The sequence below is a fragment of the Lontra canadensis genome, unplaced genomic scaffold (assembly GCF_010015895.1).
Source record: "Lontra canadensis isolate GAN:19392208 unplaced genomic scaffold, GSC_riverotter_1.0 scaffold103, whole genome shotgun sequence".
Lineage (NCBI taxonomy): Eukaryota > Metazoa > Chordata > Mammalia > Carnivora > Mustelidae > Lontra > Lontra canadensis.
Window position 1 is genome coordinate 3,289,011 of NW_022631097.1, and position 72,089 is coordinate 3,361,099.

A 72,089-nucleotide genomic window follows, 5' to 3' on the forward strand; every position below is an offset into this window, starting at 1 on the left:
AATACTAATTAATACTAATACTAATTAGTACTTCTAAACCTTTAAAAAAAATGAAGGGAGGGAGCACTTTCTAATTCATTCTATGAGGCCAGCATTATTCCAATACCAGAGCTAGAAAGAGACATAAGACACAAGAAAATAAAACTACAGAACAATATAATGTCCTTTATAAACAATGATGCAAAAATCCTCAACAAAATACTAGCAAACCAAATTCAGGTACATATGCAAAAGAACTGAAAGTAGAGTCCCAAAATTATATTTGTACCCCCATGTTTGTAGCAGTATTATTTACAATAGCTAAAACATATAAGTAACCCAAATATCCATCAATGGATAAATGGATAAGCAAAATGTGGTCTATACATACAATGGAACATTATTCATTTTTTAAGAAGAAGGGAAATTCTGCAATATGTTACAAGGCATGGATTCCATTTTGCAGTGGAGATTTTTCTTAATTCCTTCCCAGAGGGATTTGATGACTGCTATAAACATGTATACTTCCCATCCTTTCCTTTGCCCATCAGGACTTCTTACTGTTTACTATTTACTCTACCATTGTATTTTGGATATTAGAAGGGAAGATCATTTGTCTTTTACATAACAGGAGCTATATGAAAAGCCATGTCTGTGTCTGTTGAGGGAGACTGAGTGTTGCCAAGAGATCCTGACATCTGGGTTCAGTGTAGCACCTAAATGAGAGGCTGGGCTTGAGTCCCCTGAGGTCAGTTGAGTATATTCTAGGAATGGAAAGAGGGATGCATGTGGGTATTTGTTTGTCCAGAGTTATGGAATCTGGAAAGATTGATTGTTGATCCACAGAATCTCTTGTTTTCATAGCAATACAGGTTTTAGCTAGCTGAACTCACAAGCTCCCAAATAAGCTTGCATTTCTCATTTTTCTTATGTCTGGGTGGGCCATGCAGTTTCTGATCACTCATATATGAATAGGAGTGATGCATGGGATGAAATGTTATGCCTTAAAAGGAAAGGATATCATCCTCACTCCTTTTCCTTTTCTATTTCTACTAGTCTAGAATGTTGACTTGAATCTGAAAATGGAGAAAGTCCTTAGACCATAAAATGAAGGGTACTTGATAAAGGGGTCTGAGAAACAAAGCACACACTTAAGTTTTCCATAGCGTGGAGCAACCATATTAATCCTAATGGTGTAGGCTTAGACTGCCAATGAGACAAATCAACTTGTACTGTGTTCAGATTCTTTCTATCTTGGATCTTGGTATAATAACTAGGAAAAAAAAGTCAATGGAGAAAAAGTGCAGAAAAGCAATATGTAGGCAAATACCATCAAAAATTTAAATCCCAAAATCCAAAATAACTTCTCAGTGTAGTAAAATCATCAGAATCTAAACAGCAATACATCTTGGTCATGTAGGTGTTTTACTAAAAAGGTAACATCTGAAAATCTGTTATGATAAAATATCCCTAAAGACCAAAGGAAAAAGTACACATAATACAATAATACAAAATAAATTATTCAGCAGCTCTTTAAGATTTTTTCAAAATCGATTAAACTAAAAAGGAAGAGAATTTAAAATTTCCATGATTTATAATAAATATATATTAAATACTATATATAATATAGTACAATAATATATAATAGTAATATAACATTGATATTATATTTATTAAATATAATAAGTTGTTATTTATAATTTATAAGATTTCCTTGATTTATAATAAATTTTTATTATAAATCTGAGCCTTACATATTATTATAAAACTTCAGAAGCAATATCATAAAAATCAGGAAGAATATAACTAGCTTTCTATCACAGTTTTGTCCAACATTATACTCAAGATTTTATTCAGTGCAGTAAGAAAATAAAAAAAAAAGAGATATAAGAATTACAAAAAAAAGGAGATATGAAGTCATAGACGTCACTGAAAAAGACGCAGAAAGTCAAAAAGAATATGTACAAAATTAAGATAAGAGAGTTAAGAAAAACTGAGTCATAAAAATGATCAAATGTGTTTCTATACATTAATAATAAATAATTAGAAAATGAAGTTTTAAAAAGCATACCATTCCAAAAATATGTAAGAACCTTACAAAAATATGTAACAAAATGTGAGTGAGGACTCCATGGGGGAAATTTGCAACCCTTAGGCAAAGAAAGAGAAAAATCATCTGAAAATAAAGAAGTGATATGCCATACTCATGGATGTGATGATCAGTATCTTAAAGATTTTAATTATCCCTCCAATAATTCATGAATTTAATGCAATTCTATTCTAAATACCAATGGAATTTTAATGGAACTTGACAGTCGACTCCTGAATGATTAAATGGCTAAAATAAAATTGAAAATTTGGGGAGGTGAGGGCTATGGTTATGGATATATTACCAAACCATAACAGTATAATATGTTAATGTCCCAAGACAGATATAAAGATGAATCCAACCAAAACAAGGAGCCTAGAAAAAGACACAGTTATAGAAGGAAATTTAACATATGGCAGAACTGGCATTATGAATCAGTAGGGGAAAAATAGACTATTTACTAAATGGTCCACTATAAACTATAAGTTATTCACATTTAAATATAAGTGTAGACTTTCCCTTTAGGCCATTAGAGAGTAACAAGCATCTATAATTAACCTTTTACTATAAAACAAGAAAACTAGAAAACTGCACAAAATGTAGGAAGAAACTATTTGAGACATCAGCCAACAGGCAGTGTGGGCCTGTTATCCCTGAGAAGGCTGTATGTTGAGGTGAGCAATTTCCAGACTGCAGTGCTGGAAGGGGCATCCTGGACCATGCCCAGGAACTTGGGAACTGAGGAGGCAGAGACAGAAGTAAATGGAGGCCAAGGCAGGTAGAATATGTGGGGACAATAGCTGAGAGAAAAGAATTATAAAGAAAAAGCATTTGAGAAATCTATACATGGGTCCTCATTAGTCTTTGAATATAAATCATTGCATGCATAGGATGAAGAGTCATAAGCCAGACTGAAAACCACTTCCACTGAAAGAACTGCCAGGAAGCAATACAGTGAACAGCCCTGAGAGCTCTCCTAGGGCAGGTGATGTGCATCTCTGCCAGCCAGGGGAGAGGCTGCACTGATTTCCCAGGAAGGGAATACCTTAGAAGGAAGACCAAAAAAGCCCTAAAAATAAAGGCTGCTCTAGACCGACCCTGAAAGAGTGTGGTTAACTTTATGTGTAGCTGGTGCTGAGATGCAACAGCCAGGGCAGTGCTGTGGACGCCATCAAGTTTCGGTATAGACAAAGGCTCAGGGCAGGGGTCCCAGGCATTTAGGGGTCAAAACTGAGTCAAAACTGATGACCCTGCTGTGACAACAGCTTTGTTTCAGGGGGCAGAGAGAGAAAGGAATGAAATACTTACCTAAACGTCAAGGAAAAAAGGAAGGGAGGAAGGAAGGCAGGCAGGCAGGCAAGCAAGCTAGCAAGCTAGCTGCTGCTTTTATCATATAAAGCTAAGGTGCTGCTGGGATCAGGTTAGTTGTAGGCTTGACTATAACATTTCCACTTATCAAGCAAGGCTTGTTGGGCCCTTTGCACTTTGTTAATCATTGAGTCTGGGTGGGTTTGACCCCAAATGGGGATCTCAGGTTGGAGAGTTGCATGACCTCCATGGGCAGGTGGTCCGTTTCAACAAAGCAAATATTTATTTTTCTGAAAGAGTATATCTGATAGCCATGTCAGGATGAGGTTGAGACCCAAACCCCCAAAAGTGCCTGTCAGTTGGCCAGAGGTACCAATTGACAATATCATCAGTCACATAAACTTGTGGGTCAAAGGACTCATTAGGGCTGTGCAACCCCAAAGGTACCAGCATTTTTTTTTTTTTATATAAGGACTCTCTCCAGTCAGAAACATCACCTCTGACAGTGGCAAGCACTCACAGTATGGGCATGAAAAATATCAATACCGATTCTACATTCAGCAATAGAAATCAAAACAGTAGTTCATTATATCTGCCCCAAGGGCCCCCCACACAAGGTTTTACAACCTTCCCTTCTCCAACATAAACTCTGCTCAAACACCATCAAGATAACGTCTCTTAAATCCTCATTTCACTGAGCTTCAATACAAGGCCAAGGGAAAGTTTTCCAAGATGGTAGCTGACCACAGATTTTATCTAGAATTTTGGGGGTCAGTTTCTTATTTTTTTATGTATTTTATATATTTATTTATCTGACACAGAGAGAGAGAAAGAGAAAGTGCACAAGGAGGGGGAGCAGCAGGCAGAGGGAGAGGGAGAAGCTCCCCTGCTTAGTGGGGAGCCCAATGCAGAACACCATCCCAGGATCCTGAGATAATGACGTGAGTTGAAGGCAGCAGCTTAACTGACTGAGCCACCCAGGCGCCCCTGGGTCAGTTTCTCATTCTACAGGTGGTGACCTTTATCAGCATTTTAAACCTACTCCAGGACAGTACCAGGCAATGCCTTATTTATTATTTTCCACAGTAATTTGTCTGTCTTGGTGTCCTAAATGGCAGTCAGGACCCGGAGAGGTCTCCATCTTCTAGTGGATCTAAGTTCGGCATGATAGCAGGAGGGGTTGAGCTGGAAGATGATCCACACGTTTATACTCTTTAACAAGCAAACCAGCCCAAGTGAAGCATCACAAATTTTAATATTTTGCCCATTTTCTGCACATGGTATTTGTGAATTTTCCTCTTTCACTCTTATTGTATCTCTGTAACTCTTGTTTGAAATGGTGCAAAATCTTAAGATCTTTTTCCCCAAGGGCAAATCTTAGTTATGGCTATTACATCGAGGTCAATCTGAGCCTGCCCGCCACATTGCTGATGACGTCCCTCTACTTGGAGGAAAATCAGCAGCAAAAAGGACACCATTCAGACAGCTGTCTTTTCACCAACTTTCTGGTATTTAGCCTGCGATCACCACTTTGATTCTGCCTACAGGCAATAATGCATAGGGCCAGCTATTGCCCAGTTAGCCACTGTACCAGTTAGAGTTCTTCTGAGAAATCGAACAGTAGATCTATTATCTGTCTATCTACTGATAAATCTTGGATCATTTGTCTCTCTCCCTCTCTCCCATATGTATGTGTGTGTGTGTATACTTATGAGAGAGAGAGAGTGAAAGATTGATTTGATTGATTTGATTATAGGGACTGGAGCTGGGAAGTTCGAAATATGCAGAGAAGACCAAAATATGCAGTCTTAAGACAGAAGTCCCCTTCCCTGGGAACCTTAGTCTTTGATCTTAAGGCCTTCAACTGGTTGGGTGAGGTCCATCCATATTATAGAGGATAATCTGCTTTACTTACAGTCAGCTGATTGTAAATGTTAATCTTATCTAAAAACCACATTCCACAGCAAGATCTGGGCTGGTGTTTGACCAAACCTAGTAGGCCAAATAGCCTAACCTAGTTGACACATCATAAAATTAACCATTACAACGATGCAATTTGGTCAACTTGCTTGTTACCAATTCCCACGAACTTCTCCCAAATCCAGTGAGTAGATCCGCAAGGCCCCCATACTTCCTTTTACAGAAAGCTACATCTGTGTCAGCATCCCACCTGTATCATGACAAACTACCAAGACAGTGAACACTCAGATTTTACATTATTTATGAGCTAACAAATTAGTTCACCCAAGTTTCCTGGATTCTGGCAAAAGACATGAGAAAACTGGATCACAGAAAAAGGTATATTGCTCCCAGCAATACCAGTAGCTAGAGTATCAGTATCCTCACCAGGTGATTCAGACTCCGTTCTTAGAGGTCGGTGCAAAGAGAACAATATGACATCTACACATGCAATGTGTTGTGTTCCAGAGAGAAACCCCAAGCTTTTACAGTGGGCAGTAAGGATGCTTGCCATTTGCCCTGCATGGACATGCTTCTATTTTATAAGACAGTTTGCTGCATAGAAATTCTTGAAAATGTAATCTAGCAAAGGGACTCAAGTGTCACTGTTCAGAAGAGTGTAAAAACAGAGATTCATGTCTTTTCTAACATTAAAAGAATCTCATATTCTCAAAATATATTCCATTTGTTTATGTTAAACTTTTTATATATTGTGAGGTAATGTTTGCTAATAAATCATTAGTGTTTTATACATATATGTTTATTAAAGATATTGCCCTGTAAATTTCCTTCTTCTAAGTCTTTTGCTAGGTTTTGGAATCAAGGCTATGCTGACCTATTACCATGAGTTGATAAATGTCGCTCCTCCTTTGTTTTGTGAAAGATTTTGTGGGAAACAGATTTTTCTATTAAATGTTTGAAAAATCTGGGGCACCTGGGTGGCTTAGTGGGTTATGCCTCTGCCTTTGGCTCAGGTCATGATCTCAGGGTCCTGGGATCAAGTTCCGCATCGGGCTCTCTACTCCACAGGGAGCCTGCATTCTCCTCTCTCTCTCTCTGCCTGCCTCTCTGCCTACTTGTGATCTCTGTCAAATAAATAAATAAAATCTTTAAAAAAAAAAATGTTCAAAAAATCTGTCTGTGAAGCTACCAGGGCCTGCTGTTGTCCTGAATAACAACAACAAATAATTTTGGAATTACCAATTGAATTTCTTTATTAAGTATAGAGTTACTAATATTTTATAATTTTTATGTTGGTGTTAGTAAATTGAGGTTTTTAAGGAACATTTTAATTTCATTCAAAGTTTTAAATATTTTGACATAAAGTTGTATTATCCTTGTAATATCAGGAAGATATTATTATTATTATAAGGATGTCTCTTATTTTTCATTCCTGATCTTGGTAATTTGTGTTTTCTCTCTTTTTCATTTGGTCAGTCTAATAGGATTTATCAATTTTATTGCTCTTTCACAGAGCAAACTTCTAGCTATGTTGAATTTCTCTACTATATGTCTATTTTCTATTATTTCTATGCTCTGCTATGATTTCCTTCATTTTACTTTTACTTGTTTTAATTTGCTCGAATTTCTCAAGTAGTTCTCTGAGCAAATATCTCCATGAGTAAAGAATGCTACTTCATAATGGCAAAGGGGTCAACTGATAAAGCGAACATAACAATCACCAAAATTTGGTACCTAAAAACAGAGATTCAAATACATGAAACTAAACCTGATAGAACTAAAGAGAGAATATATATACTATATATTCTATATATAGTCCATCTGGTAAATATTTCATGTTCATTTGAAAGTAATGTGCATTCTTCTGTTTGTTAGGTGGCATGTTTTATAAATGTGAAAATCCATAACTTCAGTTTAATATTTCAATAACCTTCTCCCAAATATGAGTATAATAACTGACAGAAATTAGCAAAGACATAGAACACTATAAATACATTCTAAACACATTTGATCTCATTCACATTTATAAAACATGCCACCTAACAAATAGAAGAATGCACATTACTCTCAAATGAAAATGAAATATTTACCAGATGGACTATATTTTTGGTCATAAACAAGTCTGAATAAATCTGAAAGGACTCAACTCATACAAAGCATGTTCTCTGACAACAATGGAATTAATTAGAAGTCAATAAAAAGATCTCTGGAAAATTCACAAATATTTTGAAACTAAATCATTAACTGATATATAATCAATAGTTCAAAGCAGAAATCAGAGGGGGGAACTAGGATGAAATGAAAAAGAAGTGAAAAGTATTAAATTTTATGGGATGATACTAAGGTTGATACATTTCACAGCACTGAAATAACCCTTCTCTACTAAATGACCCTAAGGGACTAGAAAGAAGTAGAACACAATAATCCCAAACAATGCAGAAGAAAGAAAATGAGATAGATCAGAGTGAAATTAATTAAAGGAAAATAAAGTAACTGTAAAACAAATAAATGAAACTAAAAATTCATTCTTTGTGAGAATTAATAAAACTGACACACTGAAAAGCAAATATATCAAGAAAAAGAGGAGGAAGATACAGGGGGAGGAGTCAAGATGGCGGAGAAGTAGCAGGCTGAGACTACTTCAGGTAGCGGAAGATCAGCTAGGTAGCTTATCTAAAGATTGCAAACACCTACAAATCCAACGGGAGATGGAAGAGAAGAAGAACAGCAATTATAGAAACAGAAAATCAACCACGTTCTGAAAGGTAGGACTGGCGGAGAAGTGAATCCAAAGCAACGGGAAGATAGACCTCGGGGGGGAGGGGCCGGCTCCTGGCAAGCGGCAGAGCAACGGACCACAAAATCAGGACCTTTAAAAGTCTGTTCCGCTGAGGGACATCGCTCCAGAGGCTTAACGGGGGTGAAGCCCACGCAGGGTCACCGTGGCCTCAGGTCCTGCAGGGTCACAGAAGGATCAGGGGTGGCTGAGTGTCGCAGAGCTTACAGGCATTAGGACGGGGAAGCCAGCTACAGAGACAGAGCTGAGGAGTGAACTCTAAGCTCGGGTTTACCTTGAACCGGTCGCAGGTTCAGTCAGCTCAGAGCGCGGCCGGAGGCCAGGGTGATGGGAGCAACTGGGCGCTGTTCTCTGAGGGCGCACTGAGGAGTGGGGCCCCAGACTCTCGGCTCCTCCGGCTGGAGACTGGGAGGCCGCCATCTTCATTCCCTTCCTCTGGAACTCTACAGAAAGCGCTCAGGGAACAAAAGCTCTGGAAAGCAAACCTGATCGGATTACTCAGCCTGGCCCCTGGTAAGGGCGGTGCAACTCCGCCTGGGGCAAAGAGGCTTGAGAATCACTACAACAGGCCCCTCCCCCAGAAGATCAACAAGAAACCCAGCCAGCACCAAGTTCACCTACCAAGGAGTGCAGTTTCAATACCAAGGAGAGCAGCAGAATTCCAGAAGAGGAGAAAGCAAAGAACGGAACTCATGGCTTTCTCCCCATGATTCTTTAGCCTTGCAGTTAATTTAATTTTTTTTTCTTTTTCAATTTTTTTTCTCTTCTTCTGCTAATTTTTTTTAACTTTTACCCTTTTCTTTGTTAACGTTTTTTAACTAGTTTATCTAATATATATATATTTTTTTCCTTTTTTATTTTTTCATTATTGGTTTTCTTTTTTTATTTGTTTCTTTTTTCTTTTTTTCTTTTTTTTCTTTCTGAACCTCTTTATATCCCCTTTCCTCCCCCTCACGATTTGGGATCTCTTCTGATTTGGCTAAAGCATATTTTCCTGGGGTTGTTGCCACCCTTTTAGTATTTTACTTGTTCCTTCATATACTCTTTTCTGGACAAAATGACAAGGCAGAAGAATTCACCACAAAAAAAAGAACAAGAGGCAGTACCAAAGGCTAGGGACCTAATCAATACAGACATTGGTAATATGTCAGATCTAGAGTTCAGAATGACAATTCTCAAGGTTCTAGCCGGGCTCAAAAAAGGCATGGAAGATATTAGAGAAACCATCTCAGGAGATATAAAAGCCCTTTCTGGAGAAATAAAAGAACTAAAATCTAATCAAGTTGAAATAAAAAAAGCTATTAATGAGGTGCAATCAAAAATGGAGGCTCTCACTGCTAGGATAAATGAGGCAGAAGAAAGAATTAGCGGTATAGAAGACCAAATGACAGAGAATAAAGAAGCTGAGCAAAAGAGGGACAAACAGCTACTGGACCACGAGGGCAGAATTTGAGAGATAAGTGACACCATAAGACGAAACAACATTAGAATAATTGGGATTCGAGAAGAAGAAGAAAGAGAGAGGGGAGCAGAAGGTATATTGGAGAGAATTATTGGAGAGAATTTCCCCAATATGGCAAAGGGAACAAGCATCAAAATCCAGGAGGTGCAGAGAACCCACCTCAAAATCAATAAGAATAGGTCCACACCCCATCACCTAATAGTAAAATTTACAAGTCTTAGTGACAAAGAGAAAATCCTGAAAGTAGCCCGGGAAAAGAAGTCTGTAACATACAATGGTAAAAATATTAGATTGGCAGCAGACTTATCCACAGAGACCTGGCAGGCCAGAAAGAGCTGGCATGATATATTCAGAGCACTAAACGAGAAAAACATGCAGCCAAGAATACTATATCCAGCTGGGCTATCATTGAAAATAGAAGGAGAGATAAAAAGCTTCCAGGACAAACAAAAACTGAAAGAATTTGCAAAGACCAAACCAGCTCTACAGGAAATATTGAAAGGGGTCCTCTAAGCAAAGAGAGAGCCTAAAAGTAGTAGATCAGAAAGGAACAGAAACAATATACAATAACAGTCACCTTACAGGCAATACGATGGCACTAAATTCATATCTCTCAGTAGTTACCCTGAATGTTAATGGGCTAAATGCCCCAATCAAAAGACACAGGGTATCAGAATGGATAAAAAAAACAAAACCTATCTATATGTTGCTTACAAGAAACTCATTTTAAACCCAAAGACACCTTCAGATTTAAAGTGAGGGGGTGGAAAAGAATTTACCATGCTAATGGACATCAGAACAAAGCAGGAGTGGCAATCCTTATAACAGATCAATTAGATTTTAAGCCAAAGACTATAATAAGAGATGAGGAAGGACACTATATCATCCTCAAAGGATCTGTCCAACAAGAAGATCTAACTATTGTAAATGTCTATGCCCCTAACGTGGGAGCAGCCAACTATATAAACCAATTAATAACAAAATCAAAGAAACACATCAACAATAATAAAATGATAGTAGGGGACTTTAACACTCCCCTCACTGAAATGGACAGATCATCCAAGCAAAAGATCAACAAGGAAATAAAGGCCTTAAGTGACACACTGGACCAGATGGATATCACAGATATATTCAGAATATTTCATCCCAAAGCAACAGAATACACATTCTTCTCTAGTGCACATGGAACATTCTCCAGAATAGATCACATCCTCGGTCCTAAATCAGGTCTCAACCAGTATCAAAAGATTGGGATCATTCCCTGCATATTTTCAGACCACAATGCTCTGAAGCTAGAACTCAATCACAAAAGGAAATTTGGAAAGAACCCAAGTACATGGAGACTAAACAGCATCCTTCTAAAAAATGAATGGGTCAACCAGGAAATTAAAGAAGAATAGAAAAAATTCATGGAAACAAATGATAATGAAAATACAATGGTTCAAAATCTGTGGGACACAACAAAGGCAGTCCTGAGAGGAAAATATATAGCGGTACAAGCCTTTCTCAAGAAACAAGAAAGGTCTCAGGTACACAACCTAACCCTACACCTAAAGGAGCTGGAGAAAGAACAAGAAAGAAACCCTAAACCCAGCAGGAGAAGAGAAATCATAAAGATCAGAGCAGAAATCAATGAAATAGAAACCAAAAAAACACAATAGAACAAATCAACGAAACTAGGAGCTGGTTCTTTGAAAGAATTAATAAGATGGATAAACCCCTGGCCAGACTTCTCAAAAAGAAAAGAGAAAGGACCCAAATAAATAAAATCATGAATGAAAGAGGAGAGATCACAACTAACACCAAAGAAATACAGACAATTATAAGAACATATTATGAGCAACTCTATGCCAACAAATTTGACAATCTGGAAGAAATGGATGCATTCCTAGAGACATATAAACTACCACAACTGAACCAGGAAGAAATAGAAAGCCTGAACAGACCCATAACCAGTAAGGAGATTGAAACAGTCATCAAAAATCTCCAAACAAACAAAAGCCCAGGGCCAGATGGCTTCCCGGGGGAATTCTACCAAACATTTAAAGAAGAACTAATTCCTATTCTCCTGAAACTGTTCCAAAAAATAGAAATGGAAGGAAAACTTCCAAACACATTTTATGAGGCCAGCATCACCTTGATCCCAAAACCAGACAAGGATCCCATCAAAAAAGAGAACTACAGACCAATATCCTTGATGAACACAGATGCCAAAATTCTCACCAAAATACTAGCCAATAGGATTCAACAGTACATTAAAAGGATTATTCACCACGACCAAGTGGGATTTATTCCAGGGCTGCAAGTTTGGTTCAACATCCGCAAATCAATCAATGTGATACAACACATTAATAAAAGAAAGAACAAGAACCATATGATACTCTCAATAGATGCTGAAAAAACATTTGACAAAGTACAGCATCCCTTCCTGATCAAAACTCTTCAAAGTGTAGGGATAGTGGGCACATACCTCAATATTATCAAAGCCATCTATGAAAAACCCACCGCAAATATCATTCTCAATGGAGAAAAACTGAAAGCTTTTCCGCTAAGGTCAGGAATGTGGCAGGGATGTCCATTATCACCACTGCTATTCAACATAGTACTAGAAGTCCTAGCCTCAGCAATCAGAGAACAAAAAGAAATTAAAGGCATCCAAATCGGCAAAGAAGAAGTCAAACTATCACTCTTCGCAGATGATATTTTGCTATATGTGGAAAACCCAAAAGACTCCACTCCAAAACTGCTAGAACTGGTACAGGAATTCAGTAAAGTGTCAGGATATAAAATCAATGCACAGAAATCAGTTGCATTTCTCTACACCAACAACAAGACAGAAGAAAGAGAAATTAAGGAGTCCATCCCATTTAAAATTGCACCCAAAACTATAAGATACCTGGGAATAAACCTAAACAAAGAGACCTAGAATCTATACACAGAAAACTATACAGTACTCATGAAAGAAATTGAGGAAGACACAAAGAAATGGAAAAATGTTCCATGCTCCTGGATTGGAAGAATAAATATTGTGAAAATGTCTATGCTACCTAAAGCAATCTACACATGTAATGCAATTCCTATCAAAGTACCATCCATTTTTTTTTAAAGAAATGGAACAAATAATCCTAAAATTTATATGGAACCAGAAAAGACCACGAATAGCCAAAGGAATGTTGAAAAATAAAGCCAATGTTGGTGGCATCACAATTCCGGACTTCAAGCTCTACTACAAAGCTGTCATCACCGAGACAGCATGGTACTGGCACAAAAACAGACACATAGATCAATGGAACAGAATAGAGAGCCCAGAAATAGACCCTCAACTCTATGGTCAACTAATCTTCGACAAAGCAGGAAAGAATGTCCAATGGAAAAAAGACAGCCTCTTCAATAAATGGTGTTGGGAAAATTGGACAGCCACATGCAGAAAAATGAAATTGGATCATTTCCTTACACCACACACGAAAATAGACTCAAAATGGATGAAGGACCTCAATGTGAGAAAGGAATCCATCAAAATCCTTGAGGAGAACACAGGCAGCAACCTCTTCGACCTCAGCCGCAGCAACATCTTCCTAGGAACATCCCCAAAGGCAAGGGAAGCAAGGGCACAAATGAACTATTGGGATTTTATCAAGATCAAAAGCTTTTGCACAGCAAAGGAAACCATTAACAAAACCAAAAGACAACTGACAGAATGGGAGAAGATATTTGCAAACGACATATCAGATAAAGGGCTAGTGTCCAAAATCTATAAAGAACTTAGCAAACTCAACACCCAAAGAACAAATAATCCAATCAAGAAATGGGCAGAAGACATGAACAGACATTTCTGCAAAGAAGACATCCAGATGGCCAACAGACACATGAAAAAGTGCTCCATATCACTCGGCATCAGGGAAATACAAATCAAAACCACAATGAGATACCACCTCACACCAGTCAGAATGGCTAAAATTAACAAGTCCGGAAATGACAGATGCTGGCAAGGATGCGGAGAAAGGGGAACCCTCCTACACTGTTGGTGGGAAGGCAAGCTGGTGCAACCACTCTGGAAAACAGCATGGAGGTTCCTCAAAATGTTGAAAATAGAACTGCCCTATGACCCAGCAATTGCACTTCTGGGTATTTACCCTAAAGATACAAACGTAGTGATCCAAAGGGGCACGTGCACCCGAATGTTTATAGCAGCAATGTGTACAATAGCCGAACTATGGAAAGAACTTAGATGTCCATCAACAGACGAATGGATAAAGAAGAGGTGGTATATATACACAATGGAATACTATGCAGCCATCAAAAGAAATGAAATCTTGCCATTTGCGACGACGTGGATGGAACTAGAGGGTATCATGCTTAGCGAAATAAGTTAATCGGAGAAAGACAACTCTCATATGTTCTCCCTGATATGAGGGAGAGGAGATGCAACATGGGGGTTAAGGGGGTAGGAGAATAGTAAATGAAGCAAGATGGGATTGGAAGGGAGATAAACCATAAGTGACTCTTAATCTCACAAAACAAACTGAGGGTTCCTGGGGGGATGGGGGTTGGGGGGTGGGGTTATTATGGACATTGGGGAGGGTATGTGCTATGGTGAGTGCTGTGAAGTGTGTAAACCTGGCGATTCACAGACCTGTACCCCTGGGGATAAAAATATATTATATGTTTATAAAAAATAAACTTAAAAAAAAAAGAGGAGGAAGATACAAATGACTCCATCAGAAATAAGTAAATCCTATCCTAATTAACAGCTACTTCCATTTTTCCCATACTCTCAACCCTAGCAACCACTAATCTACCTTTTGTCTCTATAGAGACTTATTCTGAACACTTCATACAATGGAATCATAAAATATGGTCTTTGGTAACCCTTTGTTGTTGGAAATTTAGGTTATTTCCACTTTTGGGCAATTATGAAAAAATATTACCATGAATATTCATGTATAAGTTTTAATGTGAACATATATTTTTTTACATATTTTTCTCTTGGATATTTACCTAAGAATGGAATTTCTTGTTCTTATGGTAATTTTATGTTTAAAATTTTAAGGATCAGTCATACTGTTTGCAGTGTGGCTACCATATTAATTCACCGCTAGCAATTTAAGAAGGTTCTAATTTCTCCATATCCTCATCAACACTTCTTCTTTCCTGTCTTTTTATTTTGCTCATCCTACTAGGTATGAAATGATATATCGTGCTTTTGTATTTCTCTAATTGTTAATGATCATGAGCAACTTCCTTATGCTTATTAGCCATTTGTATATCTTATTTGCAAAAATGTTTATTCAAATCCTTTTCCTATTTTTTTTAAAATGGATTGTCTTCTTATTATTGAGTTGTAAGAGTTTTTTACATATTCATATTCTAGATACAAGTCTGTTATCAGATGTATGGTTTGCAAATATTTTCTCCCTTTCTGTGATTATCCTTTCATTTTCTTGATGTCTTTTGCATCACAGAGCTTTTAAATATAAGATTGAATGTGTGCATTCAATAGAATAGAGAATTGAGAGACAAAATCTTGACTTTATGGTCAATTGATATTTTTTTTCTCCAACGACACCATTAACAAAATAAAAAGACAAGCCACCTACAAGAAAATAGTTGGAAATATTATCTTATAAAGAACTTGTAACAGACATATGAAAAACTCCTGCAACTAATAAGAAGAAAAACAACCTAATTAAAAATCAGCAAAAGATTTGAATAGTCTTTTCACCAGGGAATATGAATAGCTAATAAAAAATATTTATGAACAGCTAATAAGAAAATGAAAATGGTTAACATTGTCATTATTGAAATTCAAATTAAATCCAAAATTCCGTACCATTACATACACACCAGTATATCTACAATCCCCAAATATAACAATAACAAGTGTTGGTAATGATGTGGAGAAATTGGAACCTACTTACTTTGCTGATGGGAAAATATAAGGGTATAAGAACTAGGGAAAACAGTTTGGCAAATTTTAAAACAAATATTATTTCCCATATTGTCCAGAAATTTCATTCCAAGAGTCAACCCAAAAATGAAGACTTATATCTAGACAAAGGCTTGTATGCAAAATTTTATAGCAGCACTTTTCATAAGAGCCAAAGAGAGAATAATCCAAATATTCATCAGCTTGTGCATGGAAACAAACTGTGATACCACTCTGCAGTAAAGATGAATAAACTACTGGTACTGCAACAATAGAGATAATTGTCAAAAATATTATGCTAAGTGAAAGAAGTCAGACAAAGAAGATGAATATTGTATGGTTCTATTCATAAGAAATTTTAGAAAAGGCACATCTACACAGACAGAGAACAGATTTAAGGTTGCTTGGGACCTAGGGCAAAAATGGGAATTGACTACAAACCAGCACAAAGAAACTTTTTGTAGTGATAGAAGAATTCTAAAATTGAATTGTGATGATGGCACAATTGTATAAATTTAATAAAAATCATTAAATGGTATGCTTCAGTGGGTTATTTTTTTCCTATTTAAATAAAGTCGTCAAAATTTTTTCCTGTCCCTTCAAAAATTTAGCAAAATTTGAAAAAATATATTAAAATTCCAAGCATACCTTCTAACCCTAAGACTAATAAAATGTCACATATGAAATTTAGAAAATTGGAAGGAAGGAACTTTGTACTTTTGAATGGTATTTAACAAAGAGGTGGACTGTGAAAAAAAGTTGTACATTAATCATGAGGTTCAGATAACGTAACTAATTGAAAACCAATAATATTGTTAACTTCTTTTTATTGAGTCTCATTCTTTTGGCCACATCACACATTTTCCTCATCATATGGAAAACTGAAAAAAGAATTTATGACCTAATGAACTCATGAGTACCAATTTCTTCCATCATTTAAAGAAGTCTTGATATTTTCAATAAAGATTACCATATTTACTTAGAAATAAGCATTGTATATTTGCTAAGTAGTAATGTGGATATTATACCCTTTTTGAAATAATAAACACTATTTCAGTAGATAATAAAAAGGAAAAATATTTATTTGAAAGATGTAGATGCCATTTCTTTTAAAGAAATCTGAATTCTTTAGATGTAAAATACTTTGTTCATAGCTTCATAACTAGTAAGTGGCAGAACCAGATCTAGAACTTTCCAGACAGGTATTTTACAACCACATATTTCCATTATTTGGTTTTGATTGGGTACCATGTTTCAGAGATGCTTCAGTTCATTATTTTGCAAAGTGTGGGTGGTGACCCACTTACAAGTTGTAGAATCAGCTTGGGGGAGAATGAAAGAGAATATTAAAATAGAAAGTAGTATGAATCATAGGAAACACATTGTGGTAGAGAGTATTATTCTTTCAGAATTCTTCCTTCCCTTCCCATTCTTGTTGTGACTTGGCCTTTGATTTGGGCTTGGCTGTGCAACTTGCTGTGACAATTTGGACATAGACAGAAGTGGCAGTATGCAGTTCTTGTAGAGGCTTTAAGAACAACTTGTATCACTACACAATGCTCTTGAGCACCTGTACAACTCACAAGAGAAGACTCTGGTCCAAGAATGGGAGACTGGTGAAGTAAACCTGATTCTAACTCTTAACCTGGAGCCTGACCCACCAGATCCTGTCCAGTCCCACTAGAGTTACAGCTGATGCACAAAACGATGTTTGAGAAAGAAGTAATTGTTAATATAAGGCGTTACAAAGAGAATTATTTGTTATGCAGCATTATTATAGTAAAAGTTATTAGTACCCAAGGTTTAGTATTGTAACAAAACATTTTTTCATTTACATATATGTTTATATACTTGAGGAATTGGGCAATTCCTACAGTTGGGATATAGAATATATTTTATTATGAGTCATCAAAATTTGAAAACTATTTTCTAATCTACTGAGAAGTAAAATTCCTTTTAAGGAGAGGAAAATACATATTTCCTTTCAGAGAGTTAACAGCTGTTTTTGCATCACCTTGTAGCTAGTGGTCAAATTTCTAATTTTTTCTTCCAAAATATCTACACCACAAGTATAGTCAGGGAGGGGTAAAAGGAAGTGTCCGCTGAAGCCAGAACAACTGGGTATGACTAACGGTCAAGACCTGCGGGAGGAGAAAGTCTTCAAGGGGGTAATAAACCTTTTCTCCTCTTTCCTATTGAGACGGTACCTGGGGAAGCTACTGTGGTTTGTTTCAAAAACAGGCAATGAGTGCTTAGAAATGGTATCTCTTGATGAAGTGTGGTTATAATTGGCATCTGAGTTAGGAATGTTCCAGAAACAGAATCACAGAACCAGTGCGGTGATGATGCAGGTCAATTAGCTAAGATGTCTCTTTTGAGCTGCAAGATGTGGGTAGGGAGATTTTATTCTCATTTTGATTTTTTAAGCTCTGTGGAAAATACTATTCTATAAGAACTTCTTTTTGGCATAATAAGATTTTAAAATGACATAGGTAAAGTTGGTTATTTAGGTTTTAAACTGTAGGAATGGCCCAGTGATACCTGCTAAGTCTCTCCTGCCTGCACAGATCTTTGGGTAGATGTAGCTCAACCCAAAGCTAGAAGCTGTTAGAAAAATCAAAGTGATCCTTTGTATACAGATAGAATAGGTTTTAAAGAGGAATTTAATTAAGAATTTTTTTTTTTTTTAATTCCTGGGATAGGTCAGAGGAAAACAGGATTGGTCTAATGCATCAGGTCTTATGATCTGATTCTGGGAATCCTAGGTATCAAATAGCTAAAATGAATGAGATGAAGTAGATATAAAATTGCCTAAAATCTGATTATGCATGATCACATGACCAATTTGGGCTGAAATGAAATGAAATTCATGTAACTCTTAGTGTACAAATTGAATAGAGAATTTAACAAAATCCTAGAGAGAAGAGACATTTTGGTTTAATCTGAAATGTTAATTTTCCTGAAGAAGATGTGAAATCATGGTTAAGCTCCTTTCTTACCTAACTGATTCTCAACCTTCGGGGAATAAAATAAACACTTCCATTTCCTAAGCCTTACCCCAGGCCCAATAATCAAAATCTCTGGGTGTGGGATCTCTAGTGATTTCTTACAGGGCCAAGGTTGAGAGTCACTGCTTTAAACATTCTAAACAAACTTAATAGAACTGTTTTACCATTTATTTGGAAAGTAGAAATAATTCAAAAGATGATATGCACGTTTGGTGGCCTTTTTCCTTAGTGAGCTGAAAAGATTATTAGAGCTGTAGTTTTAAGGTCAACTTTTGATAGATTTGGATATTTTGTCCAATATCTCACTGTTGACAAAACATGTTTCTAAAGTTACATGGGACTCTGGTGCTGGAACATTGCCCAAATATAATGGGATCTTCTAGATTTAACAATTCCAACTCAGACTGTGAGAACACTGGATCTTATCAGTGGCCTGAATCCTTTGGTATAAAAAATGACAAATTGTAAATTAACATGAAAATAATGGTAAACACCAAGTCTTATTGCTTGAATCATTTTGTCAATATATCCTTCCAAGATAGACTATATCTATATGTTGGGGAGAAGGGAAGTTGCTCTTTATGGCTATTAGAGGAATGATTTTTAACTGACTTCTGATTAAGACTGTCTGTAGCATTTTGTCTTGTTTTTCAAATAATCTATTACCATAAAATTTTTTTTATAGAATCACTATGAGCTCTGGATATTAAAAAGGGTTCATATCAAGTGTCCCACTTATATCTGGCCCGATACCTGGCCCATAGTAAATGCTTAATAAATATCTGCTGACAAAGGAATAAATCCATGTAACAGATTTTAATGGGTTAAATGTTCTCCTAAATTATTTTTACAAATTAAGGAGAAGCTCTTTTGCACATGTGTCATTTCCTCTTTCTCCAATATAAATAGTAAATGGAATAAGTGGGAACAATTTATGTTTCAAACTATCCTTTCAAATTAAAAAAAATCTGAGTCTAGTTGACACACAGTGCAACATTAGTTTCAGGGGTACAAATTAGTGATATGACAATTCTGTATGTTATGCTGTGCTTACCACAAGTGTAGCTACCACCCTTTGAGAATGTATTCAATTACTATCTCATGACTTCCATTCTTTTGTAGACAGTAATACTACTACTATTAATAATATTGTCATCTTGTCACAGTAGTTATATATATGTAATATATATAATCATATAAGCCATATACAAGATCTATATGTATATAAATCATATATTATATCATATATAATGATTAAAGTTTACAACTCCATTTAAAGGTGAGACTTTTGCACTCTTGAGCCTTGGGAAGAATTTGCCTTCAGAAGGAGTAGTAATTGGTTCTGCCTCTTTCTTTCTCCCCTCTTCCCCTACTGACTGGGCACTATTTACAACATGGAGAACTAGGGGCAGAACTCAATAGGAAGTGGAGGGATGTCTGCCGTGTCTAAAACTATTTTAGCCAGGTTTGGGCCCTAGGGGCCTCGTAAGTTTGGTTCTCTTTCTCTCTCTTTCTTTTTCTCTCTCCCTCTCTCTCTTCCTACTCCTTTGTGCATTCTTTGACGAGCTCTGATTTGATCTCTGGAGCCTCTGACTTGCAATTCTGATCCCAACGAGTGCCTCCTCTTTGGACTGCTAGTCTTTGTGCAGACCCTAGGAATCTTGAACTTCACCTCCAGCTTCTGTGACGTTAACATCTCTTCTCCAGAGGTTCTTTCTGAGACAGTCCACTGCAAACGCACATTCTTTCCCTGACCTATCCTAGTGTGATCATGACTGCTCAGCTGCCTACCCCAACATCTGTCCCCTCTTTGTGTCTGGACTTCCCAGGCAGGGTCAGCTAGGTGTCTACCCTGTCTCTTAACATTAAGGATCATATAAGATCTCCCTGAAGTCAAGGAAAAAACTCTCTTCATTTGAGTTGCAAGGAAAAAAAAATCTCTTCCTAAAGAAATCCTCTGAAAAGCCTTCATTTTGATGTATAAGTCTTAGAACCATAATATGTTGCTGTCCCATATTTGCTTTCAAGGTAGAAAATCTGGTTTGGAGTGTCACATCTTTGTGCCTTGGTTTCTCAGAAACTTTGGGTTAATATCATTTCATATTATATGTGTACATGTGTTTAAGTCTGTATATGTATTTGTGCATAATCAAAATTGCAAGTGTCTTAATAAAACAAATTGCATTTCTATTTCATACATTAGTTAAGGAAAAAAATTACCAATGCAAAATAAATCCTACTGATAAGAGATAGACATTTCTATCTAGTAACTGTCTGATTTGTACACAGAGGCCCCATCCCTTCTAGTTAGTAAGCAGAATCACTGGTGAGGTCTTGCAATGAAACTGCTAGTCCAATGTTAAAACTAAAGTTTACCACAATTGTTATAGTTGAAGCCAAAAGAAGAATGAGCTCTTGTTAACTTTAAGAAAATTTTATCTCCATAGTATTATAGTCTATGGTAATCCTCATGTTCATTCATAAAAATGTCAAAAACATCTATAAAGTGAATACGCACCTTGCATTCCACCATGACCAATGTCTATTAACCTAAATGAAAATATGTTCTCTGCAAAACATACAGATTTTTTTTGGAAACCATGTTTTATTCCAAATACAGCTTTTTGTGTCGGTTACATTAAATCAAATTTTTAAGTAGCAGAAATTGTTCTATAATCAGATAAAAATAGATCTCTTTGTAAGAAATAGTGAGGAAAGGTTAAAAAAAAAAGAACAAAGACAAGGTAAAAAAGGAGAGGAGTAGATGAGCATGTCAAATAGAAACCCTGATTAGTGATGGAAAATTAAAGATATATCTAAAAAATACGTGATACTAACTCTCTTTGGCTAATATTGTAGATATCACTAATGCGAAAGACAAAGAGAGAACAACAGGTTCTTAATTCCCATTATCTGTACTAATTTGTGTAAGTTCATGAACTGACTTTCAAAGGTCTACTGTTCTAGGTTTCTTAGCCTTCTAGTGTCTTTAAGGAAACTGGAATCCAGAGCTTACTGTACAATGTTTATAGTTTGTTTTGTTTTGTTTTGTTTTGCTTTGCTTTGCTTTGTTTCTTTTGTTTCATTTATTTTGAAGTGGAGGAATGGAATACCATAACATTATGAAACAGTATTTACACGGTCCAAGTAATCCATAGGTGACAGATGAAATAGGGGTATTCCTTTTCACCCCGATTTTTTTCCCAGCATTGTAGTATTGGGGAGGACAAAAACAAGTTCTAGGTAAAAAAAATACGTCCTTGCTACTGTATTCATGAAAGCTTTTCCAGAATGGGTGGTTCATGTTCTGTCTGGTTGGCAGTCAGAATTGGTCTGTGTATCCTATGTGCATTTTCCACCATGAGGAGGAGTGCCTTTTAAGTCCAAAGAGCAATGTTCTGGAGATCAGAGAAATTGTTTGCTTTTTCAACACTCTGCACGAAGCTTCCCGGGGCATTTCATCAGAGCAGCCTGGCACTGCCAATTTTAGCTGACTGGATACTCCCTTGCTTGACAAAGCTTTTTAACACCTTCAGTTTTAAATCCAGATGCGTTTTTCCACAAACACCTGTACTGTAAATGAGAGCATTTTTTCCATAACTGTTTGAGAACACGTGAACTAAGATAGATACTGTATTAAGTGGAGAGGTATATATGACTCTCCCAGTCACCATTTTTGTATGATTGATCTGTTTGTGATCTCTGCCCTTTTGAGGGGCCAGCATTTGTGGGGAAACAGAGTTTAACACCAGGAAACAATACTTTCATATTTTTCCTCAAATATGTGACTTGGAAGAAGGTTTTTGGGTGTGACCATATGTAGTTGTGATTATTTAAGATAACTATCAAAATAGAGGCTCTGTGTGAAGCACTTTATAAATGATTCTAACACTTCTTGGTAATGGTGGGAGTGATAATTGGGGAATAAAAAAACAAGTTTTGAGAACTCACAGTGAAAAAAAATAATAGTTATGAACACCACATCTGGTTCAGTAGGCTTTTCTCATTCCAGTAACAAGATATTGAAAGTTTGATTTTTCCATAGTTCTTCCTATTACTCCAGACTTGATCGTTTTCTAAGATGTGGTTCTATTACAATTTTCCTGGAGATGTCCCACCTCCATCCATCTCATTGTGTCTTACTTACATCTGAATTCACATTTCTTTCTTTTTTTTTAAAGTAAATATTTTAATTTTTATTCAGTGTTCCAAGATTAATTGTTTATGTACTACACCCAATGCCCCATGCAATATGTGCCCTCCTTAATACCTACCACCAGTCTCATCCAAACCCCAACTCCCCTTCCATTCAAAACCCTCAGTTTCTTTCTCAGTGTTCACAGTCTCTCACGGTTTTTCACTCCCTATGATTTCCCTCAACTCACTTCTCCTCTCCTTCTCCCAATGTCCTCCATGTTATTCCTAATGCTCCACAAGTAAGTGAAACCATATGATAATTGACTCTCTTGGCATGACTTACTTCACTCAGCATAATCTCTTCCAGTCCCATCCATGCTGATACAAATTTGGGTATTCATCTTTTCTGATGGAGGCATAATACTCCATTGTATATATGGGCCATACCTTCTTTATCCATTCATCTGTTGAAGGGCATCTTGATTCTTTCCACAGTTTGGTGACTGTGGCCATGGTTGCCATGAACATTGGGGTACAGATGGCCCTTATTTTTACTGCATCAGTGTCTTTGGGGTAAATACCCAGTAGTGCAATTGCAGGGTCCTAGGGTAGATCTATTTTTAATTTCTTAAGGAATCTCCACACTGTTTTCCAAATTGGCTGCACCAACTTACATTCCTACCAATAGTGTAAGGGGGTTCCCCTTTCTCCATATCCTCTCCAACACTTGTTGTTTCTTGTCTTGTTAATTTTGGCCATTTTAACTGGTGTAAGATGGTATCTCAATGTGGTTTTGATTTGAATCTCCCTGATGGCTAATGATGATGAACATTTTTTCATGTGTCTGTTAGCCATTTGTATGTCTTCTTTGGAGAAGTGTCTGTTCATGTCTTCTGCCCATTTTTTGACATGATTATCTGTTTTGTGTGTGTTGAGTTTGAGGACTTCTTTATAGGTCTTGGATATCATCTCTTTGTCTGTAGTGTCATTTGTGAATATCTTCTCCCATTCTGTGGGTTGCCTTTTTGTCTGTTGACTGTTTTTGACTGTTGACTTTGTTTGTTGACTGTTTCCTTTGCTCTGCGAAGCTTTTGATCTTGATGTAGTCCCAAAAGTTCGTTTTTGCTTTTGTTTCCTTTGCCTTTGGAGACATGTCTTGAAAGAAGTTGCTGTGGCTGATGTCGAAGAGGTTACTGCTTATGTTCTCCTCTAGGATTTTGAAAGATTCCTGCCTCATGTTGAGGTCTTTTATCCATTTTGAATTTATCTTTGTGTATGGTATAAGAGAATGGTTGAGTTTCATTCTTCTGTATGTAGCTGTCCAATTTTCCCAACACCATTTATTGAAGAGACTGTCTTTTTTCCACTGGATATTTTTTCCTGCTTTGTCAAAGATTAGTTGACTATAGAGCTGTAGGTCCATATCTGGGCTCTCTACTCTGTTCCACTGGTCTATGTGTCTGTTTTTGTGCCAGTACCATGCTGTCTTGGTGATCACAGCTTTGTAGTAAAGCTTGAAATCAGACAATGTGATTCCCCCAGTTTTGTTTTTCTTTTTCAACATTTCCTTAGCAACTTGGGGTCTCTTCTGGTTCCATACAAGCTTTAGGATTGTTTGTTCCAGCTCTTTGAAAAATGCCAGTGGAATTTTGATTGGGATGGCAGTGAAAGTGTAGATTGCTTTAGGCAGTATAGACATTTTAAAAATGCTTATTCTTCCAATCCATGGGCATGGAATGCTTTTCCATCTTTTTGTGTCTTCTTCAATTTATTTCATGAGTATTCTGTAGTTCTTTGAGTAGAGATCCTTTACCTCTTTGGTTGAACTTGCATTTCTTACGGTATGGAGTGTTCATTTAGCAATTAGTCTTATTTTGTCTCATGAACTTATTTTGTATTTGGTATCTGGCATTGTGAGTTAATTTGTCCCCACACTCCAATCATTCAACTCTCTTTATGTGAATCAGAAATTTAAAAAAAATGAATTTTTTTTTTTTTAAGGAGAAGGGCTGTCTTAATAATCTTAAATACCCTTAGTAGTACTTTGCATATAGAAAGACTTTATCAAACATTTTTTTAAGTCACATTTGGATAAATTTAATCATCTGCTTGGCATCTTGTAGGTTTATCTTAAAGGAGTCACTTTATTAGCCATTGAGGACATGATAGTTGTTATTTCCAGAATGATAGAAGTGAACTATGTGTGGAACCAGGAATCATGCATAATTTATGAAGTTCTTTAATTTAGAGGATGACCATCTGAAAGAAAGTGTTTAATAAATACAGCTTGTGAACAATCATAGTAATCAAAGCTACCATTATTTTCACAGTATAGGGTATACCAGAAGTCCATTAAAGATATAAAATATATTCAAGAAACTTGCTCTTATAGCTCATTCTCAATTGATATCGTCAATCTATTGTTTGTATGTGTGTGTATATGTGTATATATATATATACACATATAGCCTATATATATACTTGTGTGAATATGGTATGTATATGACATATATATATATATATATGTATATATATAATATATGTGCACATTATTACTCTTCATAGTGCTATTTCTAGACCTTTGCAGAGGTTTTTTTTTTTACAATTTTAATAACTTCAATTTTTATTTATCATTGCATTATCAAATTGTATCAAAAGCAAATTGATATTTTTCTTCTTATTAATTTAACATGAATACCCTATTTGAAAGAGGACCTAGCTGTCACCTTAACTACCTCATTCTGTACTTTCTAACTAATTAAATTCATTGAAGCTTATCTTTTAAGTCAGGCAAAGACCCTGTGGGCAAAGCATCCCATGATAGGAACCGAAACTACCCACTCTAGCAATAAGGACTGCTCTGATACCAACTAGACCCTGCGTGATTGACCTCAGGACAAAGCTTGTCCTAATCTTTTCTGTTCTGCTAGTTGTATCCACATACTGTTGTCCCATTTCCTTCTTATATAAACCTGGAAGTATTTTCAGCACTTTCCAATAGCCTTTGGGATACTAGCCTGCTATCTTCCTGGAATCTTGCCTTACTGAAATAAATCCCTTCCTTGTTTTGCCACCACTCCTCTCTTTCTTTGGATTTTGTTAGCAGCGAGTGATCAAACCTCATTTGTTTGGGATCCTTGGACCCAGGTGCTTGTGTACCCTTGGGCCCTAGTAACATATTTAATGTTTAATCTAATATTTTCCAGGTGCCACTAAAGGCACTTCCAAGCAATTATGACTTACTCAGTTTCTAAATAGTATTTTTCATTCACAAAGACAAAAGTATCAAATAAATTCTTAAATAAAATATGATTGTATTATTTTGTAAGCTTATGATAAATATTCTTGGCATTCATACCATTTCTATAGAGTTAACCTAATTGAAAAATAATCAAGGGGTGCCTGGGTGGCTCAGTAGGTTAAAGCCTCTGCCTTCAGCTCAGCTCATGATCCCATGGTCCTGGGATCGAGCCCTGAATCGGGTTCTCTGCTCTGCAGGGAGCCTGCTTCCTCCTCTCTCTCTGCCTGCCTCTCTGTCTACTTGTGATCTCTGTCTGTCAAATAAATAAATAAAACCTTTTTTTAAAAAAGAAAAAGAATCTAGTTTTTCAAGTTTAAATTTACAAAAAAATTAAGAGGAAGATTTAGTTTCTTATATATTGCCTACCCCCATATATGCAGAGCCTTCCCATTATCAACATCACTTACCAGGATGCTACTTTTCTTTTTAACAAAGGATGATCCTACATTGACATATCATAATAACACAAGGTCCATGGTTTACCTTGGGGTTCACTCTGGTGTCGTACATGTTATGTATCTGGCTATTTTTTATGTCATTTATCATTTCATAATTCTCTTAACAAAATATTTTAAAATGATCTATTTCTTAGATAATAATTTTTACTGTATGAACAAACAAAATAATGTTTTGTAATAAAACATAAATAAAACTGTAATAGTTGCTGGTTTATTTGTGTGAATTTGATAGTCTTCAGATATACATGATTTGATAAAGATGAATGATATGTAATAATAGTCACATTTTCACTAATGCTTGCATAAGGTCCACCATTCAAGAGTTCTCAAAAAGAAAAAAAGAAAAAGAAAAAGAAACAGCATTAAAAAAAAGGTAATCCCTCCAGGGAATTTCTTTGCTGTAGCAGTCACATACAGGTTTTCATCTCAAAGGCACTCATCAGGAACAGGACATCTCTCTTAAATGCAGATTTAGATGACTATAACAACTAAAAAAATATCTAGTCACAGTTGACAGTTTATTATGGAAATATTTAATCTTCTAAGGGTTTTGAAGTTATTGAATTATGTTATATTGCTATTTGCTGTCTAAAAATAGTGAGCACATTTAAAAATAAGAGAAACATGAATCAATAAAAAGTTGCCAGAAAGAAATTACAGGTTTAACCTTAGGGGAGAGAGTTCTAATACTAAGAAGATATGAATATCTATCTGGCAGTGGAGGTAGTCCTCATACAAATGACTTTTCAAAGCTAACATTTGTGTGTGTGTGTGTGTGTGTGGTTTCTTTATTGTTGTTGTTGTTAATCAATGATGTTCTACGAATCAGCTTTACATCCTAAGGTACCTCCTTTTTGCTTTCCAGACTCATAAGTATAACACCAGCGAACTCACCCTTTTCTTCTCTTAAGCTTAAAATTAAGCCTTAAGGAAAACCAAGTAGATGACCCAATAGGAACCTAATGAAAAAAGCACCTATGGAGAAAAGTAGCAGTGAAAACATTCTCATTTGTAATTGAACAATGTAAAGTTACTAGGCTAATATCTATGCTATCTGCTCACCAGACAATTTTCTTTTTTTTCTGGTTACACAGCCAAATTACACTTCTAGTCTCCTTGTAGTGAAGTGTGACCATGTGACTAAGCCAATCAATGTGGGCAATCACCATGTTTGCCACTCTCTCTGTGCTCTCCTTCCCACTCTCCATTTGCTCAGTGGATGGTTAGATGTTAACGTTCTAGTAGAGGGCTCCAGAGCCCTCCAGGATTTTGAGATCTGAGACGGCAGAGCCATAGAAGGAGTTAGCCTGAAATCCTGAGTCATTTCATGGTGAAAGCTGTCCACAAACACTACTCAAACTAGTCTTCCCTGGATGTTTGTGAATAAAAAATAAAAATAAACCATTAACCAGGTTAAGCCACTGCCTTATTGGGTGTGTTACAGGTAAGTCAATACAAAAGTAGTAGTTTCTTTTTGATATCTTGGAATATTCACAAGAATGGGTCAACTTTAGGAAGAAGCTAGAGGTATGTGTCTCAAATGGCATGAAAGAAATGGGGAGGAATATACACATGTGTGTATTTTTACTTAATACAAGCCTCCTAGTCTTATGGATCTTCTTCATCTGAAATCATTCTTCAACTTTGAAAAGGCTTAACTTCTAAAATGAGACAGGTTTTGGTCTGACACTAAAGTTAAATTGTAACTATGTCTACATACTGCTAAATCAGAGTGAAAATAAAGTGCAAATTAAGAGTCCTTGGATTAGCTAATCAGCTATTTTCAAGGAAGCAGTCTGTGTGCTGGTGTAGGTTTATACATAATTACCAAATAATACAAAGGGACTGCTTCACTTCTCTATAATTCTATGTCTGCCACAATTTTAGACTATCCTGGCAGAAGCATGGTGACCACTTGAATTATGAAAACATCCTAATAAAACTCTCGAACATTGCAGCATCTGCCACCCATGTTTGTACAATTGTGGCAGAATCCAGTAGATAATAAGCTGCCCACATTATTTCATGTCTCAGAGCAAATGAACATTTGATGTATTTTTCATTTTTAACTACTTAATTCCTAAACTATTTTGTGGTGGCAAATATGTCTAGGAAATCTTCTTGTATTGGATACTAGTGATTAGCTCACCTGGCTGGGGCTATGTCTATGTGGGGGGTATGGCTCATCTCAAGAAATGTAGAGTAAGGTTGTTTAAACGTAGGCTTGAGTTTCCTAATAGCAAAACCAGGACTCCTTGGGAGGAGTTTCTGTGACATATGCTCCCTGAATCCATCAGGGTAACCTTGACTGAGGGGAAATTTCTGGTTGAAATGAATAGCTCCTACGTGGATAATGAATGCAGCTGCTGTGGTCTTTTTTGTTTTGGTGGTTGGGGCTCCTCATTCAGTGACTAGGAGTGTAAAACTTGCCTGTCTGGCCACTGTTAGCTTTCAGTGTATATGTATCATGTTACTGCTTGCCTGGGGACTTCTACAGAGGTCTTGAAGCCAAAGTTGTTATAATCCAATTAGAAGTTAAAGTTAAGGGTTTTATCTCCTTTTCCTTCTGTCTCTTATTTAAGTCACTAAACTGTTTCCTTTAAAATATGTTTTTGTATATTATATGCATATAATTTTCCCCCTTCATAACTTAATAAGATACTTCTCATTCATAATAATTATACATTACCCTATATTGTTACCTTAGCACATCTTTTCTTGTTGGTTAGATTATAATTCTTTTAGAAAAGGAACTACTGTGTGCACATACATATTATGCTCTAGGGCTTTATAAAAAACTGATGATAAATTAATAATTAGTATAGATTCTGATACTGGAGTCCACATACCAGAGATAATTAAGATGTTTCCAATTTAACAGAAATGAATTTATTTCATCTATTGTATATGAATTTAATACACAGCTTCGAAAAGAGAGTAAATAGGTTTGGTCAGAGCTTAAAAAAATGGTGCAATATGTTTGGTAGCTTGTTAATTAAGTATTCTCTAGTCTGATTTTCTTTAATTTCTTTTTTTAAATGCCTTATGGAGAATTTATATTTGAAAAAAATTCTTGTTTTCTTTTAGTCATTTGCTGAAGGTGTCATTAGAATCTAAGGATCATATCTAGGAGTGAAGGAATTACATTGAGAAGGACAGGTGTGTGTTTTGGAAACCTATTTCTAATGTAGGATACATGCTTTACATGCTGTAGCTTTCTTTTTTGGTATGGATAATATTGTTTAGAGGTGTGCCTGCTAATGTTGCAAAACATTCAGTCTGAATAAGACTTACCTTATGTAATATAATAGTTCTGCTTTCCTAAATGAAATCAACAAAACTTCTGTAACCATCTACTAACACTCCTAAACAAAATGTCCTGCCCTTGCCCACTTATTTTCCTGTGATTATACATCTCTTTGCTGTCATTATCCCCTATTGAAAAATTGTTCCCTAAAATTAAGATTTTTAAAATTAACTAGAGTATTAGTTGTTACAAGGATTTTAGAAATTATTAATGAAGAAATGAGAGAGTTTCCTCTATCAAAAAGAAATGTTTAAAGTCCACTTGAAATTTCAAGTAGCTCAAGGACTCCCACTTGACTCAACCATTTAAAACACACTCTTCTCTGAGTGAATCATAACTGTACACCATATGTCTTTGCCATTCCTCTCAGTAGGATGACAGTTCCCAGGTCTGGCAAATTCTTTGCATGTAGGGGTAACAGAAGCATGATCCATCAACTTTTTAAAGAATAAACATGAGTGTGAGTGTGTGTTTGAAGAGCATCCTTAAAAATTTTAATTAAATGGAGGAAATAATTTTCTACTTATTTTGAAACATCCTGATGCAATTTCAACATGAACTTTTCCTTAATTGCTTTATAGTGTGCATGCATGTGTGAATAAAAGCATATTTTAAGGTACTCTTAAAACTAGAACTTCTTCCAGAGCAGGATATAGAATGATTTAAAAAGGAACAAGTGACTATACTTACTGTGGTGATCATTTCTCAATATATACAAATATTGAATCATCATTTACATATGGAGCAAAAATATTGTTATATGTCAATTATACCTCATATTTTTTATTAACATATAATGTACTATTTGTTTCAGGAGTACAGGTCTCTGAATCATCAGTCTTACACAATTTACATCATTCACCATAGCACATACCCTCCCTAATGTCCATCCCCCATCCCTCCCACCCTCTACCTCACCTTTTAAAAAAAGAAGCAATAAGCAGTCTCTCTTATCTCCAAAAGCAACTTACCAAAGAGATTTATTGAGATGGATTTTTAACTCATTAATATTCAAGTTTTTGTGACTTCTCCTTCAATGAAGACATAGCAGATAGTGATAAGCTGTTTTTCCTGCTATAAAAAACAGCAAAAGGTTAATTATCAACATCACATTTTGAAATACATTGGAGATATCTGAAAACAAATAGGATGAAATAGGTAGAAATTTCAGAGAAGAATAGTCCTTCCTATGTGAGCCGAGATTTGCTACCTTTTTTTCCTCTGGAGACATTTGTTGATTCTGTAATTGGGCTGAGGATTAGGCTCTTCCTAAACAGCAGGGCTCTATTAGGGCAAAGTGAAACCAGTGACACCTCTGAGAATCACACACACTGATATTGACAGATCAAAATATAGAGGAGATCCAAACATATGACCAGTTTTTCTTATGAGATTTCTGCTGAGTTTGAGACAGAGTGAGAGAGAAACTCTGAAGCAGAAAGTCTCAGCAGTGAAACCTCCTGAGGTCTGTCAGTGCTTAAGAGACAAAATCACTCTATAGGGAGGTGTCTATAGCAAGTACAAGTTAAGTTTCTCCTAAGACAGTTGCCATATTTCAAATCCATGTTGGGCAGAATAACAACTAAACTCTGAAGCTCCAAAGAGCAGAAATTTCATAGATAAATAGAGAGCCTCTTAAACGAAAAACCTGGAGGGCTGGTCCCAACTATGGGAATTAGCTAGAAAAACAAAGTGATATATCTTGGACTTCAGACATTTGGAAAAACGAGTGGGAAGATTCTAACTAAAGGTATAAGCCAACCCTACCCCCACTTAAAGTTCTGATTGAATTTTGATCAACTTTACATTATTTAACTTAATAGAGGAAAGAGTGAACTCTAGAGAAAAATAATATCATTTTAAGTCTGTACAGTTATACACAAAGTCCAAAATAAAATAAAAATTGATACATACAAAGGGCCAAGAATGTGACTGATAAAAGAAAATGCAGACATTAGAAGCAGATATGCAATGAGGCAAATAAATGCGATTGATAATCAAGAATAAAAATGGACTTGGGCGCCTGGGTGGCTCAGTGGTTAAAGCCTCTGCCTTCGGCTCGGGTCGTGATCCCAGGGTCCTGGGATCGAGTCCCGCATTGGGCTCTCTGCTCAGCGGGGAGCCTGCCTTCTCCTCCTCTCTCTCTCTGCCTGCCTCTCTGCCTACTTGTGATCTCTGTCTGTCAAATAAATAAAAAAAAAAAAAATTAAAAAAAATAAAAGAATAAAAATGGACTTAAATGCAGATGATCCAAATGTAGAAATCAGCAAATAAGACCTTTATAAATATTTTAAAGAAAATAAAGGAAAATTTTAACATATAATAGAGTTCTATGTAAAATTAAAGTCTATAAAAAAGAACTAAATTTATATTCTATAATTGAAAATACAATGTCTAAAATTAAAGAAAATAAGTTGCTGAAGATATAATTTTAAGATCAGAGTTTAAAAGGAAATATTTAGAATGAAGCATGGAGAAATAAAAAGATGGACAATATAAAAGAGAAGGTAAGATTAAATATAAGGCACTTCAGTCATGTTTAACATAATTTAATCAAAATGATAGGAAGAGAAGAAGAAAAATGAAAGAATATTTGAAGTAAGAATGGCTGAAAATGTTCTTAAAATGGGTAATGCATCAACTTACATACATGACTGGCTCAAAAGGATAAAAGTAATGAAAGTCAAACTTATATAGAATTATTGAATCATTATATTGTACACAAGAAACTAATATAAAACTATACATCAATTGTGATGGAATTGAAAAAATTAATTAATCATTTAAAAAAAGAAGGAGGGGCACCTGGGTGGCTCAGTGGGTTAAAGCCTCTGCCTTCGGCTCAGGTCATGATCCCAGAGTCCTGGGATGGAGCCCCGCATCACGCTCTCTGCTCAGTGGGGAGCCTGCTTCCTCCTCTCTCTCTCTCTGCCTGCCTCTCTGCCTACTTGTGATCTCTGTCTGTCAAATAAATAAATAAAATCTTAAAAAAAAAAGGAAGGAAAGTCAAAGTTAGACACATCATAGCGAAACCAGAGACAACCAAATTAATAAAAAACTCATATAAGCAGCTGAGGAAAAGAAGAAATATGACATTTAAAGGAACAGCTTAGAGCTCTGTAACAAACAAAACTATTTGCACCAAAAAAAGAGTAAATAAATACATTTTTGACAAATAAAACCTATAAGAGTTGCTGCCAGCAGATCCATGCTAAGTAAAAGTTTCAAAGTTTTCTTTAGGCAGAAGGAAAAAAAAAATTCCTGATGAAAAGTAAGATGCAGAAAATAATGAAGATAAATGAAATGGTATTTATGTGTGTAAAGGGAACACTGATTATTTTAATAATTAAATCAAATACACACAAAAATAACAAATTTATTTGATGGCAAAGATATTTTAAATATTCTAAAATCCTTACAGTATCTGGTAAAAGTAATTATGAACATTTGATTTTGATGTCATGAACACGTGCTATAATATCTAAGACAATCATTAAAAGAACAGAACAATAAAGGCACAGCACAGGGAATATAGATAATGGTATAGTTATAGCTTTATATGGTGACAGGTGGGAGCTACATTTGTTGTGAACATAGCCCAATGTATACAGAAGTTGAATCACTATGTTGTACACCTGAAACAGGTGTAAAAGTGTGCATCAACTACATTCAAGTTAAAAAAAATTTTTAAGAAGAATGTAGAAAGAATAGAACAAAAAGATAAAACAAGTTAATAAATATGCTATTTATTTTTCAATGTGAAAATGGAAAAAAGTTAGAGGAAAGGTACTCAAAGCTGGTGATGTAAATAGAAAGAGTATGGTATTATGGTAAATTTAAAGTCAAATATACATATATATGTACATATATATGTCTGTATATATATATGCACACACATACACATATGTTATATATGTTTGCATATATATGTTATATACAGAAAGAGAGGTAGAGGGATAAAGGGATAATATGCTCATTGTAATAGAGGTAGAGGGATAATATGCATGTTGTAAAAGACAAAGATTGTCACAATGAATTTTTTTTTAATGCCTAACTACATGATACGCATATGACAATGTCATTTAAAATGTATTTCCCCCTTAAGACCACCTTTTCTGTATCCCATAGGTTTTGGACCAAAGTGTCTTCATTCTCATGGTTTCTGTGAAGTGTTTTAAGTTCTTCTTTGATTTCCTGGTTGATCCAAACATTCTTAAGCAACGTGGTCTTTAGCTTCCAAGTGTTTGAATTCCTTCCAAACTTTTCTTGTGGTTGATTGAGTTCCAGTTTCAAAACGTTGTAGTCTGAGAATATGCAGGGAATAATTTCAATCTTTTGGGGTTGGTTGAGCCCTGATTTGTGACCCCGTATGTGGTCTATTCTGGAGAAAGGACCACGTGCACTCAAGAAGAATGAGTATTCTGCTGTTTTAGGGTGGAATGTTCTGTATATATCTATGAGGTCCATCTGGTCCAATGTGTCATTCAATGCTTAGGTTTCTTTATTGATTTTCTGTCTATTATTGAGAGTGGTGTGTTAAGATCCCCTACTATTAATGTATTCATATCAATATGACTCTTTATTTTGATTAACAGTTGTCTTATGTAGTTGACTGCTCCCATACTGGGGCATAAATATTTACAATTGTTAAATCTTCTTGATGGATAGACCCTTTAAGAATGATATAGTACCCTTCTTTATTTCTAAGTACAGTCTTTAGTTTAAAATCTAATTTATCTTATATGAGAATAATCACACCCAGCTTTTCTTTTTTAATTTTATTTTTTATAAACATATAATATATTTTTATCCCCAGGGGTACAGGTCTGTGAAACGCCAGGTTTACACACTTCACAGCACTCACCATAGCACATACCCTCCCCAATGTCAATAACCCCACCCCCCTCTGCCAACCCCCCTTTCCCCATCAACCCTCAGTTTGTTTTGTGAGATTAAGAGTCACTTATGGTTTGTCTCCCTCCCAATCCCATCTTGTTTCATTTACTATTCTCCTACCCCCTTAACCCCCATGTTGCATCTCCTCTCCCTCATATCAGGGAGAACATATGAGAGTTGTCTTTCTCCGATTGACTTATTTCGCTAAGCATGATACCCTCTAGTTCCATCCACATCGTCGCAAATGGCAAGATTTCATTTCTTTTGATGGCTGCATAGTATTCCATTGTGTATATATACCACCTCTTCTTTATCCATTCGTCTGTTGATGGACATCTAAGTTCTATCCATAGTTCGGCTATTGTACACATTGCTGCTATAAACATTCAGGTGCACGTGCCCCTTCGGATCACTACGTTTGTATCTTTAGGGTAAATACCCAGCAGTGCAATTGCTGGGTCATAGGGCAGTTCTATTTTCAACATTTTGAGGAACCTCCATGCTGTTTTCCAGAGTGGTTGCACCAGCTTGCCTTCCCACCAACAGTGTAGGAGGGTTCCCCTTTCTCCGCATCCTCGCCAGCATCTGTCATTTCCGGACTTGTTAATTTTAGCCATTCTGACTGGTGTGAGGTGGTATCTCATTGTGGTTTTGATTTGTATTTCCCTGATGCCGAGTGATATGGAGCACTTTTTCATGTGTCTGTTGGCCATCTGGATGTCTTCTTTGCAGAAATGTCTGTTCATGTCTTCTGTCCATTTCTTGATTGGATTATTTGTTCTTTGGGTGTTGAGTTTGCTAAGTTCTTTATAGGTTTTGGACACTAGCCCTTTATCTGATATGTCATTTGCAAATATCTTCTCCCATTCTGTCAGTTGTATTTTGGTTTTGTTAACTGTTTCCTTTGCTGTGCAAAAGCTTTTGATCTTGATAAAATCCCAATAGTTCATTTGTGCCCTTGCTTCCCTTGCCTTTGGGGATGTTCCTAGGAAGATGTTGCTACGGCTGAGGTCGAAGAAGTTGCTGCCTGTGTTCTCCTCAAGGATTTTGATGGATTCCTTTCTCACATTGAGGTCCTTCATCCATTTTGAGTCTATTTTCGTGTGTGGTGTAAGGAAATGATCCAATTTCATTTTTCTGCATGTGGCTGTCCAATTTTCCCAACACCACTTATTGAAGAGGCTGTCTTTTTTCCATTGGACTTTCTTTCCAGCTTTGTCGAAGATTAGTTGACCATAGAGTTGAGGGTCTATTTCTGGGCTCTCTATTCTGTTCCATTGATCTATGTGTCTGTTTTTGTGCCAGTACCATGCTGTCTTGGTGATGACAGCTTTGTAGTAGAGCTTGAAGTCCGGAATTGTGATGCCACCAACATTGGCTTTATTTTTCAACATTCCTTTGGCTATTCGTGGTCTTTTCTGGTTCCATATAAATTTTAGGATTATTTGTTCCATTTCTTTAAAAAAAATGGATGGTACTTTGATAGGAATTGCATTACATGTGTAGATTGCTTTAGGTAGCATAGACATTTTCACAATATTTATTCTTCCAATCCAGGAGCATGGAATATTTTTCCATTTCTTTGTGTCTTCCTCATTTCTTTCATGAGTACTTTATAGTTTTCTGTGTATAGATTCTAGGTCTCTTTGTTTAGGTTTATTCCTAGGTTTCTTATAGTTTTGGGTGCAATTTTAAATGGGATGGACTCCTTAATTTCTCTTTCTTCTGTCTTGTTGTTGGTGTAGAGAAATGCAACTGATTTCTGTGCATTGATTTTATATCCTGACACTTTACTGAATTCCTGTACCAGTTCTAGCAGTTTTGGAGTGGAGTCTTTTGGGTTTTCCACATATAGTATCATATCATCTGCGAAGAATGATAGTTTGACTTCTTCTTTGCCGATTTGGATGCCTTTAATTTCTTTTTGTTCTCTGATTGCTGAGGCTAGGACTTCTAGTACTATGTTGAATAGCAGTGGTGATAACGGACATCCCTACTGTGTTCCTGACCTTAGAGGAAAAGCTTTCAGTTTTTCTCCATTGAGAATGATATTTGCGGTGGGTTTTTCATAGATGGCTTTGATAATATTGAGGTATGTGCCCTCTATCCCTACACTTTGAAGAGTTTTGATCAGGAAGGGATGCTGTACTTTGTCGAATGCTTTTTCAGCATCTATGGAGAGTATCATATGGTTCTTGTTCTTTCTTTTATTAATGTGTTGTATCACATTGATTGATTTGCGGATGTTGAACCAAACTTGCAGCCCTGGAATAAATCCCACTTGGTCGTGGTGAATAATCCTTTTAATGTACTGTTGAATCCTATTGGCTAGTATTTTGGTGAGAATTTTGGCATCTGTGTTCATCAAGGATATTGGTCTGTAGTTCTCTTTTTTGATGGGATCCTTGTCTGGTTTTGGGATCAAGGTGATGCTGGCCTCATAAAATGTGTTTGGAAGTTTTCCTTCCATTTCTATTTTTTGGAACAGTTTCAGGAGAATAGGAATTAGTTCTTCTTTAAATGTTTGGTAGAATTCCCCCAGGAAGCCGTCTGGCCCTGGCCTTTTGTTTGGAGGTTTTTGATGACTGTTTCAATCTCCTTACTGGTTATGGGTCTGTTCAAGCTTTCTATTTCTTCCTGGTTCAGTTGTGGTAGTTTATATGTCTCTAGGAATGCATCCATTTCTTCCAGATTGTCAAATTTGTTGGCATAGAGTTGCTCATAATATGTTCTTATAATTGTCTGTATTTCTTTGGTGTTAGTTGTGATCTCTCCTCTTTCGTTCATGATTTTATTTATTTGGGTCCTTTCTCTTTTCTTTTTGAGAAGTCTGGCCAGGGGTTTATCAATCTTATTAATTCTTTCAAAGAACCAGCTCCTAGTTTCGTTGATTTGTTCTATTGTTTTTTTGGTTTCTATTTCATTGATTTCTGCTCTGATCTTTATGATTTCTCTTCTCCTGCTGGGTTTAGGGTTTCTTTCTTGTTCTTTCTCCAGCTCCTTTAGGTGTAGGGTTAGGTTGTGTACCTGAGACCTTTCTTGTTTCTTGAGAAAGGCTTGTACCGCTATATATTTTCCTCTCAGGACTGCCTTTGTTGTGTCCCACAGATTTTGAACCGTTGTGTTTTCATTATCATTTGTTTCCATGATTTTTTTTTTCAATTCTTCTTTAATTTCCTGGTTGACCCATTCATTCTTTAGAAGGATGCTCTTTAGTCTCCATGTACTTGGGTTCTTTCCAAATTTCCTTTTGTGATTGAGTTCTAGCTTCAGAGCATTGTGGTCTGAAAATATGCAGGGAATGATCCCAATCTTTTGATACCAGTTGAGACCTGATTTAGGACTGAGGATGTGATCTATTCTGGAGAATGTTCCATGTGCACTAGAGAAGAATGTGTATTCTGTTGCTTTGGGATGAAATGTTCTGAATATATCTGTGATATCCATCTGGTCCAGTGTGTCATTTAAGGCCTTTATTTCCTTGTTGATCTTTTTCTTGGATGATCTGTCCATTTCAGTGAGGGGAGTGTTAAAGTCCCCTACTATCATTTTATTATTGTTGATGTGTTTCTTTGATTTTGTTATTAATTGGTTTATATAGTTGGCTGCTCCCACGTTAGGGGCATAGACATTTACAATAGTTAGATCTTCTTGTTGGACAGATCCTTTGAGGATGATATAGTGTCCTTCCTCATCTCTTATTATAGTCTTTGGCTTAAGATCTAATTGATCTGATCTAAGGATTGCCACTCCTGCTTTCTTCTGATGCCCATTAGCATGGTAATTTGTTTTCCACCCCTCACTTTAAATCTGAAGGTGTCTTTGGGTTTAAAATGAGTTTCTTGTAGGCGACATATAGATGGGTTTTGTTTTTTTTATCCATTCTGATACCCTGTATCTTTTGATTGGGGCATTTAGCCCATTAACATTCAGGGTAACTATTGAGAGATATGAATTTAGTGCCATTGTATTGCCTGTGAGGTGACTGTTACTGTATATTGTCTCTGGTACTTTCTGATCTACTACTTTTAGGGTCTCTCTTTGCTTAGAGGACCCCTTTCAATATTTCCTGTAGAGCTGGTTTGGTGTTTGCAAATCTTTCAGTTTTTGTTTGTCCTAGAAACTTTTAATCTCTCCTTCTATTTTCAATGATAGTCTAGCTGGATATAGTATTCTTGGCTGCATGTTTTTCTCATTTAGTACTCTGAATATATCATGCCAGCTCTTTCTGGCCTGCCAGGTCTCTGTGGATAAGTCTGCTGCCAATCTTATTTTTACCATTGTATTTTACAGACTTCTTTTCCTGGGCTGCTTTCAGGATTTTCTCTTTGTCACTAAGACTTGTAAATTTTACTATTAGGTGATGGGGTGTGGACCTATTCTTATTGATTTTGAGGTGGGTTCTCTGTACCTCCTGGATTTTGATGCTTGTTCCCTTTGCCATATTGGGGAAATTCTCTCCAATATACCTTCTGCTCCCCTCTCTCTTTCTTCTTCTTCTGGAATCCCAATTATTCTAATGTCATTTCATCTTATGGTGTCACTTATCTCTCAAATTCTGCCCTCGTGGTCCAGTAGCTGTTTGTCCCTCTTTTGCTCAGCTTCTTTATTCTCTGTCATTTGGTCTTCTATATTGCTAATTCTTTCTTCTGCCTCATTTATCCTAGCAGTCAGAGCCTCCATTATTTATTGTACAGCTTTTTTGATTTCAACTTGGTTAGATTTTAGTTCTTTTATTTCTCCAGAAAGGGCTTTTATATCTCCCGAGACGGTTTCTCTAATATCTTCCATGCCTTTTTCGAGCCCGGCTAGAACCTTGAGAATCGTCATTCTGAACTCTAGATCTGACATATTACCAATGTCTGTATTGATTAGGTCCCTAACCTTCGTTATTGCCTCTTATTCTTTTTTTTGTGGTGAGTTTTTCCGCCTTGTCATTTTGTCCAAATAAGAGTATGTGAAGGAGCAAGTAAAATACTAAAATGGTGGCAAAGACCCCAGGAAAATATGCTTTAACCAAATCAGTAGAGATCCCAATTCGTGAGTGGGGGAGAAAGGGGATAAAAAGAGATTCAGAAAGAAAAAAAAAAAAGTAACAATTAAAAAGAGAAAACAAATAAGAAAAAATATAAAGAAGAAAAAAATATATATATTAGATAAACTAGTTAAAAAACGTTAAAAAAAGGGTAAAAGTTAAAAAAATTTAGCAGAAGAAGAGAGAAAAAAAATTAAAAAAAAAATAAGTTAATTGCAAGGCTAAAGAATCATGGGGAGAAAGCCATGAGTTCCGTGCTTTGCTTTCTCCTCCTCTGGAATTCTGCTGCTCTCCTTGGTATTGAAACTGCACTCCTTGGTAGGTGAACTTGGTCCTGGCTGGATTTCTTGTTTATTTTCTGGGGGAGGGGCCTGTTGTAGTGATACTCGAGTGTCTTTGCCCCACGCGGAGTTGCACCGCCCTTACCAGGGGCCGGGCTGAGTAATCCGCTCGGGTTTGCTTTCGGGAGCTTTTGTTCCCTGAGCTCTTTCCGTAGAATTCTGGAGGATGGGAATGAAGATGGCGGCCTCCCAGTCTCTGGCCCAGAGGAACCAAGAGCTGGGGGCCCCACTCCTCAGTGCGCCCTCAGAGAATAGCGCCCAATTACTCCTGTCACCCTGGCCTCTGGCCGCACTCCGAGTTGACTGAGTCTGCGACCGGTTCAAGGTAACCCCGAGCTGTGAGCTCACTCCTCGGCTCTGTCTCTGTAGCCGGCTTCTCCGTTCTAATACCTGTAAGCTCTGCGACACTCAGACATCCCCGATCCTTCCGTGACCCTGCGGGACCTGAGGCCATGCTGACCCCGAGTGGGCTTCACCCTGTTAAGCCTCTGGAGCAATGTCCTTCAGCGGAACAGACTTTTAAAAGTCCTGATTTTGTGCTCCGTTGCTCCGCCGCTTGCCGGGAGCCGGCCCCTTCCCCCGCGGTCTATCTTCCTGTTGCTTTGGATTCACTTCTCCTCCATTCCTACCTTTCAGAAAGTGGTTAATTTTCTGTTTCTAGAATTGCTGTTCTTCTTCTCTTCGATCTCCCGTTGGATTTGTAGGTGTTTGCAATCTTTAGATAAGCTATCTAGCTGATCTCCCGCTACCTGAAGTAGTGTCAGCCTGCTACTTCTCCACCATCTTGACTCCTCCCCTACCCCAGCTTTCTTTTGAGGCCCATCGGCATGAAAGATGTTTCTCTATCCCTTCATTTTCAGTCTGGATGTATCCTTACGTTCAAAATGGGTCTCTTATAGACAACATATGGACAGGTCCTGTCATTAATGTCATCTAAAATGTAATGTTTGAAAGTTTAAAAATAAATAGGAAGTATATACCATGCAAATATTACTGAAAAAACTTGTATAATGGTTGTTCCAACAGAAAATCTTTAATGTCATAAACATTAGTAGGAACAAAAAGCATATTTGCATATTGTGAAAGTCGTATATTTATATGCTCTTAAAAACATGGCCTTACCATCTTAAAACAAAATTAATAGAACCACAGGTTGAATCCACATAATGAGAGTCTTTAGTAGATCTCTCTGAAGCATATAATAAAAAATGGTAAGGAGTGAGCAAGTTTTAACATTAGGATTAAAATTGACTTACTGGCTATTTATAATCTCATGCACCAAAATATGTAATATACATTTTTTTTTCCAAGTACACTCAATAGTTTTTAAAAATTGGCTGTCTTTTGTGTGCTGAACTCTTTCCTAATTTCACAAAATTGAAACCATATAGACTATATTCTTTTATCATAATTTAAATATACTTCAAATTAATTGCAAAAAGATAATTAGAAAATACTCATATTGCTGTAAAATCAGAAAGGTACTATTAAATAACCCAGGTATGAGGAGAGATGGACAGTAGTGTTTGTAAAAATTATCATTGATACATGAAGAATCTCAATAAATGTATGCAGGGGCACCTGGGTGGCTCAGTGGGTTAAGCCTCTGCCTTTGGCTCAGGTCATGATCCCAGGGTCCTGGGATCGAGCCCCGCATCTGGCTCTTTGCTCCGTGGGGAGCCTGCTTCCTCCTCTCTCTCTCTGCCTGCCTCTCTGCCTACTTGTGATCTCTGTCTGTCAAATAAATAAAATCTTAAAAAAAAAAATAAATAAATAAATAAATAAATGTATGCAGACCCAACTCCTAAGCCAGAAGACAAAAATTTATTGGAGTAGACTTATAAAAAAATGCATCTATATGTTGTTTTTAAGAAAGCCACTTAAAACAGAGAAACTAAAAATATGTGGTGGTGTTTACATTGATTTACATATGAATTAATATAAATTATTTGAAAAAACAGTATCACAAAGAAAAAAAGAGTCAATTTTGCACTATGATCATTTAAGCATAATGTAAAAAAAAAAAAAATTAAACGGACCAAAACAGAAAAAGAGCAAGAGAAAGCAAGAAAGGATGAAAACGCAAAAATAAAAAGGTAAAGGGCCCAAAGTATATATCAGAAAATAGAAATAAGCTTGTATAACCATACTAATATTGGATAACAAAACTTAATGCAAAAATATGCCATAAAGGATAAAAAAAAGTCATTGCATAACGGTAAATCATCATAAATCATCCCAGTTTAAATCACCAGGAAATTTTCACATACTACCCTAGAATGCATATCATTATTCAGCTTAAAAAATATAAGTGAGATAGAATTAAGGAGATATTAAAACATTCACTGTACACCTGGCATACAGAGTGAGACAAAAATTAGGAAAGATACAGAATATTTATATTACATGATTAACAAGCTTTAGCTTATGTGAATGTACAAAATTCTTGAAAATATCATTACAAAGATTCAGGAATAGTCCTTACATCTGGGAAGACGTTAATTGAGCCTCATCAGTGGGTTTTATTTCTTGATTCAGTGCTGGGTCAGCAGGGGTTCATCACTTCGTTCTCTGTCTCTCCTTTTCTCAGTTTTGTTCATGGCATCTTTTATATGACAGATATTTACAAATTTATATAGTTTAATTTTATCCTTATGGTAACTGGGTTTTGTGGGAAGCATAATTATTTACTCTTTTTAATAATTTTAGTGACTTTTAGTATTTCATTTGGTTATGACATTTCTAGAAATGGGTAATCTCTGAAGTTTCAGTTATATGCATCTGTACATGTATTAATATTGACAGTATTGATGGGACAGTATGACCAAAAGTAGTCAATTTTACTATATAATTTAAATATAGAATAAAAACTAATTTAAAAGTAAAAGGATCAAAATTATATGCCAGAACATACAAAAACAGCTTAGATATCCATATTAACACTTAATTCTATTAAAAGAGATATTAATAGGACTATTAGGAAGAAAGGTTATGAAGTATCTCTTTCAAATATATATTTCAAATATTCCATAATCTAATGAAACATTAAAGGTCCTTAAGATTATCAAATGAGAAAATTATTATATTTTGCATAAAACCCAGTAGCCATAAGGATCAAATTAAGCTATGTAAATTTTCATATATTTATGTACAAGAAACACTATGAAAAAAATTAAATAGAGAGAAATATTATCTGGGAAAGAAAAGTTTGCTTATTCATTTTAAATACAGATCTTGGGTACAAGACAATGATAATAAAGTCATAGGTAATGTGAACATGTATTCAGTGTTCATTTTGTACCTCCATTTTGTATAGATGTATAGATGTTATTTAATCCTGGTTCCAATCCTATGAGAAAAGTAGTACTTAAATCCTTGTTTTTCAGAAGAGAAACTGGAGGTTAAGAAAGATCAAGCTCATGAAAGTAGCCAGGGACAGAGGTGGAATTCAAACCCTATAATTCTGATTCTAGGATCCATGCAGCATAAGACCTCTACAATGTATGTCTTCTCTGGAGGAAAAAAAAAAAAATAAAGGAACAATGAAATTCAAAAGTTATAAACAAAACAAAAAAAGGTACAAGAAACAATATAGGAAATGTAAATAGGAAAGAAACATATGTTCATACTCACTAGCAAATAAAATGCATATTAAAACAAAAGTATGCATTTTTATTCAGAAGACTTTTAAAACAAGTCACTTTAGATGTCCAGTGTTGGTGACACTGAGAGGAAATGGATACTTTCAGGTATTTTTGGTGAAAATTTGTTACAGCTTTTCGGGAGTGCAATTTGGCACCATTTATGAAAATATAAAATAAATTAGCTCTTTATCTCATCAGACTATTAGCAAGGATTCAGGAAATTAATATTAAGAGGATGGTTATTGCAATGTTTAAATTGTGAAATATTTCCCCCTGAGTCATGGATACAACACTGACAAAGTTGCTTAATGGTGGGAAGAGGGAGTGAAAGAAAGCTTTGGAAGGTACAAAATTCAAAGGAGCCTACTTCACAGCCTTGAGGACCCTGTAGAATCACATAGTCTTCCTCCAAATGTCACAAAAATGGCAATATGGAGACTAATGAACTCTCCATGCATGTTTACTTTCAAGAATTTCTAGCGATGTATCTGCCTTACCATCAATGTATTTCCCTTAGAAGTATTTGCCTAGCCTTCAGGGGGTAATCTTTATAGATATTAATCAAAACTCTAATAATGATTTCCTAAGAGAACTTTTCAATTTATATGCATATCTTAGCAACCACTATTTATTGTAATTCTAGAGTCTTCCTTTAAAGGCACTACTATATAGATTAAAATCTGGCAGAGGTACTGATGATATTAGGTCAGAGTGGTGACACAATGACCTCACCTTGGCCACGTAGATCATCTTTACAGTATTCAACATCTTCATACTGCTGTATGTATAGACAGATGATACCTGTGTTGTGACATAAGTAAGCAGGGTGGAAGTTTTTCTCTAGTACAGGTGATGACTCGTCCCTTATTCCAACTTCCTAATGACCCTGCACACAAATATGAGATTGCTTGATGCAGCCAGCAGCCATCTGTGTCCATATGGCTGCACACATCTGACATATGCAGATGTGGTTTGCACACAAGGATCTGGCCTTGTAATTCTATCTTCCCATCAATTGAACCAGCCAACAAGAAATAATTTGCTTTAGCCAAACATTTAGAAATTTTTCATTTTGATGATGTACATTCCTGAAGGAGGAACCACAGATACTCTTAAATACAAATAAAAATAAAATAAAATTTGAGTGGTAAAATTTCATGTATGCTTTCCCAGAAGGAAAATGAACTTTAAGTCTTAAAATCAGTGCTATTTCAGGAGATATATTATGGGACCACAAAATAGGTGAAATTGGATTATAACAAAGTTTTGTTGACTCTAGTAATTTGAGTAGAGATTCCAAATTTAAATCTTTTTATGCTGAATTGTGCTTTATAATCACATGCAGAAAAACAAACTGATTTTGACTAATCATTTCTTAATTTGGAAGCCTTTCTTATCATATAATGTTCTTGTTAGGCTCTTCTTGAATGTTGGAGAGTTTAACAGACAGGTAACAAAGGCACAGCAGAATATAAGGGGAAGTGGTATTTTCCAGGTGAAACTCTACCTTATAGGGTAAAGTCTGTGATACTGTGAATTTTTCAAGGAATTTTCTAATGACAAGCATGTTTTTCATTCTCAAAAATGAAGTGACTACGCAGGAATTTCCCCCTTAATTACAGAGTAAGTGCATGCCATTTCCTGATAGTACCGTAGATAGAACTGTTGGTATGCTAATACATTGGAGCTCTCTGCCAGATACCTACACAATAACAAATGAATTGTAATGACAGAAAGATTACATTATTTTATATTTTGGACAGTTATAAGGAGAGCTGAGAATGTCAGGTAACATGGTAATTACGTTTAAGGTAACTTGATAATTAAAAAGAATACTAATAAGTAATCTGCCGAAACATGCAGTTATCATATGGCTGCATGTCTCTTTCCATTTTATTAACACCAAATTATGGGCTGGAGTTCCTATATCTATCTTTTTTGCTCTCTCAACAAAAGATGGGACAGTTGAAATGCTGATGAGGAGGGTGAGGATTTTTTTTTCCCCTTACTACAGTTGACAAGAGAATGAAAATTTCAAGTACAATATAACATACAATCTTTTTCAAGTTTCTTTTTAAGCCAACATCTAGGCATAGCCACCACGTTCTCTGCGAGACTATTTTTCTCATTTGGAACTGTCTTCATGTTCTGCTGATGGAAGAAGAAAACAAGAGAAAAATGTCATACAAGGCACTCTTTGTAATGGCCATCTGGGACTTCATCTGAGTGGAGGCAGGAATAAAATTCTCTAGCCATCCCAAATGATTCCAGTTAAGTTGGGGCTTGTAGTCACAATGGACACTTGCAAAGTTTCTAAGTCATGAAGAGATGTAAATTGAGGTTATTGTAAATTACAATAACTATGTTAAGGGGGTGACTCAGAATTGCATTTGGGAAGGACAATTCAAAGGAATAAATATATGTTGTCAATGATACCGAGGTTTGTTGCTAGGAAATAAGGCTAAAGGGCAGGCTGGTGAAGTCCAAGTAAGGATTTGTGTCTTACTATGCCAGAGCAGAAAGGAGTGTAAACTATAAGTACTACACAAATCCTTGGTACCACTATTGATGTCATTTCTAGAGTATCAACCTGTTGGAATATTGGGCCATCTGTTCAGAAGAGAATTTCTCATTAGACTAGAACGTGATATGAAGCTCTCCAAAGAAAAAGGTAAATCAGTGTGGAGAACTTACACCAAGAGAATTAAAGAAACAAAACAGAAGGATGAGTAAACAGAGGGTAAGAGCCATGACTTTGGGATAAATGAGAAGGGAATATTCAAATAATACTCCCTAGGTTTTTCAGAGTTTTTTGTTGCTTACTAGTGGTTCCCGATTTTCTATGAAGTGGTCCTTTGATAGTTTGATAAAGGAAAGAAAGAATTGAAATTATTTTGCATTTATACATCTCATAGATTTTAAAGGCCAGATTAATTACTATTTTCACACCTATCTTATGTATTTCTCAAAATTCATTATCTCTAAAGACTATCTATACACGAAAACACTGGGTTATTCATGTCCTTTAGGCCAACATTTGGCCAACAGGGAACTGGATAGATGTGGTTATTGATACCTTCTTGGATTTCCCTGCTGTTGTTTATAGTTGTTACCACTGCTATTTTCCACTGTGATTAGTGCAGTGTATTTTTGCCCCAACTTTAACTATATGAATCAATGGCTCAAAACTGGTCATCGCAGCATACAGCTTTTTCTAAGCAATATTTTTGGAGTGCCTATTTCTTGCAAGCTACATTTTAAAATTATTTTTTGCTCTGGAGATATGGCAGTGATGAGGACAGAGAAGTACTCTACACTCAGGTACTCTTGTTCAATGATGGAAGGAGACAATAAGTTACAAACAAAGAATGGAAAAATCAGCTGGTAGGATGTGTCATGGGAAAAAAAATGCTACTGCATTTAAGTTTTTAAGTTGGTGGACTATGGTAAAATGAGTGGTCAGAGAGGGCAACTTGGGAGAAGAATTGCAGTCTGGGTAATAAGGAATGAGCAATGGCAAAGTCCAGAGAGAAGCATACTTAGCAGAGGGAATGGCAAAAGTGAGGGCTCAGAGGCAGGATCAAGGAAATACTACCACTTGGAATTAGGCTCAATAATGTAGAAGACTATAGCAGAAATGGGGATGTGAAACTTTATTTAATTAAATGTTTGTGAGAGGCTTTGCAAAAAAAAAAAAATTAAAGACAAAGTAAAATAAAAAGGCAACATTCTGAAGTGTGTTTTTTATTTAATTATTTATTTCTAGACTTCAGTGTATTTTCTGTTATGAAGAGGGTAACGTAATATTTAATCATTAACTTAAAATATTTATTAGTTTACTATGAAGTGAGTTTACTACTGGGACTTACAATGTCTTTAAAACCATTTTTAAAACTATCTTCCCTTAAAAAACTTCACATTTCATATACATTGAATGAAATAGAGTAGAATATTTGCTAAATAATTATTGAGATGCTTACTAAATGTAATTTAAATACTAAAAACAGCATGAATGGAATAACCATTCTTGGTACATATTCGTGTTTCTTGCAGTTTTCTAACTGTATCTCTTTATCACTGATGTATTTCTGTTGAATGCACTTGCTTTTATGGTGATATTGCCTCTCATCTGCTATATTTCCTTTGTGGCTAAGAAGTGTGAAATTGCTGACTTTTCAACTAATTCTTCTCTTAGACCATCTGCATGGTTGAGAAGATGCTTTCCTATCAATGCTGAGACACCTGGAATTTAGTATAAATTCTGCTAAATAAAAAAAAGCTATTATAAGTTCTTTTTTTTAATTTTATTTTTTTATTTTTATTTATTTATTTATTTATTTATTTAATAAACATATATTTTTATCCCCAGGAGTACAGGTCTGTGAATTGCCAGGTTTACACACTTCACAGCACTCACCATAGCACATACCTTCCCCAATGTCCATAACCCAACCCCCCTCCCACCAGCAACCCTCAGTTTGTTTTGTGAGATTAAGAGTCACTTATGGTTTGTCTCCCTCCCAAACCCATTATAAGTCCTTTTATTTTAAAATATGATTTGTTTGCACATTTTCAGAGATTCTGTGTTTGTGCTTCAATTCAGAATACCTGTACCCAGCCAACATTTTTATGTGACAAAAATTCATCAAATAAATTATCTGTAGTTATGTTTTTGAACATCTTGCCAAATTTAGGTTTTGGGTTTTCAGTGTTGTAGATCTCAATTTCATTCCATTCCAAATATGGAGCACATCATTGGCTGATTAAAAATATGACCCTCACCAAAAAATTTATCAAGTAAAAGTATTTTATTTTTAGAAAAAAGTATTCTAAAGCAGAACTTTGGAATTGCAAATTGGTGAATGGTATATATTTTTTGAGTTCTTTATCATGTAATTTAGTTAGTCTTCCCCACCTTTTGGGGGGAATATATTTCAATATCTTCTTCTTACTAGTTTTCTTTTCAAGAATTACAACTTTCCAAAAGTTTAACATATTGAAGTTGCAGATATTCCATTGAAATCTTTTGATGAGATATTTCCAAGTGATTTCATCAAAAATGCAATAGAAATCTAAAGAGATCAACAATTATCATGATGAACATTGACTAATGTATAGAAGTGTTGAATCACTTCTGAAAATATTATAACACTGTATGTTAACTATACTGGAATTAAAATAAGAAATTAAAAAAAGAAACCTAAAGATATCATTTAAGAAAAATGTAATGCCTTAAGAAAATTTGGGTAATCTAAAAGTAATTATCTAAAAGCCAAAACATTTCTAAAATCTGGTCAATGAAGGGAGGCAAAAAAGAAATGTGGTGATATATATTCTTCACCATGTAGCTGAGACTACATGTGATGGTATGAACAACATAACTAGTTCTCTGAATTAACTTCCATATAGAATATCTTGTAAGGTAAAAGAGTAAAATATGCTAATTTGAAGATTACATATACACTTGTATTACTAAAGCTCAACAGTAATTGTAGAAGTTATTTAGAACTTTAATCAAAAAATGATTTTAGGACTATAAGTGTTATATCACTGGCACTATTCAGAATGGCAGGGTTATGATGGTAATGAGGAACTGATTTGGGGATGAGGGTATTGTTTCTCAATCTGTGACAGGTAACACACCCCTTTGTCGCTAATACCAGAGGCAGACTGCTCCTACTGCCCAATCTAGAGTTCACACTGCCTCAGTCAACTCCAAGTGTACTAATGTTCCATAGTTTTCTTAATGGAATAAGAACACTGGTTTAACCATGATATAATACTCCAACAATGTTTGCATCTCTACTATGACTCTCCTTTCCCCACACATTTATCTTTAAAAGTGTCCTTTTAAATTAGATTTACAATAACATTTGCCAAAAATGTTTGAATTTTTATTTTTGACATAATGAATATAAAGCTTTAGTTTAATTCTATGAATTAGGGAAAAAAGAATTATTACTGAAATTAACTGATTTTCTATTTAAATCACCAGATGATACTGATATAACAATTGCATCATTTATACAATTATTCTGCAAATAGAGTCAACACAAGAAACAACCATCAGTTAAGGTTTTGTACATTTGCAAAAATTGCATTAAAATTAATTAAAGAGATGAACTCTTTGGTATAAATGAGAAGTCTCATTTTATAAAATAAATACAAACACAGTAACATGGGTAAATTGTCATTTTTGAGCAGTCTTTGTAAAAGTAGCTATTAATTTTAAAGCTAAAGCTGATACATTGTCAGGAGTTTTGTCTTCTGCCATTTGTGTGAATATTAATATTGTCACTGTTCCCATAGTAAATGATAAATGTTAATGAATACATTGTAAATTCATCATTATCTTTCTGAGAAACCAAAGTTCAGTACTTTTAAAACAATTATTAATCATTCACTCTCTTAAGATCATTACTGCCAAATGAGTTTAGTGAAAGACATCAAAGCATTACCAAATAATAAAATAAATACATTCATGCTTATAGCGTCCCGTGCCATTGTGTGATCGCCTCCCACCCTGAGCCTGAACTTGTTCTGCATTTTGCTTTAACCAATAAAAAGTGGTGAAAGTGATGTTATCCTATGTCATTTAAGGTGTAATTTTCGAACAATCTTGGCATTATCCTCTGCTAACCTATTGGGTTCTGGTCTGCCTGTCTAGAGAGAAAGGCCATGTGGAGAGGCCCTGAAGAAGGGGACACCATGTGGAGAGGTCATATATAGGAGCACAGAGGCTCCAGACCTGTGGGTGGGATATCCATATTTGATATGGTAACCTCCATTCATTTACATGTAATCATGTAAAATACCAGAAGAGAGATGAGCAGAAGAACCACAAGCTAATCCTCAGCTAATCCACATAATAATGGGACTGAATAAAATCATCACTGTTTCACTGTTTAAAGTCATTAAGGTTTGGGATAGTTTGTTATGCAACATTAGGTTACTAAAACAGAAATTGGAACTCATGTTGGGGGGTTGGTTAACAAAAATCTAAAATATATGGTAAGGGTGTAGGGAATGGATGGCAGGTGGAAGCTGGAAGGGGCTTAAGGAAACTGTTATTACAAGCTGGAGGGACAGACAAGAAGGATAGGAGGGAAGAGGCAATTGATTTTATACTTTGGTATACTGTGGTGGGAAGTTTGGAAATAGTGTCACCTCTGCTAATATGGAAGGATGATAGAAATTATTTAATGAAAGTGTGGATCAAGCTAAGTTTTCCAGACATAAATATCCTTCCAGGCTTCTATTATCTGCATGGAAGTAGGGAGATGAGTAGAAGAAGCTGTTTCATTTGCAAGTAAAATTTAAAGAGAATATAAAGTAGCTGAAATTTGCTGTGTTTAAAAATAAAACTATTAAAAAAATAAATAAAACTATTATCCTTCGTATTTCTCAGCAGACCGTACCCCAAGTAAGAAATGCCCTCAGGACCATGACCAAATCTTGAGTGTTGTCAGTGAGGTGTGGTTTTAAGGTCAAAACCTCATGGGTACAGCTCTAAGAAACATTCATAAGACATCAGAATTATTTCAGTGATCCTCACAGGACAAAATGACTTCTAAGAATTTGGCCAGCATCTTCAGGGATTGGCTCACTCACAGTAGTCTAAGGCAGAGAAGGCCTTCTTAAAAAGTATAGGAATGTGACTTTTATCTATTGGAATGGATTTATAATTTGATGCATAGGAAACCCACAAAGTTTCAAAAGATGTTGCAATTTCTTGGGTTACAAGGTACAGAGTCCATTGAAAATGAGGAGGACTCTGAACCCTCAAATTTTGATGTGCAGGAAATGGGTTAAGAAAGCTCCTCAACTGCAAAATTGGCTTATTTCTTATTGAGAAGAAAGAGTGCATAGGAGGGCAGAGTCCAATTCCCGGAGGATGAAGCCAGAAGCCATGGAAAAAAGCACTCCCAGAGGTCAGGACTGAATCCTACTCTAATTCTTGAATATAAGTACCAGTCAGAATTCAGAATTTCTATGGGCCTTTCACTACTGTAATCCTTCTGTCCCCTTATTTTGAGTGTGTCGATTGCTGTTCTGCTGCTGCTGACTCACCATTACATATTTGGTGTGAGGGGGGAATGGGGTGGAGCAGGTAAATTGTCTTTTTATTATACAGGTCTTCAGATTTAGAGATGCCTCCCTCAAGAAACTGCATCTCCACCTCTATGTTAAGATGAAGAAATCTTATACTTCTAACCCAGCCTTGATGCCATGATGGGATAAGATTCAGGAGATATAAATATACTTTACATGTAGGAAGGATGTAAAGTTGAGGACAAATAGAAGGAATGTGATAACTGTTCATATTGATGTCCCTCAATGACCCACACCTCTCAGTGTTCACATCTTTTTCCAGTGGCTTCCACAATAAGCCTGGGTTGGCCTGTGACTCATTTTAACAAATAGAACATGGTAGAAGTGATGTGTTATTTACCAGCTTACACTTTAAAGAGAGCTAGCACAACTACTTCTATGCTCTTGTTACCCTGTCATGTGTACCTTGTGAAATGCCCTGTCTTTGCTGCTGAAGAGAGATGCCATTTGGAAAAACCCTAGAGCACAAGACAGTGCATGGAGGGTGATCCTCATAGAGAAACACTGATATGAACATGTGTGAGAGGAAACACCATCTTGGATAGTTTGGCCTTGGTCACTGTCTGAACACAGTGTCAGGAGGTCAGGAGAGGCCCAAAACAAGTGCAGCTGATAAACCACCCCGGGCTAGCATACTTGGCATTCATATTTCATCATCCTTACACAAGACTCTCACATACTACCAAACAAGACCATAGCAGAAACTGAAAGATGACAGTTTCTAAAAAGCTGACATGTATAAGATGCCACAATTAAGTTAGACTACCTTAAGATATATATAGTCACACTGGTTATAAATTTCACAAGTGATAGCATGAAGTAATATTTTCATGCCACTTTCAAAATCTGTGACCTTTTTTTAGTAAACATAATCATTCCAGAACAAACAAAAACTATGCTTTTTAAATATATATATATTTTTTAATTAGTGGAGATAGTAAAACTATGGGAGTATGAGCTTCAAGTGCAAAACCAGGCACATGGCTTTTTTTTTTTTTTTGAGAAATATGTAAAACCAGACATGAAGCTAAAATCAAATATATTCAGGGAAAAGTTAAAAAAAAAGAGAGAGAGAGAAAAAGAAAAACAAGAACTATTGATGAAATTTTTATCAAATGATATGCTGGATATCCACAATAACATGACATGTAATAAGGACTAACAGTTGAACAATTACTATGATGTATGAATACTACCATATATTTTGCTTTAAAATTGACTAAAACTCTAACATGCAATACATAAATAGCTCAATATATGCAAGAAACATGTATAAAGGAAAAGTTCCTTACAACTTTTTGTTAAGTTAATCACTTCTAAAACATCTTACTCAAGAGGCTTTCTAAATGGGTGATGACTTCTGTGAACCACATTATATACTGTGAAAGGGGGATCATGAACAGGATAGTGATATAATGAGTAAGTGTGAATAAAAACATGCATCTGAATGATAGTTTCTATCCTGCTTTATTCTAACAGAAAAATTTGGAGTAAATTGCCTGGCTTTGATTTAGTATTGAAGGATATAATAAAACACTGAATTTGACAGACTTTTGGGTTTTATTCCCCAAAGTGGGAAGCTGTTACCCTTGTTCTTACAACAGATAAAAGCTAGACAAACTGAAAAATCAATGACTTTTCTCAGATTTGTCACAGAACTGAGGTTGCAGGACACATCTTCATCCCCAAATCTGGAGGGCCAGGCATACACAGATAGGTACAGCACTTGAGATTTGTTTTCTTGCAACAGAGGACCCCATATGCCACAAGCCAGTAGGAACACTTTGCTAGTAATTTAACTGCAGTCTAAATGCAAACAAGTATGTTAACAAAAAGCCCTGGAGGCCACAGTTAGACAAGGGCCCACAGATTGCAGGCTCCTCTGCCAGGAACCCTACAAGACCTTCCCTGGAAAGATCTGAGAGTACTCCATACATGGCCTGGGCAGGGTTTGGAAAAGTGTAAGCCAGCATGAACTCCAAGCTCCCCCAAGACTTCTCCTTAACAAAGCCTAAACTCCCTGGGAGAACAGATTTCACCAGTGCAAAACTAAAACATTCTAACTCACTCCAGCCAACTCTAGTCTTCCTGTCTCATCTAAGGAAAAAATAAAAATAAATAAAAGCATTGGTCAACTGGGAGTAGGGCTTTAAGACATTAGGCTGGAGAACTGTAGTGGGGAATGGATTGGAGCAGAGGTGAGGGAGAGTCATGACCCTGGAGGACATTCACATATACTTTGAAGACCATACCTCTGAGACACAGGCCCACTCAAATACTGAGACTTAATTAGAAGATCAGAGGATGGTCCTTTCCCTCTACATCCCACAATTATACTAATAAGCCTCCAGTAATAATAGTGGATTAGAGCTGAAAGAACTACCAGACACGACTCTCTCTGAGGAATAATACAAAAGGAAACTCCAAATCCATGGGGCAGAGGGTGGGATGTGGGGATGAAAACAAGGACATTAGAGGAACCTGAAGCCACTGGTCCTATAACTACAACAAACATTAAACATGGCCCAAATCTTTGCCATATTAGCATAAATCCTCACATTAAAGGTCTATTTACTTCCTATCTCTTATCTTTTGCAATACATCTGCAAGCAAGCCAGAGAGAGAAAAATAAATGCCAAGGAATGCCAAGGGCAAGAGAAACACAGTCTGAAGAGACGGAGCAATGATCAGAGCAAAACTTAGATATGACACAGATGTTAGAAGTATCACAAAGCGAATTTAAAATAACTATAGTTAATATGTTAATGACTTTAACGGAAAAAGTAAACAACATGCAAGAGCAGATGGGTACTATCAGTAGGAGGGGGAAAGGAAATATAAGAAAGAATCACAACAAAATTCTAGGAAAAAACCCAATAACTTAGTAACAGAAATGAAAAGGTGCCATCAATGGGCTCATCACTAGATTAAATATAACCAAGGAAAGCATCAGTGGGTTTGAATATAGATCAACAGAAACTTCCAAAACTCAAACACAAAAATAAAAGTAAAAAAGAACATCCAAGAACTGTGTGGCAATAGCAAATGTAATGCATGCATGTTTGGAAAAGAAAAGAACAAGGCAGAAGAAATATTTGAAGAAGTTATTGTTAAGAAGTTGCCAAAATTCATGGCAGTTACCAAACTATAGTTCCAAAAACCTCAGAGACATTTCAAGCAGGATAAATACAAAACAACCCAAAACACAGCTAGACATGTATATTCAAATTGCAGAAAAACAAAGAGAAAATCTTAAAGGAAACCAGAGGGGAAAGAAACCTTATCTACAAAGAGAACAGGTTGAATTCAGTCAAATTATGTCCAATTTATTGAAAATGAAATATAGGAAATTAACCTACTGGATAAAGAACCTGACCTACAGCTCAAATAACTTGCTGTCAAGCTTTGAGGACATTTTGACATACTACAATTCAAATTATCTAATGCATAATAGAATATTATTAAATTACTAATGTATTATTTTATTTTTATTTCTTAGTGGTTATGATTTTTAATAATTTACCTGCTCTATCTAAAGTTTTAGAAGTATTATAGTGTTTATACTATTTATATTTTTTGTCTTAGGAACAAGTATTTGACAGTACCTTTTTATAGAATTGCTACTGATTAATAATACCCAAAGAACATTTCAACAGGAAGGGTCCTTAATGGCAGTCTTATTGCTGGTTATACCCAGGTGGAGTTGTTGTTATTTAGCTTGTACAAGCTGAGAGAAATTGCTGTTGGCATAAGAGATAGAATCAAGCACAACAAAGAGTAGAATGCTGGATTGAAATAATAAGCAGGGATATAGTCCTACATTTCGCTCCCAAAATGTGTATTTATTTAGAGAATGGGAAAGTCAGGTGGTCCAGCTGTTCTTGTGTGTGTGTTGGATGAGAAGAGGGGCAAAACAACTTCGTGGATTTTTAGTCACTTATAAACTTAAAAACAACGGACATAATGCCATTTCTTTTAAATATAGTAATAGTCTTTGACTGTGAGCTCTAGATCAAGGAAGGTCTCCCGGCACTGTTTTTTAGCCCTGGTCAGACACTGGGACACAGTGTTCATTTATTGGCAGCACCATTTCAAAGGGCTGTTTATAAAATAGTGTGAAAGATCTGGAAATTAAAAACACCATGTCGGGGAACACTTAATAAAACTTAATAAAATTTTTAGCCAGGATAAAAGAAGGCTCATTGTGGACATTGTGGATCTTTTAAGTATCTGAAGTTCTCTTGTGTTGAATATGTAGTAGAATTGTTTAGCTTTGCTCCTGGAAGGTAGAACTGTGAACAATTGTCAAAAGTTGCAAAAGATAGCCAGCTGGCTTGATGTGAAATGGATGTTTCCAACTATTAGTGCTGAGGAACTATGCCAGAATAGTGTAGAAGGTATTCCTCTTTGAGTAGGAGTTTGGAACCATGGAATTTTCTTCTTATTCTGAGCGAGTGGTTTGAAATTATCTCTGCTTAGTAGTATAAGTAAAATTTTACAGTAAATCTATTGTTAAATAAAAATTATTGTAGTTACAAACTAAAAATAGTGATTCCTTGCTTCTTCATATGGGTTCAAATCAGCTTGGTTAATTGTGTTAAAATAGATTTTCATACATGTTGAGATGGGTCACGAGTCTTCTAATATTAAGTCTTCTAATATATTCTTTTCAAAGTGACTACTTAAAAACAAAATAATCTGATGTGAGTCAATATTTTATTAAAATCCACCATTTTGAATAAACATGCTGACGTTTCTTTGAAGTGGTAAAAAAGCATAAAAAGTTTATCCATGAGCTTATGAAAAGCTGTAACCACAACATTATTTGCTCACAGAAGTGGGTGTCAAGGTAATTTTCAGATGGAATTATTCCCACTGTTTGCCATATAATCAGATATTTGAAGAAAGTTTCTAGAAAAAGGAAGTGAAAATGCAAAAGAATTTGTAAGACAGGAGAGATTATCTTTCAGATAAAGGAAATGAGAAAAGGTATTTAATATGGTAATGAGACAGTGGTAGGCATGATGTGGTTTCTGAGTCCTAACCACAGCTGGAGAACTCCCTGTGAAATGGTTAGGGGAAAAAAATGTCCCTGGTGTCATGTAGGGAGTTGGCTTGAGCCTAACATATAGAACTAAAGGCTGTCCTTGAGTACATTTAGCCAAACATAGGGAGATAAAAGAAATGCTTCTGATAGTAAAGCTGATTCCAGTGGAACAAAAGAGACAAGGATGAATGTGGGAATGACAATATAAAATAAGAAAAGTGAAATATTGGTCAGTGTGGCCGTTGACCCGGAAATTCAATACAATGAACATGGTGGCTGGAGGAAGCATAGTACAGTGCTGAAGGAGGAGTGACCCATGTTAGCCAGTCTTGGAGGTGTTCTAGTGTTTTAGTGAAAGAAGCTCAGACTGAACAGAAATTCTAGTCTTTACTCGTGTTGTATTCAGTAGTTTATGGGGTCAAAGAAAATAGTCCTTGGAAGCACATTAATTTTGCCTTGTTCTTCCTATTCCCTTTATCCAAATTAATTATCCAAAGGTGGAGAAGGGAGGCAGGGGGAAGCAAACATTCTCATGTGCAGCCCTTTTCCTTTTGTCCCATTCCCTCTCTCCATTCCACTATGCCTGACAGTTCTATACTCTCACCTTCCTACACAGGATCTTCTTCTGCCCTGGTTGTCTTCATTCTTCTTGAAAGTCTTTTCAGGTGGAGTCCTTCCAGCCTTTCTCCTAGTTCAGAAGGACATGCGGAGCCTAAGCAGGCAGCTCCTAAATGCACATTGTGAAGGGTAAGCCCATAGATATAACCACTGAATCATTTTCATCTGGTCTGAGAAGGAATGTAGCAATTGAGATGGGTAGGCTCACATATGGAACTCTTTTATGGAACTCTTTCTACATGCTGCCTGACTGACATACCAGATTATGGACCATATGACATGGGTTCAATGTCCAGAGTCTCCATTAACTTGTGCTTGTCCAGGTCTAACCACTCAGGGGCCAGGTCCTTTCATTTATCTGTAAAGATTGTTTTATAGTAACCAATTCTCCAAATGATTATGTGAGTTAAATGAGATATCAAAACTGAAAACTACCTTGTGAATAATAGAACACAACTGGTGGTTATTTATTTATTTATTTTTTATCACTACCCTGCTTCAAATCATTGGCAATTTCAATTTTCCTTTCTAGTACCCAATGCAACTTATTATCCATGATTTCTCATTATTTTCCTTTTTGAGTATGTGAGCAGAGCTGCAAAATAATGAAATTTCAAAGTAAAATAGACAAAGAAGTAAAAGCCATTGAAATCATCAGGATAATGCTAAGAGATTTGAGGTCAATACAGCATATTGAAAAGATAAAGAATAGGTGGGCATCATCCATTTACTCATTATTTATCCAACAAAATATAAGTACTCATTAAAAAACCAGACACTCTGTGGAAAGAGGATCTCCTTACTATTCAATTTGAATTGGGACTTCAATTTGAATAATCTATAACCTCTCTTATTTCTTATCTTACGCGATTGCCTGAGGCAAATTTTTCTTCTCTTCTCTCTGCACTCTTCTCTTCTTTTGGGAAGAGTTGTGACTAGTTGAGCAAATTCAGTCCATAGGAATCGTATTAACCAGCTCAGTTAGTTAACAGACCTGAAGTCATGCCCTTTAACCTAAATTTTATCAGAAGTGAAGGTTATATTTTATTTATTTATTTATTTATTTTACTTTATTCTTATTATTGTTTGTGTAACAGGTTAAAAAATGAACTAAAAAAGAGAAGAGAAAGTGAGGGCAAATGGGAAGAAAGAGATCTGGCTTCTGGAGGGTAGCACCCCAGACCCATGGCTGCAGTCTTCTTTTAATTTTTTTTTAAATTTTATTTAATTTTATTTTTTTTCAGCGTTCCAAATTCATGGTTTATGCACCACACCCAGTGCTCTATGCAATACATGCCCTCCTTAATACCCAACACCAGGCTCACCCAACCGCCTCCCCTCTGTTTGACTCACATGGTTCTCCCAAATGTGCAATGGGGGAGAAAGGGGTGATTTTATTATGTACCATTCACACTGCAATAGCTTCATGCTAGATGACTATGCCATGATTTGGTCTTAAAATATTTTCCAACAGAAGGATGGCAGAGGGAATACAGAGGAAACTTAAAATAATGAATCAGAAATCTTGGATTGTGAATCTCAACTTTACCATTTACTAGCCGTGTATTTGGGGTAAAGTTGGCTTAATCTCTTTAAGATACCATTTCTTCATCTGTAGAAAGAGAGTAATAACCCCTGCCTCATAAGAATGATATAAAATCAAAGATAAAATTGGTCTGCAGAAGGTTTGGGAACTGTAGTGCTAAATAAACCTTGTTCCAGATTGTATTCCTTATATCAACCTCTCCCACACCCACCTGCCCCCAGCAGCCCACTAGCTACTTAGCATACTACAATACTTTTCTCGTCTCCAAACATGGATTGGGTCCATAGCCCTGAAATCCAATCCCTAAATTTGAAATTACCAAAAACTGGTGTCAGTCCTAGATTTCATATAAACTGTTACATGTTGCTGTCTTCAGATTGTTTTGCCATTTGTCATTGACCACATCCTGCCTATATTTCTGCCTCTAACTAATCATCCTATTTCCCTTGTTTTGTTCTTTCCAAGTCTTCCTAAACAAATTCCTATAGACATAAACATGCCAATATATAATAATGTCCAAAAGGTTTTATTGAGTTTCTTTCTCCCTCTTTTCTTTTTCTATAGGAAATATATGATGGTTGAATTCAACCCCTGTAGTATGAGTTATCTCCAAATAAAAATTCATGACCTTAAAACCTTATAATCCAAGTCATTCTTGGTAAAAGCAGCTGAAAGTTCCATTTATAGAACTTATTTAGAGATTTTCCAGATAATAAGGGTTGAACAGAAACACCAAAGACTACCCCAGAATAGCAACTAGGGCATTTCCTTTGACAGCTGCAGGAGATCTAGCGGAACTTTAAATCAGTCTCAAAACTGAATTGAGGCTCTGAAACTTGACTAGCTTGCTAACAATAGTGTATGGTGCTGAGTAATTGCTAAGGAGGGAAAAACACATAAAAGTGAAAAAAAATAAAACAGCATGTTACTCATATTATTTGATGGTACCTCTGAGTCATTAAAAGGAAAATTAACCAGAAAACACTCAATATTATGCATATCACCTCCCATCTAGTTAAGAAAAATAGTGATTCTATTATTACTGAAAGTGATGCAAATGTAGATGTGTTTTGGACTGGAACTACCATGTCTCTGAAATTCTTGAATAAAGATACTCATGGCCCAGCTACATGAGGTCAGTTATTCCACCTTTACTGTATAATTTGGCTTCCACATCATGTCTCCTTTGTATTGTTAGCAGAGTGTGGGATGCTATTATTGATGACAAAATGGTAACAATCTCTGAGATCTAATGTGGAAAGAGATCCCATCCTTGACCTTGGTAACAAATGCCAAGATTTATTAATCCCCGGTGCCAAGTTTTCCAGCCAATTCCTTTGGTTTGTCCTCAGGCAAGATGGAAGCTGGTTAAATCCCACCCTAGGAGAGTAGACATGAAATCCCCAAGCATATTTCCAGAGATATACATGGGCTCCACCAAGTGGAGGAGCTGCCTGGGCAGCATCTCTAAACCTTATAATATGTGGGCAGTGTTGGTTTGGGAATATGAGGCTGTATGCAGAGTCATTGTTGTTAAAGCAGAATCCAGTACTAATGTTTCTAGGTTTTCAGGGTCTTTGAGTTAGTCATAGTACAGATGGTCCTGGATTCACTTAATTTTCAAAATACGACAGTACAAAACACAGGGACATGTTTGTGATTCTGGGCTTTAGAAAGCCGTCTGAAGAAGCTTTAATACTCAGATGATTTCAAGGAAATGACAAATTTATCAACATCAGACATAAAAACTTATGGTTGGGGAAAATACCTCAAATAACATTAAAACTTAAGAAGCACTCTAAAAGAAAATATTTGCAACACAGAATAGACATAGGATTCATATCCTAATATTCAAGCAAATACTAAAATTCAGCAAGATAAAAATAAACTACCTAATAGAGAAAAGGTGACAAAATATGAACAAAAATAATTCATAAAATAAAAATACTTACTGTAATAAGGCATGAAGGCAGCAATTATCATCAGAAGGAGCAAATTAATACAATTTTTATCTCCCACAGTTCCCAAGAAAACAAATAAAATGCTACCACCCAGGTTATCAAGGAGATGGAGAGAAAGAATATAAGACAATGTCAGTGGGGCTGAATTTTGGCACAACTTCTTCAGAAGGTCATTTCGACATATTTAACAAAACAAACAACAAACAGATGCCATGATTCAGCAATTTCAGTTCTTCACAGTGATCCCCAGAAATGCTTAGTCATATGTATAATGATACATAAACAAGGTGTCTAATCCATATCCTGTGTAAATTCAAATGGAAACAATCTGAGTAATAATGGCATATTGTTTAAATTATCACAGCATATCTGTACAATGTATTACCATGTGGCTATTAGGAAGGACCATGACAATTTCTCACTGTAGATTTTTAACTGCAAAAATCAAGATACAAAGTAATAGGATACTGTGTTTACAAAATAAATTCTGTGTGGGTGTATATGTGCACGTAAGACAGGAAAAAGTTGAAATAATATCCACTAAACTTCTAATGATGGTAACATTGATCACTGAATTAGATGTCATATACCTCTCCCTCTCTCTATCTGAATATATTTAAGATATGAGATATTTTGACATTTTCTTGTGTTTCTCACATATGCAATAAATTTACCTCAAATGTATAAAATATGATTATTGAAAGATAACAAACTGAGTTTTTAAAATTGTGTTCTAGCATTATAATGGCATAGAAAAAGAATCTTAATAATGATGTTTCTAATTTCAGGAAGTGCATTAAATGTTAAGTCAACAGCCATTAAGATAAATAAGGAATTTCCACTGCCAGTATATTAGACATCATCTATATAGAACCTATATATCATGAACTAACACAGATGGTGTGTTGTGAGACATTTTGAGGAAAATATTCTGGAATCAGAAAAATCAAATTGAAAACAAAGGTTAGAAATTTCTTAGAATGTAAAATTTTTGTTTTGAATAAGAACAATAATGCTTTTGGTATAACCTTGTGAAGAACCTTTAAAAACATGTCAAAGATGTTCTTTCATAACCTCTAAGTTTTAAACAAGCATGGAAACATAACCTCACAGTTTACTAGTTCAGAAGAAACTTTATGTACTTCTGCCTTATTTTGTTTAAATAGAGGACATGGAGGAGGAAGAATTCTCAGTGAGGGCGTAACCTAATGCCTCATTTTGCAAATGAGAAATCTGAGGTCCAGAGACAAGAAATAATCACCAAGAGTCACACTCCATTAGAACTCCTGCAGAATAGGATCCTGCCTGAAGCCAGAGTCATGAATGGGAATGGTTGTTGGCTTCCCTTCTCTAGTGGGACGGGGCAGGGCAATAAGAATAGAGGGAAATGAATTAAAAAGGTAGGGATGCATGACATGATGCACTGTGTTGAAGGTATGCTGGGATTATGGGTGCATGTGTATCATGTGAGATTAAGAATGAAACTGCCGTGCTGAGAGAGTCTGAGGGCCATCCAAAATGCTGCATGGCAACCAGGGGGACAGATATCTCCAGCAGCAGAAACAGAATAGACCAATAGCTAATATCAGAACAATATCAGAAACATGAGTACTGAAATTATCTTTTTTTTTTTTTAATTATGTGTTTATTTGAGAGAGAAGGTGAACAAGGGACAGTGAGCAAGCGTGAGTAGGAGAGGAAGAGAGGGAGAGGGAGAAGCAGACTCCCTGCTTAGCAGGGAGTAGAATGTGGGGTCGGATCCCAAAATTCTGGGATCATGACCTGAGCCAAAGGCAGTTGTTAAGAGACACCCAGGCACCCTTGAAATTATCTTAATAGAATTAGCGTCTATGAGGACAATTCCAATAGGGAATTTTTCGGAAGTGCTCAATGTGTGCCCAGAATTATTTTCTGTGCTTCAAATGTATCAGTTCTCTTAATTTTCCTAAACTGGTAGCTATAGTCATAGGCAGATACTTACATCCAAAATAATGCTATGTAACAGATACCCACTAAATTTCATCAGCATATAGCAGCAAACACTTCTGCAGCTTCCCAGTGTTTTAGGAAGGTTGTCCTTGGCAGGCTGTCTACTCTGTCTGAAAATCTGCTGATCTTGCTTGAACCCAGCTGAGGTTTCTCCATTTTGTTTTTGAGTCTCTCTTACTCTTCTCCTGGGTCTAGCAGGTTAGCTCCACCATGTTCTCCTCATGCTGATGGCAGACATGCAAGATAGGAAAGGGAACTTTCCAGCCTTTAGTTATTCATCTTCATTAACTGGGGGGAAAAAAAAAGTCACAGAGCCAAACCCAAGTCAAAGGGGTATGTATGCCACTCTGATCCATGGGGGGGGGGGGGTACAATAAATATTCTAAACCAATACTCTAAATTTCCACAGGTTGGTACTTCTGCTGTCCCCATAATATAAATTATTATTTATAAATAGTTCCTCAAAGACAGAGAACCACCACACAGATGAAATAGTAACAAAGCCAGATAGCTAAAGGGTCCATGCTCTTATCCGTGAGATACACATGGTAAGCACTCTTACAAAGACATTGCGGTTATGGAACAGCTAAATGGGAGCCAAGTATTACTGTGTGAAAAGTCAGCACAAAACAGACTGAACTCAAGTAAGGGCACCTGTGTATGTTTGAGGGCTCTAATAATGGATAAATCTGGGTGGTTAGTTTGTACCGAGAAGAATAGAGCTCATTTGAAATTAGCTTGATATTTAGTTCAACACAGATGATGGTCGTTGGCTTCAGAGGAGGCACCAAGGAAGTAGTGTTTAGACTATAATATATATATTTTTAAGATTTTATGTATTTATTTATTTTAGAGAGAGAGAAAGAATAGGAGTAGGGGCACAGGGAGAGGAAGAGAGAATCTTGAGCAGACTCTGCCCTGAACCCAAAGCCCCACATGGTGCTTGAACCTAGCACCCTGAAATCATGATCTGACCCAAAAACCAAGAGTCTGATGCTTAACTGACTGAGCTACCCAGGTTCCCCTAGAGTACAATATTCTTAAAAAGCTTTAGGAACATGCTGTAAGGATATTTTAAAATTCACTATTTTAGGGGACATGTAATAAATGTACTTTGTACAAAACCCCATGGGTACTAATCAGAATAGAGTGAAATAATCATCTCACCACCTATAACCTCAGACACCCAGTTTTTCACCCTGAGCTCAGCTACCATTGGTCTGTCCTGGACTCTTTCAGGAAAAATACGTATATGCAAACATTTGGATACATGTTCCATCTTTTTTTTTTTTTAAGATTTTATTTATTTATTTGACAGACAGAGATCACAAGTAGGCAGAGAGGCAGGCAGAGAGAGAGGAGGAAGCAGGCTCCCTGCTGAGCAGAGAGCCTGATGTGGGGCTGGATCCCAGGACCCTGGGATCATGACCTGAGCTCAAGGCAGAGGCTTTAACCCACTGAGCCACCCAGGCACCCCTACATGTTCCATCTTTATTATAGATGGTGAATTCCTATGGTTCTGCACTTTCATTTTGTTCCCTTCCAAGAGCTTCAAGATTATTTTAAACTAGCTGCCTCTTCCTTTCTAATGGCTACACAAAATGCCATTTACAGTTAAACTATTTTTCCTTTCTTTAACAAGTCCCTTATTGATGAGTATTTAGCTTGTTTCTAATCTTTTGATATTAAAAAAGAATACTGGTGTGATTTGTCTTGGGTGAATGTTATAAGGAATACCTCAGTAGCACAAATTTCTGGAAGTAGAATTCTTTGGTCATGGAAAAGGCACGAACTGGATTTTAGGAGTTATTCAAAGTGTGCTTCTCACAGAGGCTGTGTTTTTCTCTTCCTATTGACAGGGAATGGGAGGCTCAATCTTCCCCTGTCCTTGTATATCAATTTTTTTGCATTTTGTTAATCTGAAAATAACATTATGTCATAGTTCTAATTTGCGTTTCTTCTCTTCTGAAGGAAATTGATAATCTTTTCATATCTTTGAGCCATTTGTACTTCTCTATTTGTAATCTCTTGGTTTATGTTCTTTGTTTTTCTCTTGGGTCTTGCTTGTTTAAAAAAATGATTAATTTATAAAAGGGTTTTTTCATGAAGGATATAAAAACCATATCTTGTCTAACCAGGTTTTTGGTATAGTTAGTACTTCATTAGTGTCATTGTGTCATACAGATTTTTTTTGTTTTGTTTTAATGTTTTCAATGACTTCTGGATTTGTGTCATGTTTATAAAAGCTTCCCTTTCCAAGATTATAAAAAAATTCTTTCATGATTTATTTTAGCACTTTTATGGTTCATGCTTAAGTGCTTAAAGATTCATCTGGAATTTATTTTGATGAGGGAGTGACACAGGCAATACCATTTTTTGAATAAGCCAGCTTTTCCTCACTGGCATTAAATGTCCCTTTTATCAAATACAAGTTATTACTTGCATTTAGTTCTGGTTCTGGATTCTTTATTTTGAGATAATTATTTTGCGATTCCATTTGAGAATACTTTAATTTCTGTACCTTTGTAATATAGTTTGCTATCTGGTGGGGCTAGTCTCCTCATTTTCTCTAGAATTTTCCTGTCAGTTACTGTGCACAGTGAGGTTTTTCTCTAAGTCTGTAGTGGCCGTAGAGGTGGCCCGACTATGTCTCCTCAACATCTAAGTTGCTATGGACCTCTGTGGTTTAAAATACTATACCCCTATTCCTAATAAACCCTGCTGATGTGTGTTGGGGGAGGGTCCTTTTATATTTGAGTAAGAAGGCTCATACAGAGAGGAATCATGGGAACAGGATCTCAGGGGCCCACAGCAGTCTGAGGGCCAGAGGTCTAAGGGGCTAACTGGGGTGGACTCATTCTGGACATTCAGTGGCCATCTGGCTTACTAGAGACTTGTTTTTCTTCACTGACACATGGAATCCTGGGAAGTGAGAAAAATACCAGCTGAAGCCCAGCTATTCACTATTACATGCTTGAAGAATATTCTGTAACCTGTGCAAAAAAGAGAATTGACATTGGGGAGCTCTCTAATTTAACCCATTTTTATATTCATAATTCATGTAAGAACTCATTTGTTCACAAAATAGAGTTTTCCTGAGATGACTATATTAGCATACAAATAAGACATAATTAAAAAGGACTTGAACTTTCTGTTATGGGTCATTTTGCTGAAGGGTAATTTGAAAAAAAAATGTTTTCTACATTGTGCACAGAAATGTTCTTTGCTTTATTGTCATTTGTTCTTATTTAAAAAGAAAGAAAAAATTAACTCACCCTATTCCTGGTGTTTCAAGTTCAATAACTTTACCCTTGCTCTGGTTTTATCATTGTGTTCTAGCTTCCAAAGTTACGTAGTTCATCTTCATTGAACACTTACTTTTCCTGTTTTTCTTCTTATATTAGAGACATTCTATGCAGCTTACCTTATTGCTATTAGGAAATATTCTACTGTCATGCAAAAAAAAATCATATCCAACTTAAATTGATCTTCTATTGAATGTAAGGGACTGTGTGAGACTCTTTCATATATTTTGTATCATTGAACATGTGAAATTACATAAGATAGATAACATGACTTTCAAGATGGAAAATACTGAGTCTCCTAGAGAGTAACTATATTTCCCAAACTCCAATAACTAGTTAATATAGCAGCAAGAAATTTCAGGCAGTTCTGAACGAATCCTTACAAAGCTCTACATGAGTTGTACCTTACTTGCCCTGTCCCTCACCTCACGCCACTTTTCTTTTTCTACACTAAGCTCTAAGCATAAAGGCTTCACCTCTGTTTCTGTTTCTACCACTCTGTCTCATTGTAAGGGCTTTAACTGAACTCCCCCTTTCTGCCTGAAAGGCTCTTTGCAACAATGTGCACACATGTGGGCCCTCCTTGTCTCTCCCAATCTACTATCAATATCAGAACCTCTAAGAGTTCTTTCCAGTCTAGGGTAAACCACTCTCCGATCTCCTTATTTTAAATCTCAGTGCAGCCCTGGTAAGCACCCACCACACTCCCTGCCTACTCAGTTGTTTGTTCCCAGTGTCCATTCATTGAAACAGGATCTCCACAAGAGCACAAACACTGCTCCACTGTGTCCCAGCATATACAACTTTGCCTAGAAGGTATCTGACAAGGATTTGATGGATGACTACATGGCTGTCTCTAACTTGCTGGGTCAGAGCTAAATATAGGGGAAGGTCAGGGTAGTAGAAAAATAAAAACCTTGGTCTTTGCCCTCAGAACTTGCAATCCAGGGACACCTGGGTGGCTCAGTGGGTTAAAGCCTCTGCCTTCGGCTCAGGTCATGATCCCGGGGTCCTGGGATCCAGCCCCACATGGGCTCTCTGCTCAGCAAGGAGTCTGCTTCTTCCTCTCTCTGCCTGCCTCTCTGCCTACTTGTGATCTCAGCCTGTCAAATAAATAAAATCTTAAAAAAAAAAAAAAAGAATTTGCAATCCACCACCTAGCATGTCTTCATGGAGAAAAGGCATATGGGATCTGAATTAGATTAAGACTGTGGGGTTAGATTTGACAGCTACTAAAAATAAGTATCAATATATAAATCTGGATGTTAGCAAATCCTTTCCAGATCTTTAAACTAATTTTACATGTGCACATAAACTTATAGTATGCTGTCTTTAAAAATGCCACGTATGAAGAGTTAACTATAAAGTAAGTTTGGAAGAATGCTGTGCCCATACTTTAAAGCCATTCTTAATGCAGAAAAATATGAATTAGTGAGATGCCTAGAAGAGTTCCAACAGAAACAGAGACAGAGATACAGAAAGACAGAGATAGAAAGAAAAGGAGAGGGAGAGAAAAGAGGGAGAGAGAGAAAATGTAGAGAGACAGAGGAGAGAGGAGCAAGAAATAGGACAATCAAAAGAACAAATCAAAAGAACAAATGCCCTTATCTCCTTGACAATAGGGATTCCCATTGATGCTTCTGGTTGTGTGTACCTGGTTCCCACCTTATCATTCGCCACAGATGACAAACACATATCTGTAGAGTGAGAGGCTATTGGAATCAAATCTAAAGGAGATGGCCTGATCAGAGCATCAATTCCAAACATTGTTTTGGTGCTCTCCAGAGCTGGCCGGAGCCTGTATGGGGGTAGCTGTACAGACCTGCTAATGCTCCATTAAGCATTAGCTTTCCTTAGAGTGAGTTGATGGTACTAAAGCTGTATTTTTATAATCTTTTTTTATTTTTAAGATTTTATTTATTTATTTGACAGATAAAGATCACAAGTAGGCAGAGAGGGAGGCAGAGAGAGAGAGAAGCAGGCTCCCTGCTGAGCAGAGAGTCCGATGTGGGGCTCAATCCCAGGACCCTGAGATCATGACCTGAGCTGAAGGCAGAGGCTTAACCCACTGAGCCACCCAGGTGCCCCTGTATTTTTATAATCTTAACATGAATCCAAAGACTAGTGTGAAATTCTCAGTATCATACTATACTTTATTAATCAACATTTCAGGGAAAAATGTAAGGTCAGAGCAATATTTTTACATGTTTTATGTAAAATATTTTTAAACTTTAAAATATTAAATACTAAAATATTTTAAATATTTTTACTAGCCTTATATAAAAATATTTTGCCTATTTCATTAGGATATAATTGTTGGGTCTACAAATTTCTGTGGGTTTTTTTGATGTTTTAAAAAATCTAATTTTGCCAATTATAATCATGTAAAACAGAAACAATCACTATATTTTCACTACCTGAGAACAACTGTACTGTAAATACTTTGTTATTATTCTTTTAATTTTTAAAAATTTTTTTATTAACATATAATGTATTATTAGCCCCAGGGGTACAGGTCTGTGAATCGCCAGGTTTACACACTTCACAGCACTCACCATAGCACATACCCTCCCCAATGTCCATAACCCCCACCACCCTCTCCCTAGCACCTCCCAATCCCCGGCAACCCTCAGTTTGTTTTGTGAGATTAAGAGTCTCTTATGGTTTGTCTCCCTCCTGATCCCATCTTGTTTCATTTATTCTTTTCCTATCCCCAAACACCCCACGTTGCATTTCCACTTCCTCATATCAGGGAGATCATATGATAGTTGTCTTTCTCCAATTGACTTATTTTGCTAAATTTGCTATTATTTCTTAACAGAACTCTTCTGTATATTTAAAAATAATTATTACTATATTGCTTATTGAATTTTGTGTACTGGTATCAAATAAATTTGTACATATATGTTCACAGTTTTTTAATGAATGTAGAATATCATTCGATGTAGTAGGAATATACTTTACTTAACTACTTTGTCAACACTGAACACAAATTTCCATCTACCCCTTTTTTTTTTACAATAAAGCTCTTTTGTGTTTTAGATTATTTGTGTGCTGAATATTATATGTGTAATAAATTAAAATTTTGATTATAGATTATACTCATATTTCTAAGAGTCAAAAAAGTAAGAAAATTTTAAGTTTCTTGATATTTATTTTCAGAATGTTTACAAAATTTTGCAAAAACCATTGCTTAGCAATGTACAAATAAGATTCTTATTTCATCGTTCACCCATCAGCATTGAATACTTTATCTTTAAAATACAACTTTGGGTTTTACAAGTGAAAAAAACAGGTTTCCTCCTGAATTTTAATATCTTTGTTTACATAATGAGGTAAAATATTTTCACTGTATGTTTTGACTCTTTCCTCTTTTGTTAGGTGTTACTTGCTCTCTTGAAGATATGATATCATTGCCACTGTTATTATGGTAAATGGTTCTTTCTCTACCGTTGGTCTCTAACAAATTAAGTCTCAGGACTTTAAAGTTTCGGAGCTCTGAATCATTCAAACCGGTGACAGTACCCAGTAGCAAAGACAGACATTAACTATGCAATTTCACATTATTAACACAGCTATACTTAGGCAAAATCTTACAAGTCTTCATTTTTCTTTAAAGGAGAAATATTCAAAGATTTGAAATAATTTGTCCATAGTAAGACATCTAATAATTAAAATTAGGAAAAAAAATCAGGATTTTAAGACTTCATGATTTCAGAACTTTGCACTAACTCTAATGGTACTCATCAATGAGTGCTGGTCCCTAGTGAAATGCAGCCTCAGTAGGATTGTGAGCTTTTGTAGCAATCACTAAAGTTTCCTATCTATAAATTTCAATACATGAATTTTCATTAGATCACACAGAACTGTGCAGTAGAGCAAAAAAATATAGCCATAGTTTGCATTACCTTTCACTGAGGAGGTCCTTTTTCACTTTTCAATTACTATTTTTTTTTTTAAAGCTTTTATTTATTTATTGGACAGAGAGAGAGAGAGAGAGAGACCACAAGAAGGAGGAGGGCAGGCAGAAGGAGAAAGAGAGAAGCAGGCTCCCCTGCAGAGCAGGGAGTCCAGCATGGGGTTGAATCCCAGGATCCTGAGATCATGACCAGAGCCAAAGGCAGACACTTAACTGACTGAGCCACCCAGGCACTCTTCAATTACCATTCTGAACCTAACACACTTCTTACCAGAGAAGCTAATATATAAGATTTTGTTCTCCTGCAGTCCCTCTGTCTGTCTCTAAGTGCAGAATGCCATCTCCTGCTGATCTCTGCTTTCCAAGCTGGCATTTGCTACACATGTTTCAAATGTATATGGTATTTGAAAAATGATCCCTTCTCTGGATAAACTTTGGAGAGACCTCATTTCACAGTCTGCACATAAAACTAGGGGTGCAATATTGACCTGAGAGAGGCACAGGAAGACAGCAGATGGTCTTGGGTATCGGATACAATCAAACCAGCCAATGGAGATCTTTGAATGCTGACATGACTTAGCTGTTGCTCTACCCTGCTTGGGCTGCCCCTTGACATCCTCCAATTGATTAAACAATTTGCCCTGCTTATAACTTCATGTGTCTTGAGTTGTAGACATTTGTGAAATTTAAACATTTCAAAATTAACTGTGTCAAAGCCCTCCAGTGTTTATTATGGTACCAGACAAAACATTTTCCATAGTTGCTCATGAATATGCTAACCTCTTTGCACTAATATTTTCTGGAAGTCCTGATTTTGAAATGGAAACTATTATGTCAAGAGTACCAAGTTCATTTCTCTCAGAGCAGTATGAATGTATCTAAGGTCCATGAGCCCCAAGAATGTCTGATCAATAAAGCTAGTAGAGAGGGATGGTCCATGATATAGAGCCCTCTTTCTCTTATCTGTCCTTCATATTCAACACCCCTTTTCCTGCATTATTTTAAGGTCTGGATTGAACAGAAACTCTTCTGTCTTGGCTGAGGCATCCACCTTTACTGATGGGTATGGAGGGGAGACTGGGAAATAATGCTAATAAAAAGAAGTCTGTGAAATTTCTTTAAAACAGATATTTTAATGTTCTTAAATCTCTTCCATCCTTCCTTCACTCATTCCCTCCTTCACCTCCTTCCTTTGAATTTCTTGTTTCATAGGTGTTTGTGTAGGATGTGAAAACAAACAACTTATGGTGGCTGATGATAGTCCTGGGACCAGCCAATGCAATGGGTGATAGTACTGACCAGACAACAAGCAAGAGTATTTTTAACAAGAAGGGCCTGATTAGATGAGGGTTGTGATCCTGATTCTTTCAGAACAGGAGTGGATCCTGTCTTTGTTTAAAGTTTGGACTTTTGGTTCATTACTATTTTTTTTGCATTAATTTTCATTTTTTTAAAATATCACATTAAAATATGTATCTTGATTACCACATTTATTGCCATCACTTAAATATTGTGCTATAGGCAAATGCCTTATTAGCCTCACCCTGGGACTCTCTAGAAACAAATGCAATATATGAAAGCTTAAGAATACCTCTACTCAGAAATTAAACTTACAAGCCATTTGTAAAAAGTGACCAGAGACAAAGCTAAAACCCAATTCTATGAAAGTCACGTAAGGTGAGGAGAAGTGGCAAGACACAGCTCAACAGTAGAACTTTAGCAAAATAATCATAGTCGTGCTCATCTGTTATTATTTAACAAGTTTTGTGCTTTTAAATGAGAAAATACCATTTATTCTGGAGGAACAGATTAAATTATTTTTCTATTTAACAGATCCTTCTGAAATGCAGGATTTATGGGTTTTTGTCAAAAATATCTTTATTTTATAGCCATTGCTATTGTAGTATTTTCCGATTGCCCTGTTACTTTTCAGAATCCTTAACTTCTTGTGTTCACATTTCTTTCAGAAATGGCTGCAATTTAT